Source organism: Lepisma saccharinum, chromosome 15 (genome assembly GCF_977018435.1).
Source record: "Lepisma saccharinum chromosome 15, izLepSacc3.1, whole genome shotgun sequence".
NCBI lineage: Eukaryota > Metazoa > Arthropoda > Insecta > Zygentoma > Lepismatidae > Lepisma > Lepisma saccharinum.
The window spans coordinates 4,455,640-4,527,728 of record NC_139243.1 but is presented as its reverse complement, the minus strand read 5'-3'; the positions used below and the strand labels follow the sequence as shown (position 1 = coordinate 4,527,728).

At 37.8% G+C, this 72,089-nt stretch overlaps 1 protein-coding gene across 1 annotated transcript; it reads left to right on the top strand.

Moving 5' to 3' along the window:
- Positions 1–36,902: 36,902 nt before the first annotated feature.
- LOC145999735 (uncharacterized) lies at positions 36,903–64,271 on the top strand. Its single transcript, XM_083137015.1, has 2 exons — positions 36,903–37,103; positions 63,330–64,271. The coding sequence occupies exons 1-2, from the start codon at positions 36,903–36,905 to the stop codon at positions 64,269–64,271; spliced, it is 1,143 nt and encodes a 380-aa protein (XP_082993141.1).
- Positions 64,272–72,089: the final 7,818 nt, after the last annotated feature.

Genomic DNA, 72,089 nt, shown 5'->3' with positions numbered 1-72,089 from the left:
AGAACGTATAAGAACGTTTACCGAAACGTTTCGGTAAACGTTCTTATATGTTCTTAAACGTTGCAACGTTTATATAAGAACGATAAAAAACGTACTGTGATACTCATCTTCACGATTAGTCAAACGTAGTATTCATTCGCTGTACATATTTTCCGTCCTTAAATTCTAATAGTAACAAAAACCTTCCATCTCTCATTTTATATTTAATTCTGTGCAAATCACATGCCTGGAAGCTTGCGTGTATCACCCTCACTGTTTATTCAGATTTTGACCTTAACTATTGATCATACATTTTTTATTGCATATTTCCCATGTCAACACAAAATATATATTTTCTCTTGGATTAATTTTAACAATAATGATGAAAATTAGAGAAAGAGTAGAGAGAGAGAGAGAGTCCTCCTCCGTAGCTGAGCGAGTTACGGCGTTCACTCGTCTTGAGATTGTTCGCTGCGAGACGGCATAGGTTCGAATCCGGCTCTGGTCGGAATTTATCCGGCCTACGTATAGGGCCGGTAGCAACCCACCATCGTGAGAAAATTGGGGGAGCTATGAGTAACTAGTGTAAGCTGGTTTCAGATATCTTCTATAACAGCTGAGGGTTCGTCGTGCTGACCAAGATCACCTCGTTGCCAGTTAAAAATAACTCTAGGTAGGATTCCCCATCCAAATTTTTGTTTCGTGTTCATGGCGATAGTGGTGCCCAATGCTACAACTTTTTCTCCCAAAAAAGCATCTCTGCTCATGACCCTCCTGAAAGCGGCATGCTCCAATTTCTTGTCTGTTTCGTGACGTGCATCCAAATTCGTGTGCGTGTTGTAAGCAATATCGCGATCTTTGCATGCCGCGTCCAACAGATTCACACCCTTGTCTCCTCTTTCCAATCTTTTCTCGAGTTTGGTACCCGGTTCGCAGAATTGGTAGCCAGGTAAATGCATCTCGAAAAATAACTTGTTGATGATGTCGTTCACAAGTCCCTTTCCTTCGACAACGTTCCAGAATCTCGGAGGCAGCGTGTTGATAATTTTTATCAGGTAGCCGATACCTTTGTCGTCGTTCACGATGAAGTTGGAAAGTTTGCCAACATTGTAATTGGAGAGTGATGTTACCCCTACAGATTTTACTTCACAATGGAGGTTGTTGACACTCATCGAGACACGCACCCCAGAAGACAACTGGTGGATGGATAGTTGTGTATGCCAGCCACCAGTTGGGCCTGCGATCAGTTTAGTTGTTTTAAATTGTGAGTGTGTGTGTGTGAATTGAAACACTACAATTTCTTACCAAGTGGTAATATATCGACGTCTTGTAATCAGTGTGTCCTATTCCGAGTTCCAGTCAGGTCGCATAATCAATATTTCAAATTCCATTTTAAACGTATCCCGAGTTGTGATTAGCCTATGTGTGCAAAAAGTGATGTTAAAACAAACTCTTAACCTCAATAATACAAGTTGTGTATTTTCTTTCAGCTGTGGTTTTTTCTTTTTTTTTTCGCGAGAAATAACAAATTAACCTAATCATTAACTCAACAAATAAAAAATGCATCTCTAAATTAATTAATAAAAACTGTTATTACACCCAAACCTCTATTTTATCGTAAATATAAATAAAATATCATCTCACATAGTGAAAACAATATGAAAATTGTTCTAGTGAGTGATATATGATTGTCAAACACATACATAAATACATTATGTTACAGATTCCACCAATGTAGTTTCTGGTGAAATAATTATGATGAAATTACTTTCCGATTCTCGTCGGTAAAACCTTTGATCGCACACCGGACACGTTTCAATATTATTGTGAGATTGAAGTTCATCGCTGGATAATAGGAGCATTTGGTTTCGATTCGCGTAAGAGGCTGCCAATGGTCTTAACCTCTTCAACTATCTTTTCAAAAAAAATATTTGATTACGTCTGGTCCTCGGTAAACATACGGTTCATCTATCCTATCCTGTCACACAACAACAATATCCGAAACTCGAGGCTTCGTACGGTGTTGTGGAAGAAAATTCGGGGGTGAAGAATATACATGACTTGATTTATTTATTTCTTCTCTTGTTTTTTCTGAGGGCATATGCGAGTCTTATTCAAAAACTGGAATAATTGTGCCTTTCGAATCGAATTTATGGAGGGGTAGAGAAAAAGCCAATATGAACAGGTTAGAAACAAGTGATATTATGATGATAGCCGTCGCCATTTCAGAGTGGCAAATGTTTAACATTAATTGTTGAATTTTATTTTAGGCTAGGCATATTGACTTCGTCAATTTTATCAAAACAACCATTATTCATCCTCATCGTTGCCATTAGCCAAAATAGCCTCGCTTCTTTTCTTTTCCCAATTTTCGTAGTAATCTCCGTTCGCACTTGGCTTTTGTAGATTAACAAAAAATCGTCTGAAGTTTGAACACGTCATACAGGTGCAACCTGTTTTTTGTGATTGTTCTCATCGATTATTCAAAATGTCTAATTTTCGCATATTCAAATACACACAAGTGGAGGGGGTTCATGCCACATTAGTGATTTTAAATTGTATTCTCGGAGCCATGCACACATTTCCTAACATTGTTGCCTTGTAGTCGATGAGTTGTGCAGGTACAGCTGTGAAGTTGTTAATAAGACCCAACACAGACAAGTCACCCAACATTGCTTTTCGACATAGATTTTTAACTAGAAAAATTGTTATAATTACAGTACACCCATATCAGTATACAATAACATGGTGCCATTTTTTCTGTTTCTGTTGCCAACAAAAGCAAATCTACAGACCACAGGTTCGAGAAATAAGACATTAACTATATTTTGCATACATGTAGGTACGCCCCGCGAGGTGTGTTATTGGAAGACTCAATACATGTGAGCAGTGGAGAAAATTTTTTTTCTTTTATTTTGATGTCCATGCATTTATCTGAACCCCCCTTGTCCAACCAAAACAAAAGCTCCGGTCCCATCTGGAGACTGCAAAAACTGATATGTATGATTATTCAGAAAAACCATCCATTGACAATACCGTTGCGCCCTCCATGTGCATTTTTCTTGTTGGCTGAACGCAAAAATGCCCGAGACTGCTTTCGAAATTGCTTTCAGCCTCGCATCACGATACAGCCGTTTTCTACAATTCTATTAGCCTACTATTATTATCTAAAACTATTTCATCACACACCATCAAAAAAAAATAAAAAATAACATTTCTCTCCTTCCCTCGCTTTTAGCTATCGTCTAGTGTCCTTCTAGATAGCAGGTGAATCGTGACTAGCTAAAATATTGAAATCAAAACATAAATTATCTGTTATAACCCCTCCTCCTTTTTTTTCTCCCCCCTTCTTTACATGCCCGCTCGATGACATTGAAATAAACAAAAACACACCGCTATGCTTAAAAAAAACATCCATTGTACAACTCTATAGGTCGAGGTTCATAAGCCTCGTACATCTCATGCGAGAGACTGCATATCTTGTTTACAGTTTATAGTGGCATCATATTCCTTCACTCGGGAGACTTGCAAGACAGCTCATTACTAGATCTGTTTTGTCGATATAAGAATGCTTGCTATCAGTAATAAAATTTTTATAGTGTTTAACCTAACAGCTGAGGGGCCAGAGCATTCCACATTTACCTTTGCTAGTGCAATAAATATCAATATTTTTAGGTTAAGCAATAATTTTTGACATTATATTCATGTCTATTTCCAAAACTAGATTTATATACACAAACAACTCGCTCTTGCAATATATTATCTATTGTGAAAAATTCTCGCATGTTCGCGAAACAGGAAATACACGTCATAGCTTCCGTGAATCGAGCGCAAGGTTACTGGGGCACGCAAAATACCGTATGCCAAGAATAAAATATTCCAAATGCAGGCATCATGCACAAATAGAATAATCGGGTTGAATTTACAGTCTAAAACCACCATGTTCTAGCGACAAGTGTCAAAAACATGTGGTTAGGAGATTTTGATAGGGAGTGAATAAAATAGTTGTTGCAAGTTACCTTTTAAACCCAGTACATGTGTAGGAATATATTGCGTATAAACTGTCTCACTCTCTCCGTATGTGTGTCAGGTGGTCGTGTTGATCGTTAGTTGTATGTCACAACTTAACCGTACTAGGTAATATTTTTACATGAGGTAAGTTGGCATACTCTGCGAGGGTATATGTTTCAAGCTTCTAGCTGTAGAAGATTAGCTTTAGCCTATTTGCAAAATATAAGTTTGGCTCGTCGAAAGCAACTCAAACAGTGTTGCCAGCTGTAGGTTAATTTTCCCCGTTATACAATTGCAAGAGGTGAGTTGCTTATACCCTATCTGGAAGATGTGTCCATGGCTTATGTCGTAGGTTAATTTAGTTTGCAATAAATTTTGTGTGTTGACTCTTACAAGTGATATAGCTACCTTTCTGCCTTTGAGTCACCTGTAAGACTATATGTGAGTGGGCGAGTGAGGTTAGTTTAGTTTACGATAGATCGACTTGTCATGCTATGTACTATTTTCTGCTTTTTGAGTTACCTGTAAGACTATATGTGGGTGGGTGAGTGAGGTTAGTTTAGTTCACAATAAATCACACTTTGAATTTACTCACACTCTCTCTGTCTGTGTGTCAGGTGGTCGTGTCGATCGCTAGTTGTATGTTACAGCTTAACCCGAACTAGATAATATTAACTATACTTCAAAAAATAAAAATTGTGTGTATCTCATATCAAACTAGAAATAAAAAAATCAAACATTAAGCATTCATGCAGATTAATTAAGCCGTAAATTCAAAATTTTGACCCCCACACAAATCGCATTACATACATACATACATACATATGGAAAAACAGAAGTATGCATGTTTTTTCGCTCCCGTAGTGTTTACAAGAATCCCCTGTAAGTAAAACTAATCAGGGGGGGTGGACCTACAGTTTCAAAAACCACTTGTGCGAGTATCGAATCCTTAAATACCACTGCGCCATAAAAGGGAGGAAGCCCAGTGAGAGGAGGTAGAAAGCTGGAAACATTAACACCGCTATTGCCAGTTAGCATCTTCTTCATCTTATTGCATACTTATCATCTTATAGAAGATTACGCCGTCAACTTGTAACTTGTAGGTTAGCCTCACCTGTAAAATATCATATATTTAAAAAACAAAAAATTTGTGAAGCAACTAGTCAGTGTTGCCAACTCCTATTGGACGAATCTTCGACAACAACTCTCTCGCATAATTCAAGCACGAAGACTTTCGCGACAGACCTCGGTGCGAAAAATAAATTTCCCCACTGGTCCAAGCACACTCTTCCACGCATACAAAAGCATTTCGACAAGCACATGTACAATTTGGATTTCACCTCAACAGTGCTGCAGAATAACAACAATCCAGCCAATAAGACGCCTCTGATCAAATTAACACTGCGCACTACGATCAAAATCCAATATAAGTTAGTTCGATGCACAAATTAAAAAAAATAATAACTCACAAAACTCTACAGAGGCCTTAGGCTTTTGATAGCTATGACCATTAGAACTGGTGTTGAGCACCCACGCACCTTGGCGAGGTTATAGAGGCCAGAAATCCTAAAAAAACAATTATTATTTGTTTGTTTGCATCACAATACAAAAATAATAAGAAGCACGCACACACATGTGTGGCACATCGTTCCCGCGAGAGAGGTTTACAAAAATCCCGATATACATTGGCACCCGGGACTTGGAAATAATACGTATTCGCTCACCACTGTTGCCAGCTATAGGTCTCTCTCCCTCCTCATCTTACAGCAATGTTGGTGTGTGTGTGTGTGTGTGTGTGTGTGTGTGGCACATTGTTCCCGAGAGAGGTTTACAATAGTCACAATATACAAACATTTGACCGGGACTTTTGAGGTTTTGGCGAACGCCAAATGAGTAAAATAAATTTTTGATGTTTTGGTGCCGTTTTCTTCGTTGCGAAACATCGTCAGCGTAATAAATGAGGCGCGCGCGCGTGTGTGTGGCACATCGTTCCCCCGAGAGAGGTTTACAAAAGTCACGATAGGTCTCTCTCTTTTACAGCAACATTGGCATCTCTATTTTTTTAGTTGTAAGTGGGTTGCCAACACTAGTTAATAATGCTACACACACACGCACACACATACTATGCTGCCATCCATCTCTTTTACAACAGTATATATTTGTTGCCGGCTCTCTTGCCCCCAGTGTGTGTAGGTTGGCAAAAAATTGTTTTATGCACTGTGGCAAGCCTCAAGCAAACTTGCCAGTTGCTTTAGAGGTTACACCAAACAAAAAAAAAGCTGAAGGTAGGTGTTGGCGACTGCCAGTTGTTTTAACTCTTCCCCCTCTCTCCTCTCTCTTGTAAAAAAACTATGACAATACCAGTAGGTTGGCAAATTGCTTTATACACTATAAGCCAAGCCTCAAGCGTTGCCAGCTCCTTGCTTTAGGTTAGGTTAGACCCAAAAATCTTGGTAACTTTTCGAGTAAGTTGGCAACACTACAAGGCAAGCCTCAGCAAAATTGCCAGCTGTTTTAGGTTAGATTAGACCCAAAAACCTTGGTGATTTTTTCGAGTGAGGAGTTGGTAACACTGTGAGGTTAACATACATCCAAAAGGTTGCGTCAAGTTGGTAACACTGCGAGGTTAACATACGCCCAAAAGGCTACGCCAAGTTGGCAACACATATACACTCACACACAAAAAACTAAAAAATTATACAGCGTAAAAACTACGCCGAGTTGGCAACACTGTGAGGTTAACATACACCCAAAAGGCTACGCCAAGTTGGCAACACTGCGAGGTTAACATACGCCCAAAAAGCTACGCCGAGTTGGTAACACATATACACTCACACACAAAAAGCTAAAAAATTATACAGCGTAAAAACTACGCCGAGTTGGCAACACTGTGAGGTTAACATACACCCAAAAGGCTACGCCTTGCCCGAGTTGGCAATACTGCAAGACAAGCCTCAAGCAGTATTGCCAGCTCCTTGCTTGAGGTTAGGTTAGACCCAAAAACAAACCTTGGTGATTTTTTTAAGTGAGGAGTTGGCCACACTGCGAGAAAAGCCTCAAGCAGTATTGCCAGCTCCTTGCTTGAGGTTAGGTTAGACCAAAAAAGAAAAACCTTGGTGATTTTTTCAAGTGAGGAGTTAGCAACACTGCGAGCCTCACCGAGCCTCATTTTCGGTTTGTCAATTCTCTTTCCTGCCCTACTACTCATTGTAGGTTAGTTTAGTGCATAAAACATCGTAAAATAAAAAATAGGTCAAGAACAAGTTGGCAACACTGCTTGAGGCTTGCTTTGCAGTGTTGCCTGCTCCTTGCTTGAGGTTAGGTTAGACCCAAAAACAAAAACCTTGGTGATTTTTTTCGGGTGAGGAGTTGGCAACACTGCGAGAAAATGGAGCTCATGCCTTACGAGAGAAATCTATTAAGGCGAGCTCCACCGAGCTCCACTTTCGGTTTCTGAACCCGTGCCACTACACTACTTTTATGGATGTTTTCAATTGTTTTAGCTCGCAGTTATTTGTGGATGTTTTCAGTTGTTTTTAGCTCGCGGTTATTTATGGATGTTTTTAGTTGTTTTTAGCTTGCGGTTATTTATGGATGATTTCATTTGTTTTTAGCTCGCGGTTATTTATGGATGTTTTTAGTTGTGTTTAGCTTGCGGTTATTTATGGATGATTTCATTTGTTTTTAGCTCGTGGTTATTTATGGATGTTTTCAGTTGTTTTTAGCTCGTGGTTATTTATGGATGTTTTCAATTGTTTTAGCTCGCAGTTATTTGTGGATGTTTTCAGTTGTTTTTAGCTCGCGGTTATTTATGGATGTTTTTAGTTGTTTTTAGCTTGCGGTTATTTATGGATGATTTCATTTGTTTTTAGCTCGTGGTTATTCATGGATGTTTTGGGTTTTTAGCTCGCTGTTAGTTATGGATATTTTCATTTGTTTTTAGCTCGAGGTTATTTATGGATGTTTTCAGTTGTTTTTAGCTCGCTGTTATTTATGGATGTTTTCAGTTGTTTTTATGGATGTTTTCTGTTTTTAGCTCGCTGTTATTTATGGATGTTTTCAGTTGTTTTTAGCTCGTGGTTATTTATGGATGTTTTCAATTGTTTTAGCTCGCAGTTATTTGTGGATGTTTTCAGTTGTTTTTAGCTCGCGGTTATTTATGGATGTTTTCAGTTGTTTTTAGATTGCGGTTATTTATGGATGTTTTCAGTTGTTTTTAGCTTGCGGTTATTTATGGATGTTTTCTGTTTTTAGCTCGCTGTTATTTATGGATGTTTTGGGTTTTTAGCTCGCTGTTAGTTATGGATATTTTCATTTGTTTTTAGCTCGCGGTTATTTATGGATGTTTTCAGTTGTTTTAGCTCGCTGTTATTTATGGATGTTTTCAGTTGTTTTTATGGATGTTTTCTGTTTTTAGCTCGCTGTTATTTATGGATGTTTTCAGTTGTTTTTAGCTCGCTGTTATTTATGGGTCTTTCTGTTGTTTTTAGGTCCCGGTTATTTAGGGATGTTTTCAGTTGTTTTTATGGAGGTTTTCTGTTTTTAGCTCGCGGTTATTCATGGATGTTTTCAGTTGTTTTTAGCTCGCGGTTATTTATGTATGTTTTCAGTTGTTTTAGCTCGCGGTTATTTATGGATGTTTTCAGTTGTTTTTATGGATGTTTTCTGTTTTTAGCTCGCGGTTATTCATGGATGTTTTCAGTTTTTAGCTCGCGGTTATTTATGGATTTTTTCAGTTGTTTTTATGGATGTTTTCTGTTTTTAGCTCGCTGTTATTCATGGATGTTTTGGGTTTTTAGCTCGCTGTTAGTTATGGATATTTTCATTTGTTTTTAGCTCGCGGTTATTCATGGATGTTTTCAGTTGTTTTTAGCTCGCGGTTATTTATGTATGTTTTCAGTTGTTTTAGCTCGCGGTTATTTATGGATGTTTTCAGTTGTTTTATGGATGTTTTCTGTTTTTAGCTCGCGGTTATTCATGGATGTTTTCAGTTGTTTTTAGCTCGCGGTTATTTATGGATTTTTTCAGTTGTTTTTATGGATGTTTTCTGTTTTTAGCTCGCTGTTATTCATGGATGTTTTGGGTTTTTAGCTCGCTGTTAGTTATGGATATTTTCATTTGTTTTTAGCTCGCGGTTATTTATGGATGTTTTCAGTTGTTTTTAGCTCGCTGTTATTTATGGATGTTTTCAGTTGTTTTTATGGATGTTTTCTGTTTTTAGCTCGCTGTTATTTATGGATGTTTTCAGTTGTTTTTAGCTCGTGGTTATTTATGGATGTTTTCAATTGTTTTAGCTCGCAGTTATTTGTGGATGTTTTCAGTTGTTTTTAGCTCGCGGTTATTTATGGATGTTTTTAGTTGTTTTTAGCTCGCGGTTATTTATGGATGTTTTTAGTTGTTTTCAGCTCGCGGTTATTAATGGATGTTTTCTGTTGTTTTTAGCTCGCAGATATGTGTTAATGGAGTAAAGTACATCTGTTGTCTTAGTGTGTTACCTTAGCGTCAAGCAGAACAGCCCAAATGCTTCGCGCAAGTGAATATAGCACCCAACACGACATTCCACAACAGCAGCTATATTTTTACGTCGTTTTTAGGATTGTTAGTTTTGGAACTGATTGTTATTTTCGACGTGTTCTTTTGCAATTTTAATGTGCATACTAACGGTTTTTAGTAATAAGAAGCTAGGAAAATACTCCGAAATATAAGGTTTTTACTTACGCAGGCCATATTTTACGATCAAATATCTCCGTTATTTGTGCTTTCCTTGGGCTTGAACCAATTTTATATTACGTAAAACATACAAATCTGTCGATTAATAAAAAGAAAATATCAACGTAATTCTCGGCTGGGTACAGTGGGTCAACGACCCCAAAGTGAAAAAAACAACTTGGGTTAGTTTTCGTACAAATTTATAGTGAGATATCAACTTTACTATTCTCTATCCACTGTAAGATCATAGTTAGTGTAAACAGAACCACGTGACTTCTGAGAAATAGTTCCTTTCCTATGTCCTAGTTCCGGTGTTATCTTGCCCATGAATACATTAGTCGTCGCTGTATCTGGTCCCACAACTACAGTACGGTAGCTACGTTGAGTGGTGTGGTTTTACCACATGCACTATATTCTTACGCGCAAGATCCCTTCACAACTGCCATTGGAATAACCAACAGGTACCTTGATTTTTCACAAACGCGATAACCCAGAAAAGTTTTAATTGTTGCATAAAAGTGACTTCAGATGCCACATGTGTTTGTTTACGGAGACTTCATTCTTACAACGGACAAACAATAGTATACCACACGTGGCAATACTTAACACCGTTAAATAATAGAGATGATGGGCTCTTCTTTCTACTCCTGAAGAGTTCATCGTGTACTTTTAGGCAGGGAAAGGGCGCTGGAATGTATAATGAATTAGCTACGAGCTGAACAGACATTTCTCCCAAACTTCCACTTTCTCAGGAAGAAACTGAGAAGTGCGCAACACTGCTTCCAAGAGTTTATCTGCTGATAAACCAACCGTGGGAGAAGTACCTTGGAGGAAAACTCAATTTCACCCTCTCCCTCCCACAGCGCGGAGACTTCGACAGTGTTGCCAACTGAAAAAAATCCCTCTCTGAAAATAAAAAAATCCCATTTTGATCTATTTTTTCCCTCCAGGATAACGATTGAAGGAAATCGAATTTACTTTCGCGAACAAGGGCTGAGGTATCAATGGTTTCTAAACTAACATTTTTGTCTCTGCCTAATATTTTCCCATCACTTTTATGCTACTGTAGAAGAAGAAATGCAATAATATTCATCACAACTTGTCTACATTTATATGTTGTTTTGGTGGCTGAGCATCTCGCCATCCAGGGTCCCAGGTTCGAGTCAGTCGCCGCCGGCCTCCGTGGCGGAGTGGTTAGCACATTGCACTACGACTCCAAGGGTCCCGGGTTCGAATCCCGGCCTGGGCATGGATGTTTACGAGTGTCCATTCATCAATTTCAACATATCATCACTCATCCCCATCTTCGCAAATTAGCCAAAAGTGGCACAAGAAGCGAAATAAAATGAAGCAAATCAATCAATCAATCAATCGAGTCAGTCGGTATTATTTTATGACTGTTCCTTACTCAATGCCAGCTAAACGTTATTAATCTTCATCGTCGCGATTATTATGAAGGAGCATAAGTCGACATAAAATAGGGAAAATAAAAATATATTACATGTATTCAAAATGCCAATCTAATTTATTCATTTAGAAATATTCACCAGTGACACTAGCGTACGTAGGACTTTTTTTTCTTGGAGTCTCCATTATAGGGGGGGGGGGCGGGATACACAATAAACCATTTCGTAATTCTATTCTTTTGGGCCTTGGATTTGAAAGTTGTCCAAAGACAAGGAGGTCATCTTAAGGTACGTTTGCATTTCCACTTTGGTTTTTCCCTTTTTGTCTGTTCATTTGAAAATTTTGATTTTCTTAAAATTTTGCAGGGAGCTGTAGGCACATCAGCTCCAATCCTGCACACGGCATTGATACTGGGGTATTTAATAATTATTTGACACACTGGATTTTCGATTGTCAACAAAATCGTCTTTTTTAAAAAATTGGAAACCTTTTTTTGAAAACCTGTTTGTTCAATGCCTAACAACTATCCGAGGACCCCTTGTAAATAAACACACAGCAACGAATATCCTTGGACACACTTCCAGTGGCGCATTTAAGAGGGAGGTGTATAAGCTTAAATCTGCTGTTTTGTAGTCAGAAAAACACATGGTTTGTTCATAGAAAGCAACAAGAAATTTATTCAAAGTACTTGCCCTCGCGAGCTACACATTTTGCCCACCTCTCGGGCAATTTGTGGATACCACGCCAAAAAGGTCCTTCTCTTTCGAGGCAAACCACTCATCAAGCCATTTTCGGACGTCTGCATACGAATCGAAGTGGTGCTCAGCGAGGGCGTGGCCCATCGATGAAAACATATGGTAGTCGGAAGAGGCCAGGTCTGGTGAATAGGCGGAATGGGGTAGCACCTCCCAGTTGCGTGTCTCCAAGTAGTTTTGGTCCAGTCTTGACGTGTGCGATGGGGCGTTGTCGTGGAGGAAAGTCAGCTTGTCGTGTCTTTGTTGATAATCCGGCCTTTTGTCACACAGAGCACGGTGCAATTTGATCAGTTGTTGGTGGTAGCGGTGGGCAGTGACAGTTTCACCAGGTTTCAACAGCTCAAAGTAGACGATACCTTGTTGATCCCACCAAACACACAGCATCGCCTTCCGGCCGAAGCGATGTGGTCTCGAGGAAGATGTTGATGGTTGGCCGGGATCAACCCACGATTTCTTGCGTTTAGGATTCTCGAAATATATCTACTTATCATCGCCAGTCATAATCCGATGCAAGAAAGACTTTCTTTTTTGTCTGGCAAGCAAGATTTCGCATGTGTTTTGGCGTCTCTCCAGCTGCCGATCGGTCAATTCATGCGGCACCCATTTTCCGATCTTTTGAACCTTTCCCATGGCACGTAGACGCATGGAAATGGCTGCTTGAGTAACACCCAATTGCTCGGCAAGCATCTTTTGCGTTTGGGTATCGTCCTCGTCCAGAAGAGCCTGCAATTGATGGTCCTCAACCTTCCTGGACCGATTTTCACGCTTCTTGTCGCTCAGGTGAAAATTGCCGTCTTTGAACCGACGAAACCAATCCCTGCACGTTGTTTCCGATACAGCACTGTCACCATAAGCCTCCACAAGCATTCGATGCGATTCGGCAGCCGATTTCTTCAAATGGAAGCAGAAAAGCAGAGCTTCCCGCATATGCTCTTTTTCTGGCACAAAACTAGACATGCTTACCACAGGAACACTGTCTGTTGTTGTTTGCACGTGCTGATGATGTGCACTGATTGCACTGATTCGTGTTGGCAGATGTCCAACTCATACAAACACCAGGTATGGCGTGCCCATGGTAGCTTCATACGCTCACTAACGCCATCTATGAGCAAACAGCAGATTTAAGCTTATACACCTGGTATATATATATAATGGATAAAAGCAAGGAGGGCCAAAAGGGCTAAGTAAAAATCAAATAAGGTAAAAGGAAACACTCACCGGACAGTAGAAAAATTCAAAATTTTCGCTAATTTATAGCATCATCGGTGTGAGAGGGTTCCGTCTTCTGTTTCTTCTCACACCGATGATGCTATAAATTAGCGAAAATTTTGAATTTTCCTACTGTCCGGTGAGTGTTTCCTTTTACCTTATTTGATTTATATATATATATATATATATATATATAAATGGATGTATATGTGTGTATGTTTGTTCCGGCATAACTCTCGAACGCTTGGAGCAATTTCAACCAAACTTGGTACACACATGACTTACAATCTGAAAAGAAATACTGTGGGGGTAAGATACCCCTGGCACCCCTGGGTATGTAAAAATGATCGAAAACGACCAATCGATAATTTTCTGGGTCGCTAAGATGAATAGTGACAGTCCCAGTGCCGTTCAACTCCAAGTTCATTTTACACAATAGTAGTTGGGATCTGCGCTAAGGACACTTTTCTCCATGGGTGGTCCTTTATTCGCATGTATTTATAACTAATTTGCACGGGTTTTAATTAATTCGCAAGTACTTAGAATTTATTTGCAAGTACTTAGAGTACTTTACATTTATGTATTTGCATGTTTATAACTTTTTATGAATATATAATTATTTATTTTATGAAAAATATGTATATAGAAGGTAATTAGAGGTACTAAACGCTATGCATATGATTTTATATTCATTACTGCAAAGTATGTAATGTATGAAACTATAATAATTAATGTTTATAGTATTGAAAATAAGTTTTCTACGGTTTATGAACCGCTATGAACCGCTTTGAATGGTGGTAATGGTACGAAAGAAGACGGTCCCGGTACTTGAACCCGCGATATGCAATATTATTAATTAGTACTATGTAATAATGTAAGTTATTATGGTATGAAACACGATGGTTTCACATGCTAGACAGAATACGGTCTTTTGAATCTCGACTCCGCTCTGATGCCAGACAGAGAGAAAGAATTAATATTCCGCGCAGGTAGAGAAGAAAGGAATTTGGGGAGTGTGCGTTCAAGGTCAAATGACGTCAGAACGAGAGAACAAAGAACGAACCCAATTGACCAATCAGAGAACGCGTCGGTAGGTTTTCAGAACCGGTTTTTTCAAGGTACGCAAGAACAGGAGAAAGGTATGCAATGCCGTAGGGCAAGGGGAGGGATTCAACCAGACAACAAAGGATGTCTGGAAATGCACAGCAATGGTCAAATCTCTGAAGCTATGCGTCGCTTGTAGAACCGATTTCCGCCGCCAATTAATATTCCGCTCAGGTTTGCCTTCAAGGCACAGGACGCTTTAGCGCAGGTTTTTTTTATCTGTACTAGGAAGAAGGGAGAGCTATCAGGGACGGGGCCTACAGTTTTCACTATTTGCTTTTATCACGGGGTAACGAACCTAGGACCCTTTGATTATTGATTTAGGTAGTAAATGTATGTTACTGTGTGCTATTTAACTTAATTTTGAGTTTATTTTTACCAAACTTTGACTTTATGTCAAATCTTTTACAACTTTATGTTAATTTTTTACAAAATAACACTATTTATACTATTCAGGCAACATTTTTTATTAAATCTTGGACTCACGAAGACAATTTTTCAACTTTTAACTTATTATTTTACAACTTTATGTTAATTTTTTTACCAAAATAACACTATTTATACTATTCAGGCAACATTTTTTATTAAATCTTGGACTCACGAAGACAATTTTTCAACTTTTAACTTATTATTTTACAACTTTATGTTAATTTTTTACCAAAATAACACTATTTATACTATTCAGGCAACATTTTTTCATTAATTTTGGATTCACAAAGACATTTTTTCAACTTTTAACTTATTATTTTACAACTTTATGTTAATTTTTTACCAAAATAACACTATTTATACTATTCAGGCAACATTTTTTCATTAATTTTGGATTCACAGACATTTTTTTCAACTTTTAACTTATTATTTTACAATTTTATGTTAATTCTTTACCAAAATAACACTATTTATACTATTCAGGCAACATTTTTTATTAAATTTTGGACTCGCAAAGACATTTTTTCAACTTTTTAATTTATTATTTTACAATTTTATACCTATTTTTACCAAAATAACACTATTTATACTATTCAGGAAAGACTTTTAGTTATATCTTCGACACACAAAGTGTGTTTTTCAACTTCTATCTGTTTATCTCACAAGTCCAGGCTTATTATTACCAAAATAACACTATTTGTACTATTCAGGAAAGACTTCTAGTTACATTTTCGACACACTAAGTGTGTGTTCTCAACTTCTATCTGTTTATTAGGCTTATTATTGCTCAAATAACACTATTTATACTATTCAGGCAACAAATTTTATTAAATATTGGACTCGCAAAGACATTTTTTCAACTTTTAATTTATTATTTTACAATTTTATGTTAATTTTCTACCAAAATAACACTATTTATACTATTCAGGCAACATTTTTTATTAAATTTTGGACTCTCAAAGATATTTTTACAACTTTTTAACTTATTATTTTACAATTTTATACCTATTTTTAACCTAAATAACACTATTTATACTATTAAGGAAAGATTTTTAGTTATATTTTCGACACACAAAGTGTGTGTTCTCAACTTTTATCTGTTTATTTCACAAGTTTAGGCTTATTTTTACCAAAATAACACAATTCAATCTGTTCAGGAAAGACTTTTAGTTACATTTTCGGCACACTAAGTGTGTGTTTTCAACTTCTATCTGTTTATTAGGCTTATTATTACTCAAATAACACAATTTCAGCTGTTCAGGCAACATTTTTTATTAAATTTTGGACTCACAAAGACATTTTTTTCAACTTTTAACCTATTATTTTACAATTTTGTTAATTTTTTACCAAAATAACACAATTTCATCTGTTCAGGAAATACTTTTTATTACATTTTGGACATACACACACACACACATACACACACACACACACACACACAGAAAGAGAGAGAGAGAGAGAGAGAGAGAGAGAGAGAGAGAGAGAGAGATATTTTCCAAGTTTACAGGATTATTCTCCACGTTTACTCAAATAACACAATTTAAATGTGTTTTGAATTAAATTTTGTACACACGAAGTATGTTTTGACAAGTTCTACCCTTTTATTTTACAAGTTTAGGCTTATTATTACTCAAATAACACAATTTAATCCAGTCAGGAAGGATTTGTTATTATATTTTGGATGCACAAAGAGAGGTTTTCAACTTTTTTATTGATTTTTTGCAGGGTATGTATTAATTTTTATTTATTTTGTTTTGTATCATATATACATTTACAAATTTTTAACTTAGAGTTTAGTATTTATTTAAATTTTTTCAAAAACACTAAAGGAAAAGTACTTTTAGCTAAAATGTAAGCCACAGAATATATTATTATTATTATTATTATTATTATTATTATTATTATTATTATTAGGGTTTACTGATTTCCACTATGCTATTTTTGGTTCTGTATTTCTATATGTATTTATTTAGGGCAGGTTACGCCTGCCACGTAGGAAAGTTTGTTTATTTTAGAGTTTGCTGAGTATTTTGTTACTGCTATACTAGGTAAAAGTTTTCTAAATATACCAGATAGAGCTCTATATACTTTTGTTTTTGCTATTTTGGAGATGATGCGATCAGCACCACTCTCCATCTGCGTTTTATTTTATGTACCCAATATTATTTTGAGGCTTAGTGAATTCTAGAGCCTATTTATGCAGGAGAGAGGACTTGAAAATTTTGATCTCAGACAACCCACAACTATTTGTCAGAGTATTTTAAAGGATATTTTATACTTATTATGTGCCACTAGAATATCAAAGCTTGCTTAATTTTTATGTCTGTAACGCATTTATTGTATTTCTAGCTATGGCTTACTGGATAAAGTACACGAAATGTTTAACATTTCAACTATTTGCTTTTATACGAGGGCAATTTTTTAGTGTAACGAAAATTATGATGTGTCTATGAGGTCTGAAACCCCTTTACCGAGGGTCCATATTTGGACGCTTACTAATATTGTTTTTTCCCCTTACATATAACAATTTAACAATATAATTACAATACGAAGTTAACAGACGGCTTAGGGGCCTAGGTCCACTTTCCAAACTTTTTTACTATTCTAGAAGAATTATTTAGCTTTATAGCCTTTTTCAAGGTATTTTTGAAGTATTACTGGCTTCTTTGGGTGCATCAACATTTGGGTTATTTCCATTTGGTTTATTATACGAGGTTTATTTTTTACTCTAAGATCAATATATGTCTCCGAGGACTAAAATACATTTATTGAAGCTAAAAGCTTAGGCTGTAACTAGGGATTTAATGTGTATATCGACAATTTATAGGACAACACGAACCTTACAAAGGATTATAGGTGACGTAGGACCACACGCCAGAGCTTTGTTAATCTGCAAGAAGCAGTTGCAACTAATGCTATGAGGATATAATGTTAATTTTTCATTGTTTCACAAGGAGGGTATTTTTTACACAACCAATATTTGCTTTCTCAAGTAACTACATGTACCAGAAGCACACATGCCAGCACTAACTAGATTTTGATTTATACTATCTCAGGTGCTAAATGTATCAAGAACACTGATTGTATATATATTTTTGAGAATCCAACTATATCAGGATTTTTCTATGTAAGTATATTTTTATTGACTGGCTTATTTAACAGATCAAACAGAAAGACGGCAAAATTCACTAAATGTAGGTGATTGCATGAAAATAACTAGATCAAGGGTGACCAACAGTGAGCTGAATGTATATATAGAGGGTTGCGCTCTATTATTCTCACCTTCGCTGGATTGGCGAAGGAACGCACTTGTGGGCGGTAGAACCTGAACGGGCTCCACCATGGCATCGGAGACTCGAAGCAGATGTTTTGGAGGATGAACCCAAGTAGGGTCATAGGCGCTACGACCAATTTGGTCATTGCTTTTTATATGAGGAACCAATTTGGCCCACTCCCAAAATTAACTTAGATTGCTTATAACTTATGAAATTTGAAGTCTGCACAAGATCCGATGACAAAATCTAAAATTGTAACAACCCTGCCAGGGACTTGAACCCTGGACAGATAGGTTAAAAGCCTAGCGCTATACAAACTAAGCTACCTGCATTTTTAAAAAGTCAGTTATGTTAAGAAATATATTGAAACACCTGAGAACACTTTTGGTCTGGTTCGACAGAGAAGGAGACAACATTTCTAAATTTTTACAGACTGGGTGTATTTTTCCACTATAGAGGCCTTCACTATATGTAATTCGAACCGCTAAAGTTCAGCTAGCTTCCAAAATTGAGGTAAAGATTGTGTTTGGCGAGATTAACAAGTTACAATTATATCCAGTTACGGACAAATAAAGCTAAAACTCTCAGATTTACTGTACTAGCCAAGTTTTAGTAACATTTTCTTCACTTTAGTACAAATACCAAAGAAATAGATATATTTTATTTATAATTTGACCAAATGTACTAGTATGTAATTCACAAAGTTAGGTAAAAAACAGTATTTTTTAAATATTGTTACTGCCTTCAAATGTTATGTTATTTAGCCACTAACAACTGGTTTACACTGTTTGACATCCTTTAAATAGCAAAAGAAGGAATTATTTGTTTAGTATTTATACTACTTTATATTTATTTAAGAAAACAATTCTACAGTTTAACTTAATTTTTAACAAATTGTTACTAATTTATATATCAAAGTTATGTTATTTAAAGTGTATGAAGGCGTATAAAGTTAATATTTGTACTTATCAGTGCAACTAACAATTATATTTTACACACAAAAGATAATGTATACAGTTAAATCACTTGAATCAGAGAATAATATTTTACAGTAATGGATTCATTCAGCACTAGTCAGTACTTTTATTCATCAGAAAGTTTTTTTTTTAATTTTCTATTATGCATGCTATTTTGGGCTTTTCTTAAAATGTATTTCTAGGGCAAACTGGTTTAATTTTCTGCTTATAATGCAAAGTTGACATAGTTTTCGCACAATTCATTGTACATTTGTTATATTCTCTACTTACAATCCAAATATTATGCTTATTTAATGTATAACTAACTAACTCTCTAGCCTTCTTAAACCCGAATGTTCATGGCTGCAGCAACACATGCCTTTCATCTGTCCCTCTCCTGAGCAAAATCTATATACTCCTTTCCTTCCCTACCAATTTCCTTTAGGTCCATCTCTACATTATCCCTCCATCTTTGTTTTGGTCTTCCTATTGGTATTTTACCATCAGGTTTCCCAACAAGAATCCTGTATACTCTTCTTTCCTCTCCCATTTGTACCACATGATCTACACACCTAAGTCTTTTTGATTTAATTATTCTAATAATATCTGGACATGAATACAAATTATGTACTTCTAAATTATGTAATTTTCTCTACTTATCTGCCTCGTCATCTGTTTTAGGCCCAAATATTTTTCTAAGGATTTTATTTTCAAATACTCTCAATTTATGTTTCTAGCTTATACTGTAGTTATTATATCTTTTTCTATCAGCTTATTTTGAAATTAATATTATTAGGTATAGTCTTTGATTTATAACTATATTGCTTTTTTTTATCAATTTATCTAAGAGTACATGCAGACAAACACATGTGTACACACTTTTATGTAAATAGATATGCCTTTTTTCAATATTTTAGTATGAAGATTGCATTTTAGCTATTTAAGCAAGGGTAGGAAAGGTAGGATTTCTGAGAATTTGTTGCAGGATTTTTTTGTCCAAGTATAGATGAGAACTGAGCTGGGAGACTGCTTTGAAACTTTTCATGAGAATTTGCATGTGAACTGTATGCAAATTCAGCACTATTGACTGTGCATGCTTCTAAGTTTTGCTGTTATTTTACATCAAGTCTGTGAGACTGTAGACAGTTTTTCCCTTTTCAAGTAGTTTTTATTGATTGTATTAGTATATGTTTTGGGGACTTAGCAGTTTTATGTTATGAGGCAGTTTGTTGTAGAATATTTTTACCGGATTGTTTTGAGATATTGAGTGTCTGCTGTTTTACTTGTAATTATTTTTCTTCTTGTGTTGTGTATTTGACTATATTTTGTCCAAGTTCGTAGTATTTAGAATAATTGTTATTGACTTGTAGATGTAGGGAGTAATAATCCTTTGCAAGATGCCCTATACTTTAGTCTGAACATTATTCTTAGTGTTCACTTTGGAAGCCTTAGTATTCTGGTAGTATTATTAATGTAGAGGTAAATTAGGCTGAAACGTAGGCATTTTTCTGATAAATTATACTCACTTAGTTGTTTCAGCAGGTAGAAGTTGCATGATGGTTTACTGCTGATGATGTTAATTTGCTCTTCTTATGTACTACGTATGATGTAGCTTACTTGAGTAACTGGAATTTTCTACTGAAAAAAGGATTGCTTGTCTATTTTATTCCTATGTTGTTGAGTTTGTCCATAAGCAAGCCATGTTTTTACTCTATCCTATGCTTGGAAGAATCTAGATATATTGTCTTGGCAGTTTTATGTTTCTCTAAGGTTTCAGCTATGTAGTTTCTTAAACTGTGCTATGGGTGTAACTATTGATTTCTCTTTCTGGATGCCATGTTGGTTTCTGTATTCCTCTTGCTGCTTGAATTTGACTTAGGTTGTTTGCTTTTCTTCTTACATCTTTATTTGTTTATTTGTTCAGTATTTTTTTATTTTTTAATATTCTTTTTTACATAAAAAATTCAAAGTACCTTGTTAAAGTCAAAGTGTGTTAAAATTCAATTTTTCAAAGTTAAAGTTTTAAAAAAACAATTTTCTAAAATTAAAAGTTATAATAGTACATTTGTGTTAGTACAAGTTTTTAAACTAGGGCAAATTATTTTGTTGTCAATGTAAAATTTGTTAGTTAATGTAAAATTAAAGTAATTAAAAATCAATTTTTCAAAGCTAAAGTTTTAAAAATACAATTTTCTAAAATTAAAAGTTATAATAGTACATTTTTGTTAGTAGAAGTTTTTATACTAGGGCAAATTATTTTGTTGTTAATGTAAAAATTGTTAGTGAATGTAAAATTAAAGTAATTAAAAATCAATTTTTCAAAGCTAAAGTTTTAAAAATACAATTTTCTAAAATTAAAAGTTATAATAGTACATTTTTGTTAGAAGAAGTTTTTATACTAGAGTAAATTCTTTTGTTGTTAAAGTAAAATATGTTAGTTAATGTAAAATTAAAGTAATTAAAATTCAAAAAAATAAAAAAATACTGAACAAATAAACAAATAAAGATGTAAGAAGAAAAGCAAACAACCTAAGTCAAATTCAAGCAGCAAGAGGAATACAGAAACCAACATGGCATCCAGAAAGAGAAATCAATAGTTACACCCATAGCACAGTTTAAGAAACTACATAGCTGAAACCTTAGAGAAACATAAAACTGCCAACACAATATATCTAGATTCTTCCAAGCATAGGATAGAGTAAAAACATGGCTTGCTTATGGACAAACTCAACAACATAGGAATAAAATAGACAAGCAATCCTTTTTTCAGTAGAAAATTCCAGTTACTCAAGTAAGCTACATCATACGTAGTACATAAGAAGAGCAAATTAACATCATCAGCAGTAAACCATCATGCAACTTCTACCTGCTGAAACAACTAAGTGAGTATAATTTATCAGAAAAATGCCTACGTTTCAGCCTAATTTACCTCTACATTAATAATACTACCAGAATACTAAGGCTTCCAAAGTGAACACTAAGAATAATGTTCAGACTAAAGTATAGGGCATCTTGCAAAGGATTATTACTCCCTACATCTACAAGTCAATAACAATTATTCTAAATACTACGAACTTGGACAAAATATAGTCAAATACACAACACAAGAAGAAAAATAATTACAAGTAAAACAGCAGACACTCAATATCTCAAAACAATCCGGTAAAAATATTCTACAACAAACTGCCTCATAACATAAAACTGCTAAGTCCCCAAAACATATACTAATACAATCAATAAAAACTACTTGAAAAGGGAAAAACTGTCTACAGTCTCACAGACTTGATGTAAAATAACAGCAAAACTTAGAAGCATGCACAGTCAATAGTGCTGAATTTGCATACAGTTCACATGCAAATTCTCATGAAAAGTTTCAAAGCAGTCTCCCAGCTCAGTTCTCATCTATACTTGGACAAAAAAATCCTGCAACAAATTCTCAGAAATCCTACCTTTCCTACCCTTGCTTAAATAGCTAAAATGCAATCTTCATACTAAAATATTGAAAAAAGGCATATCTATTTACATAAAAGTGTGTACACATGTGTTTGTCTGCATGTACTCTTAGATAAATTGATAAAAAAAAGCAATATAGTTATAAATCAAAGACTATACCTAATAATATTAATTTCAAAATAAGCTGATAGAAAAAGATATAATAACTACAGTATAAGCTAGAAACATAAATTGAGAGTATTTGAAAATAAAATCCTTAGAAAAATATTTGGGCCTAAAACAGATGACGAGGCAGATAAGTAGAGAAAATTACATAATTTAGAAGTACATAATTTGTATTCATGTCCAGATATTATTAGAATAATTAAATCAAAAAGACTTAGGTGTGTAGATCATGTGGTACAAATGGGAGAGGAAAGAAGAGTATACAGGATTCTTGTTGGGAAACCTGATGGTAAAATACCAATAGGAAGACCAAAACAAAGATGGAGGGATAATGTAGAGATGGACCTAAAGGAAATTGGTAGGGAAGGAAAGGAGTATATAGATTTTGCTCAGGAGAGGGACAGATGAAAGGCATGTGTTGCTGCAGCCATGAACATTCGGGTTTAAGAAGGCTAGAGAGTTAGTTAGTTATACATTAAATAAGCATAATATTTGGATTGTAAGTAGAGAATATAACAAATGTACAATGAATTGTGCGAAAACTATGTCAACTTTGCATTATAAGCAGAAAATTAAACCAGTTTGCCCTAGAAATACATTTTAAGAAAAGCCCAAAATAGCATGCATAATAGAAAATTAAAAAAAAAACTTTCTGATGAATAAAAGTACTGACTAGTGCTGAATGAATCCATTACTGTAAAATATTATTCTCTGATTCAAGTGATTTAACTGTATACATTATCTTTTGTGTGTAAAATATAATTGTTAGTTGCACTGATAAGTACAAATATTAACTTTATACGCCTTCATACACTTTAAATAACATAACTTTGATATATAAATTAGTAACAATTTGTTAAAAATTAAGTTAAACTGTAGAATTGTTTTCTTAAATAAATATAAAGTAGTATAAATACTAAACAAATAATTCCTTCTTTTGCTATTTAAAGGATGTCAAACAGTGTAAACCAGTTGTTAGTGGCTAAATAACATAACATTTGAAGGCAGTAACAATATTTAAAAAATACTGTTTTTTACCTAACTTTGTGAATTACATACTAGTACATTTGGTCAAATTATAAATAAAATATATCTATTTCTTTGGTATTTGTACTAAAGTGAAGAAAATGTTACTAAAACTTGGCTAGTACAGTAAATCTGAGAGTTTTAGCTTTATTTGTCCGTAACTGGATATAATTGTAACTTGTTAATCTCGCCAAACACAATCTTTACCTCAATTTTGGAAGCTAGCTGAACTTTAGCGGTTCGAATTACATATAGTGAAGGCCTCTATAGTGGAAAAATACACCCAGTCTGTAAAAATTTAGAAATGTTGTCTCCTTCTCTGTCGAACCAGACCAAAAGTGTTCTCAGGTGTTTCAATATATTTCTTAACATAACTGACTTTTTAAAAATGCAGGTAGCTTAGTTTGTATAGCGCTAGGCTTTTAACCTATCTGTCCAGGGTTCAAGTCCCTGGCAGGGTTGTTACAATTTTAGATTTTGTCATCGGATCTTGTGCAGACTTCAAATTTCATAAGTTATAAGCAATCTAAGTTAATTTTGGGAGTGGGCCAAATTGGTTCCTCATATAAAAAGCAATGACCAAATTGGTCGTAGCGCCTATGACCCTACTTGGGTTCATCCTCCAAAACATCTGCTTCGAGTCTCCGATGCCATGGTGGAGCCCGTTCAGGTTCTACCGCCCACAAGTGCGTTCCTTCGCCAATCCAGCGAAGGTGAGAATAATAGAGCGCAACCCTCTATATATACATTCAGCTCACTGTTGGTCACCCTTGATCTAGTTATTTTCATGCAATCACCTACATTTAGTGAATTTTGCCGTCTTTCTGTTTGATCTGTTAAATAAGCCAGTCAATAAAAATATACTTACATAGAAAAATCCTGATATAGTTGGATTCTCAAAAATATATATACAATCAGTGTTCTTGATACATTTAGCACCTGAGATAGTATAAATCAAAATCTAGTTAGTGCTGGCATGTGTGCTTCTGGTACATGTAGTTACTTGAGAAAGCAAATATTGGTTGTGTAAAAAATACCCTCCTTGTGAAACAATGAAAAATTAACATTATATCCTCATAGCATTAGTTGCAACTGCTTCTTGCAGATTAACAAAGCTCTGGCGTGTGGTCCTACGTCACCTATAATCCTTTGTAAGGTTCGTGTTGTCCTATAAATTGTCGATATACACATTAAATCCCTAGTTACAGCCTAAGCTTTTAGCTTCAATAAATGTATTTTAGTCCTCGGAGACATATATTGATCTTAGAGTAAAAAATAAACCTCGTATAATAAACCAAATGGAAATAACCCAAATGTTGATGCACCCAAAGAAGCCAGTAATACTTCAAAAATACCTTGAAAAAGGCTATAAAGCTAAATAATTCTTCTAGAATAGTAAAAAAGTTTGGAAAGTGGACCTAGGCCCCTAAGCCGTCTGTTAACTTCGTATTGTAATTATATTGTTAAATTGTTATATGTAAGGGGAAAAAACAATATTAGTAAGCGTCCAAATATGGACCCTCGGTAAAGGGGTTTCAGACCTCATAGACACATCATAATTTTCGTTACACTAAAAAATTGCCCTCGTATAAAAGCAAATAGTTGAAATGTTAAACATTTCGTGTACTTTATCCAGTAAGCCATAGCTAGAAATACAATAAATGCGTTACAGACATAAAAATTAAGCAAGCTTTGATATTCTAGTGGCACATAATAAGTATAAAATATCCTTTAAAATACTCTGACAAATAGTTGTGGGTTGTCTGAGATCAAAATTTTCAAGTCCTCTCTCCTGCATAAATAGGCTCTAGAATTCACTAAGCCTCAAAATAATATTGGGTACATAAAATAAAACGCAGATGGAGAGTGGTGCTGATCGCATCATCTCCAAAATAGCAAAAACAAAAGTATATAGAGCTCTATCTGGTATATTTAGAAAACTTTTACCTAGTATAGCAGTAACAAAATACTCAGCAAACTCTAAAATAAACAAACTTTCCTACGTGGCAGGCGTAACCTGCCCTAAATAAATACATATAGAAATACAGAACCAAAAATAGCATAGTGCAAATCAGTAAACCCTAATAATAATAATAATAATAATAATAATAATAATAATAATAATAATATATTCTGTGGCTTACATTTTAGCTAAAAGTACTTTTCCTTTAGTGTTTTTGAAAAAATTTAAATAAATACTAAACTCTAAGTTAAAAATTTGTAAATGTATATATGATACAAAACAAAATAAATAAAAATTAATACATACCCTGCAAAAAATCAATAAAAAAGTTGAAAACCTCTCTTTGTGCATCCAAAATATAATAACAAATCCTTCCTGACTGGATTAAATTGTGTTATTTGAGTAATAATAAGCCTAAACTTGTAAAATAAAAGGGTAGAACTTGTCAAAACATACTTCGTGTGTACAAAATTTAATTCAAAACACATTTAAATTGTGTTATTTGAGTAAACGTGGAGAATAATCCTGTAAACTTGGAAAATCTCTCTCTCTCTCTCTCTCTCTCTCTCTCTCTCTCTCTTTCTGTGTGTGTGTGTGTGTGTGTGTATGTGTGTGTGTGTGTATGTCCAAAATGTAATAAAAAGTATTTCCTGAACAGATGAAATTGTGTTATTTTGGTAAAAAATTAACAAAATTGTAAAATAATAGGTTAAAAGTTGAAAAAAATGTCTTTGTGAGTCCAAAATTTAATAAAAAATGTTGCCTGAACAGCTGAAATTGTGTTATTTGAGTAATAATAAGCCTAATAAACAGATAGAAGTTGAAAACACACACTTAGTGTGCCGAAAATGTAACTAAAAGTCTTTCCTGAACAGATTGAATTGTGTTATTTTGGTAAAAATAAGCCTAAACTTGTGAAATAAACAGATAAAAGTTGAGAACACACACTTTGTGTGTCGAAAATATAACTAAAAATCTTTCCTTAATAGTATAAATAGTGTTATTTAGGTTAAAAATAGGTATAAAATTGTAAAATAATAAGTTAAAAAGTTGTAAAAATATCTTTGAGAGTCCAAAATTTAATAAAAAATGTTGCCTGAATAGTATAAATAGTGTTATTTTGGTAGAAAATTAACATAAAATTGTAAAATAATAAATTAAAAGTTGAAAAAATGTCTTTGCGAGTCCAATATTTAATAAAATTTGTTGCCTGAATAGTATAAATAGTGTTATTTGAGCAATAATAAGCCTAATAAACAGATAGAAGTTGAGAACACACACTTAGTGTGTCGAAAATGTAACTAGAAGTCTTTCCTGAATAGTACAAATAGTGTTATTTTGGTAATAATAAGCCTGGACTTGTGAGATAAACAGATAGAAGTTGAAAAACACACTTTGTGTGTCGAAGATATAACTAAAAGTCTTTCCTGAATAGTATAAATAGTGTTATTTTGGTAAAAATAGGTATAAAATTGTAAAATAATAAATTAAAAAGTTGAAAAAATGTCTTTGCGAGTCCAAAATTTAATAAAAAATGTTGCCTGAATAGTATAAATAGTGTTATTTTGGTAAAGAATTAACATAAAATTGTAAAATAATAAGTTAAAAGTTGAAAAAAATGTCTGTGAATCCAAAATTAATGAAAAAATGTTGCCTGAATAGTATAAATAGTGTTATTTTGGTAAAAAATTAACATAAAGTTGTAAAATAATAAGTTAAAAGTTGAAAAAATGTCTTTGTGAATCCAAAATTAATGAAAAAATGTTGCCTGAATAGTATAAATAGTGTTATTTTGGTAAAAAATTAACATAAAGTTGTAAAATAATAAGTTAAAAGTTGAAAAATTGTCTTCGTGAGTCCAAGATTTAATAAAAAATGTTGCCTGAATAGTATAAATAGTGTTATTTTGGTAAAAAAATTAACATAAAGTTGTAAAATAATAAGTTAAAAGTTGAAAAATTGTCTTCGTGAGTCCAAGATTTAATAAAAAATGTTGCCTGAATAGTATAAATAGTGTTATTTTGTAAAAAATTAACATAAAGTTGTAAAAGATTTGACATAAAGTCAAAGTTTGGTAAAAATAAACTCAAAATTAAGTTAAATAGCACACAGTAACATACATTTACTACCTAAATCAATAATCAAAGGGTCCTAGGTTCGTTACCCCGTGATAAAAGCAAATAGTGAAAACTGTAGGCCCCGTCCCTGATAGCTCTCCCTTCTTCCTAGTACAGATAAAAAAAACCTGCGCTAAAGCGTCCTGTGCCTTGAAGGCAAACCTGAGCGGAATATTAATTGGCGGCGGAAATCGGTTCTACAAGCGACGCATAGCTTCAGAGATTTGACCATTGCTGTGCATTTCCAGACATCCTTTGTTGTCTGGTTGAATCCCTCCCCTTGCCCTACGGCATTGCATACCTTTCTCCTGTTCTTGCGTACCTTGAAAAAACCGGTTCTGAAAACCTACCGACGCGTTCTCTGATTGGTCAATTGGGTTCGTTCTTTGTTCTCTCGTTCTGACGTCATTTGACCTTGAACGCACACTCCCCAAATTCCTTTCTTCTCTACCTGCGCGGAATATTAATTCTTTCTCTCTGTCTGGCATCAGAGCGGAGTCGAGATTCAAAAGACCGTATTCTGTCTAGCATGTGAAACCATCGTGTTTCATACCATAATAACTTACATTATTACATAGTACTAATTAATAATATTGCATATCGCGGGTTCAAGTACCGGGACCGTCTTCTTTCGTACCATTACCACCATTCAAAGCGGTTCATAGCGGTTCATAAACCGTAGAAAACTTATTTTCAATACTATAAACATTAATTATTATAGTTTCATACATTACATACTTTGCAGTAATGAATATAAAATCATATGCATAGCGTTTAGTACCTCTAATTACCTTCTATATACATATTTTTCATAAAATAAATAATTATATATTCATAAAAAGTTATAAACATGCAAATACATAAATGTAAAGTACTCTAAGTACTTGCAAATAAATTCTAAGTACTTGCGAATTAATTAAAACCCGTGCAAATTAGTTATAAATACATGCGAATAAAGGACCACCCATGGAGAAAAGTGTCCTTAGCGCAGATCCCAACTACTCACAATAGTTCGAATTCATTATTTTCCTGTCTAATAGAAGATTGGGATAAATAAATACCCGGGCAATGCTGGGGAATCAGCGAGTATATGTCTGGCATCTGTGCCATGTCACGCGCTTTCTCTGCCCAGAGCCAAAACCAACGCAATGTATATTCCTTATCTTTGTATGGAGGCAATCAAAAGTCACAACAGTTACAATATTACGAAGTGTAACCTGAGTGCACACTAATTTCATGTTACATATGATTAGATATCTTGATGTACCGTCAAACGGGGTAGCTTCGTCTTTGAGGGTAACTTCGTCATGAGACCGATAGATGTCCGTAGGAGTCAGATGCTGGTGGAACAAAGGGAGTGTGAAGCCACACACGTGCAGTTGTGGAGCGGACGTCAAGGGAGGAAGTGCGTTGTGTGCTGTTTGCAGCATTTTCTCGTGCACGATGCCAAGGACATTAAGGAAGGTAGTTGGTAATATCAGAACTATACCTCAGATCAGGTGCAGGAGGCCTTTTTACGACTGATCGGAAAGGGAAAGGGCTACAGCCGGATTGCGCACACTTTTCCGGTTATGTCAGTGGTATCCGAAAACCGTTGACAATGTACAGGATTGCGCACAAAAATATAAGGCGATGTTGTCAGATGTAAAATGTTCTCAAGCCGTTCTCACTTCTGTTGTGTTTGTTTCTGTGTGTGTGAGCAGTCATTAACCTAACCTAACCTAACTTTTGAGTTTGAGTAAATTGATATGAAAATTGTATCTTGACTTGCTACATTTACTGGTCAAATTATATTTTTTATTTAATCCTTAAGAGATTTACTATTTTATTTCTAATTTCTCTCCCTCTTCTTGTCTAAAGAAAAAAACAGTTTTGCGCACAGACTTTAAAGCTATCAAAGTGGCTACGTTCGATCAAAATCTGTGCGCAAACATGGGGGTAATTTTGACCTTCTAGGAACGTAAGCAGAGATGAAGTTACCCCATTTTCTGGGCTAACTTCGTCACGAGAATGATGACGTACACTAGCGACAAAAACTTTAAGACCACCATGAAAAATTGCCAAAGAATCAGTATGGAGTGTTGTATGGAACCAACGGTTCCTGTTCAAGAAAGACGTGACGATGATACACATGGAAAATGCAATGTAGTCTAGTTTGAACCTCCCAAGACGCGAAACAATTTTTTTTCCGAATGTGTAGCATGTGGTTGGCAAAGTGCAAAGTGACAAAAACGTTGCTGAAGCTGGCAACATTGCAGCTCTGTGCATGAAACCAGTCAGTACGGTAGCCAGCCTCATGCGAATCCTTATCAGTGGCTCAGGGTCAGTTGCTGTTCATGTAGGCGACATTGCGAGCCCATTATTGTGTGTGAGGTGTGCAAGGTAAGTTGAGCTGTGTGAAATGGCCCGTCATCGTGGCGAACAAGCGATTTTGAAAAGCGTGCTGTGATATGTGCACTGAAAAATGAAGGTTATTCGGAACGTGAAATAGCAAGAAAACTGAATATTTCCAAGACTGGTGTTCATCGTGCATTGGACAGATACCGTAAAACCAACAGTCATGCTGACCGTGCACGTAGTGGAAGAGCTCGTGTAACGTCTGCAGCTGACGATAGATATATTGCAGTAACTAGCAAACGGAACAGGCGCCTAACAGCACCAGTCATCGCTGCTTCCCTGAATAACAGCAGAGTGACGCCTGTGTCTGTGTCAACGGTGAAGAATAGGTTGCGTGAAGAAGGGCTGCATGGCAGAGTAGCTGCTAGAAAGCCATTGTTACGACGTGTGAACAAGACGAAACGATTGGCTTGGGCTTAAACGCACCAAGGTTGAACAGTGGATAACCGGAAACGGGTACTCTGGACCGACGAATCCAAATATGAATTATTTGGCAGCAATAGGCGAACCTTTGTGCGTCGAAAGGTCGGCGAGAGAATGCAAGAAGAGTGTCTTGTTCCCACAGTGAAACATGGGGGTGGAAATGTAATGGTGTGGGGATGTTTTGCCGGAAACCAGATGCGGGACCTTCATAAAATTCAGGGAACATTGGTAAAAGAAGGGTATCATCAGATATTGGTGCACCATGCCATCCCCTCTGGTCGTCGTCTTGTTGGTAATGGGTTTATTTTTCAACAAGATAATGATCCCAAACATACATCCAAATTGTGCACGCGGTATTTGGAACGCAAAGCAACAGAAGGGGCATTAGTTCTCTTGACGTGGCCACCACAGTCTGCTGATCTTTCACCAATTGAACTGCTATGGGACCAAATCGATAGGAACATCAGGAAGAAGTTACCAAGCAACACTCAACAGCTATGGGAATTCATCAACGATGCCTGGCGTAACATTCAACCATCCTATCTGGACAAACTATTGGAGCGCATGCCACGTGTTTGCGCTGGTGTCATTAAGGCCCATGGCGGACATATTGATGAAAGCAAAATATGAGGTGACATTAGTATGTATAGTGGATGTACCTACAGATGGGGGACAAAATAATACGAACACCTGTGAATGTAGAGAAAATCTTTATTAATAGGGGGTTGGACCACCCTGTGACTGAAGTACACTTTGTATGCAACGTGGGATTGGACCACCCTGTGACTGAAGTACACTTTGTATGCAACGTGGGATGGACGCATAGAGGTCATGCACAATGTTTAAGGGAATATGGAGCCATTCTTCCTCCAGAGCAGTCTCCAATTCCGAAAGTGTGGCTGGAGGCGGACTTCGAGCACGAAGTTTGGACTCCAAATATCCCCACAAATGTTCTATAATGTTCAGGTCAGGAGACTGTGGGGGCCATTCAAGATGTCCTACTTCATCGTCATATTCTTCAAACCATGTTTGGACAGACCCAGCAGTGTGGATAGGAGGGTTGTCGTCTTGAATAAGTGATCGGTCCCCAGGAAATAAAGTCTGGACAAAAGGATGGAGATGATCCCCAAGAATGCTGCGATAGTGACTGGCATTGATCTTCCCATGCAGAAAAACAAGTGGTCCCACACCGTGCCAAGATATCGCGCCCCATACCATAATGGACCCACCTCCATGCTTCACAGTCGGCAAGAGGCAGTCAGGATGAAATGCATCTCGAAGCGTTCTCCACACATAAACGCGCCCCGTGGTCTGAAATAACTTGAATGTTCATTCATCAGACCAGATGACTTGTTGCCACTGCTGTGGGGACCAACTTCTGTGAGCTCTGCACCATTGGCGTCGCTTGACAGCATTACGTGATGTCACCAATGGCTTACGAATTGCCACTCGGCCATGAATGTTTGCAGCATGGAGTTTCCTTTTGACAGTTTTGGTTGAAATGGGGTCCTGGAGATGCCTGTTCATTTCAGATGTTATCTCGGATAACGATTGCTTGTGCTTTCGGGCCACTATGCGCTTCAACACCCTCCTATCCCGAGCAGCAAGCTTTGTCTTTCGTCCACTGTTGTGCTTTGAAGACGCCATCTTACCTTGTGCTGTGTACGCTGTCATAACGGCTGATACTGTGCTCCTTGCACACCCAACAAGCTTTGAGGTTTCGGTCACCGTGGCTCCAGCTGAACGTGCTCCAACAATCATGCCTCTTTGGAACTCTGTCAGGTCTGACATTGCAGTGTCTCTTGAGAGCGTATGATAGACGAATGCACCACCAATGACTGCTGTTGGCAAACTAATACCTTCCCCTTCACAGCCACTAGGTGGCAGACTTCAGTGCCAGGTGGTGCTGCTGTACTGCCGGTGTGAAATGTGGCATACTTTTTCACAGGTGTTCGTATTATTTTGTCCCCCATCTGTATGTTTGTACATTGCCAAGCAGATTCTTACATCTGGTTCTTGTACATTAATTACGAAATACATTCATTTCTACTGATTTTTGGCACTTTCTCCTGATGGTCTTAAACTTTTTGTCGGTAGTGTATTTGCCCCCTAATATTTTGGAATTTATTTGGTATACCTTCAGTACATTTCTAAAGGACAAAGTGTTCCTCGTGTATAATTTTCGTGTTGCCACTCGCCACGGATTTTGCAGGGCACATTGGAATATGCCAAAATCTGTAGGAAGTTACCTCGTTATACGAGATATTTGCACCATTTCTCCAGATTTCATTCAATAGTGTGCTTTTATTCGCGGGCTAGTTTTGTCATGCCCAGTATATCACTTTACCTTAGTTTTGTTTTGGGCCATGAAAACCCAACATCAAGGTCTGTGTACTCTGGTCTTCACTATCATATACGCTGTCTTTTGGGGGGAGTGGGGCACTTTCTGTCCCCTCTAAAGTTATCAAGATGTGTATAGATTGTATATATACGACGAAACACCGGGTATCGAACCCACGACCTCTTGATTTCAAGGCGACGTTGTAACCACTACGCCATCGAGGAGGCTCACTTAATATTTCTTGACATCCCTACAGATTACTTATTTTCCGAGTCTGTATTTTTTTAACATTTTACTTATGTTATTTTCTATATACAGGGTGTCTCAAAAGTAATAGCGCAAACTGACACAGGTGAAAGTACACGATAATAGAAGCAAAAAAGTATCAGTAAACATGGATCTGCAAACCAGCCGTTTTCGAGATAATTGCGAATGTGTGATTACAATCCGCCACTGACTTCATTGTCACCCCTCCACAGAAGTCAATATGTAAGAAAATATAACTTCTGAGAAATTAATTTAGTATATTTATCATTTTACGAACCTACAAAATTGGAAAATGGACTATAATATATATTTATTACATGATTTTTTTTACGAATTTGTGACTTCGAAAATATGCCCTTTTATTGTGATTCTCAACAAAAAAAATCCCTCTTTTTTTACCCTTTCGGTGGCAACACTGACTGAGGAGGAAGTTGCTTTTCCGCCAAACAAGAAAAAAACCCGCGGGGGGAATTTTTCTCTCCTCTTGGAAAGTTTTGCCTACGCCTTCTTCTTTTCACCTTCCTGCGTTGAAGATTAAGCGCTTCGGTTGGCGCGACATTAAAAAAGGGAAACTCAGCCCTTTTTAGGGGGAATTCCCTCGGGCAAGTCAAAGAGCATCTCCACTTTGTGTCATAAGTTCCCGGCATCTTTCGAATGCACGTATGGGTACTTCCAAGGCTTGCCCTAAGGCTGTGAGAAGATATCAACAACCACCTCATTTCTTATAACCTGGTTTATTCCATGTTTTTTCTTCCCAAAAGTGGTTATTTTTATTCGGCGATAATTTCCCCAAAATTTGTGTTTTTATTTTAGCACACTTTTCTGACAATCGTACCTAAAATTAGCTATACCTTTTTTTCATTTTTTTGTCCCTGATTTTTTAGTTACTATGGTTACTGTGTGGTAGGTGTGCTCTCAATCAATCTAGGGGCCTCCCCGATGGCGCAGTGGTAGCGTCCCTGCCTTGTAATCAAGGGGTCCCGAGCTCGATAGTGGTTCGGATCCCACTTTAAACTGTAGGTCCAGTCCCGATTAGCCTTACTGTGCATAAAGTGGACTTAAAACACCAAATGAAACAAGGAATTTATTGAGCTAAACTGAAATCCATTTAAATTTTTTTTAAAGCTGTCTAAAAGAAAAGTCTCACATGTATGCATCCCCTTCAGCACCTCAACATATAAAAAGATGTTAACCAGTGGTTCTCAAACTGTGGTACGCGTACCCTCAGGGATACATGAACTACTTGAAGGCGGTACGTAATCAGCTCAGAGAGTGGTTTTTCTTCCACGGTGTACCTAGAGACACAAGCACCGTAATAGACTAAATTTGGAGCCGAATCCCCGCTTGAAAGTTTCAAGTGCACAACCAGACATGACGAAACTGTGTCAGGCTATGCAGGCTCATCCTTCTCACTAGAAACTCTGGGGATTTACGATAAAACTCCAAAATTGTGCTTGACAGTTTGTTTACACACTTTTTTTTATCTTTACTTTCTTTCTATCACTCTGAAAAAAAATGTTAAAATTGGCCGACACAATCACGAAGGCGAGTCAGAATATTTCGCGGGAGTGACGACAGATGGCAGCGCTCCAAAGAAACGAGAAAGAAAATTGATTGTAGAAATCAGAAGAGGACAAAGATGATTACATGTATTATAGAAAATAGGAAATATGTAAATGAAGAGTATAAAAATGTATATAAGAAATATATAACATATGGTAAATAGCTGATTATGATGGTCAAGGATATACTCATATACGGAATATTCAGGAAAGTTTAATAAGTGAGGAGATGATTTCAGAACTGTGTCCTTTCACGATCTTTTAGATCGGAATTGATTTTATTTACCTCTGGCGAGGAGAACTTCGCCAGGTTTTGGTTGTTTGTCCACGGTGGCGCTGTTGTCAAAGTAGACGCCCCGAAGGACTTCCGGTTGCGGTAGCAATATTTGTAGCACTGGGCCATAGGCAGCGCTTGCTATTAGCGATCCTTGGTTGTTTCCCTTTGGTTTGGCATAGGAGGTGGCGGTGTTGGTAAATTAGACGCCCTGGAATCCTCTGTAGCTTTGGTTCAATTCTCGGCGAAGAATGCAGCATAATGATTTTCGAGATTATTGAGAAGAGATATAGTGAAGAGAATATTTGCGATAAATAGAAGAAATAAGATTTTTGTTGCAAAAAGAAAAATAGAAGAAATAAGAATTTATAGCAGAAAGAAGAAATAGAAGAATTTGCCGCTAATATAAGAAATAAGGATATCCCTGAAGTTATAAGAAAATAAGATTCGCTGCTGAAAGAAGAAATAAGAATTGATTTGAATAGAGGATATAAGAACTGCTGTAAATAAAAAGGGATGACCATTCGTCCATAGACGAAATTGGCGTCATAAGAAGAAAGAAGACGACGACTTTCCTTTTTACCAAAGAAGAAATTGATGTCAGAAGAAGAAAGAAGAAGAAGCTTTTCCTCTCACTAAAGAAGAAATTGATGTCGTGAAAAGAAAGAAGAAGAAGCTTTTCCTTTTACCAAAGAAAAGAAGTTGTACGGGTAAAAGAAAGAAGAAGAAGCTTTCCCTTTTACCATAGAAGAAATTGAAGAGAGAAGAATAAGCCAACTCTTTTACACATAAGAAGAATATAACTTATGTATATCCAATCCAGCTATATATTCTCTGTACGTTGTTAAGTTTCTCAGAATATAGACTCGCCTTTAATTATATCCTTTGGCTATAAACGCATTCTTATTTGCATTCTCGAACTAAGAACCCAATTACCCTGAGATTAAGATTTATGTAGCCGTGGAATAAGAAGTGCACTCAAGGGAGGTAGCAAAATTATATATTTTTTTTTACTTCTTACCATAGGGTAAAGTGCCCGAAATCCGTCCCCTGCCCTAAATTCGTCCCCCCCATGGAAAGTGCTGCCATTTTGCGAGAGCAACAGGAATATCTTCAGAATCATTTGGTTGCGTACTGGCAGTGACGTAGTTGCTTTTTTCTGTTCATTCACGCTTTAATTTTTCAAAAATAGTTTGTGTGAAGGCTTGCTACAGTGTGAAATCAACTTGAAACAGTTATATTGACGCCTTGCGGTAAGTTTTTCATAATTTAGTGATTGATAATTATAGATTAGTACTTGAATATTGCGTTCCAGTTGCCACAGCCATGCAGGTGTAGTCGTTTGGTCAGGAGCAGTCGCCATTGTCGTTATAACTGGAGTCCTAAATCCGTCCCCTTTGAGATTGTCAAATCTGTCCCGGGGACGGATTTAGGACCCACATCATGTATCTATCTTGTGATATATTTTATTTTTTCCTGGCCTTTTAGACTAGTTTCGATTGATGTATGATGACTTGTCGACCTTTTTATAATGTGTTTAACACTTCTATGCCTTATTCTTGAAAAGAAAATTAAAGCTAATTAATAAATAGTATATATTAAACTTAAAGTTCTATGACGAAGGTGGCGCCAGCGGGGGGGTCCGAGGTGGCACGTGCCATCCTCCTCACTCAACAGACAAGCTACAGCCTTTGGATGTAGCATTTATGTTTCCTCTGAAAACTCTGTACGCAAAGGCTATAGAGCAATGGTTGGCCTCTAACCCAAACAGAATTGTGAGGAAACTACAAGTATCCAGTTTGTTCTGTTAAGCGTACTTTCGTGCTGCTACACTTGAAACTGCAGTCAATGGATTCAGGAAAACGAATTCATCCGTTTGATCACGATGCTTTTTAAGAGCATGACTTCATAGCCAGATAACTTGAAGAGTCAGAGGTGCCTGACAATGTAGGGAATGATGACAACCAGAATGCTCCAGCTCCAAATGGTCAGTCCAAGAGACATCCAGGAATTTCCAGTAACCAGCCTTCCACATCTTCTAGAGCCGGGACCTCATTCTTGGTAATAGGAAGTCCATAAGATGTCTCTAAAATCGTCTATGGAGAAGAAACAAATGGCGGAAGATCGTCAGAAGAAGCAGTCCCAACCAAAGGCCAAGAAACGTCTCATCATTGAAGATAAAGATCAGCTTGAAAGATCATCGACAAAACCTCCCAAAAAGAAAACAAAGAAATATGACTCAAGTTCAAGCGACTCTGAGGATGAAACACAAATTCCACTGGTGTCCACCGATTTGTTATGTCCTATTTGTGAAAAGCGTTTTTCCCCAAGACAAGCAAGGAGAGAAATGGGCGAAGTTTCCAAAATACTTCCAGTGGTGCCAGGAGATGTGTTCATCTTCAACAAAAGTCAAAACCTTTGTTTGCGATTTCTGCCTGGATGGGTAAAAAGATGTAACTTAAGTATAAAAATGTATAAACATGTTTTCATCTCAATAAATTTATTACAAGAGATTTTAACGGTGTTTTAGTAGAATTTCCCATAAAATAAATGAGTAGATAAGAACTGGAAAGGGGGGACGGAATTAGGACACCTTTTTTGAAAAACCAAAATATGCGTTCCTTTGATTATTTTTTTTCTTTGGTCAAGAAAGATTTATTTAGTAGAATCACACCATCAGCACTAGTAGGTATGGAGTTGAGTTGCTTCAATCAGTTGTATTATTTTTAACTTTAAACAAATTTTCAGAATTGAAGATTTGGCTTAGGGGGACGGTACATGTGTTTCACATTTTAATTTTTGTAACTACACAATCATAAATATTGTAGACGTAGGAATACCTAATACAATGATAAACGTAGGATTCTAATGTCTTATTTGTCTCTCATCTTTCCACATACAGCCCGAATGCCATTTTGCTCTGTTACAGATACGCGTATTAAAACGCTCCACCAATCAGAGAGCCAAAGAAGAATCCCCAAAACCCACTATGTTGGGGGTATAGTAGACGTTTAGTTATGACGAGGGCTCGGATAATTATGCATTTTGCATATTGCATATGCAAATGCATATTTAAGGATTTTTAACTAAAAATGCATATTTCATATGCATATTTGTATGAAAATTAGTTGATGTGCATATTTTTTTTGTACCCACAACCAACACCGAGCATATACTGTATTTATTTTTCATCTCGCTTCTCTTTTCTTTATTTTATCTGTCTTTCTTCTTTCCTTTTTCCTGGATTGTATGAAATGTAGCAAGTGCGTCATTCTCACCTCAACAATCGACTGAGCTGGCAAAGCCGCGTGTAAGTTTCTTATTGCGAATGGACAACGTGTGGATGAGTTGAGTTGGTGTTTTAAGTCCACTTTATGCACAGTAAGGCTAATCGGAACTGGATCTACAGTTTAAAGTGGGATCCGAACAACTTGTACCTCCACCGGATATCGAACCCGGGACCCCTTGATTACAAGGCGACGACGATACCACTGCCCCATCGGGGAGGCAACGTGTGGATGATCTGGAACTTGATGTGTATGATGTGGCTGACATTGTTGCTCTAGAATACAGTCCACTTGTATCTTGAAAAGTGGAACGCGTGGTTCTGAATATGACTATTTATTCTAGCTGAAAACAGGAGGAGTTTCAAGTTCGAAAATTTGAGACATGTTGTTATCAAATGCAATCATGATTTTGATCTGTAGTGTATTGTGGTTCATTTAACGCAGAACTATATTAATTGAAAAATATCTGTGTAGCGAATGAGCATTCAGAATAATGCATATTCATTGCATGGCATGTAACCTTTCATAGTTTGTAATATACAGCATTTATAAATTAAACAGGTTTTTAAAGTGCATATTTAAGTACATATTTTACACTTTTTAGTGCATATTTTGCGTTTTTTAGTGCATAAGTATCCGAGCCATGGTTATGACTAAAGCGTACATTGAGAACTGCTGATATAAAAGAAAAAACTTTCTAAAACATGCATGTTCCATGCTACCAGCGCCATGGTGGTCATAATACAAACATTGTCATCTTGAAAAACATTGCAACTTACCAATAAAACGAATAAGACTAAATATATGTAACCACGTGAAGATGTTACAAAATAACATGTATGTGAAGTGTGTGGTTCTAATCATTACTTGTAAATCATCAAAAGTTTCAGATAAACTAGGTTTTGCGTACGTTTCCTAAGGTTTGAAATTTGACGAAAGACGAAAAGTGCTTACAGAAATGGCGTGTAGTTGTCCTACGACCTTCAGAGCAAAGAAACAAGTGACAAGTGTCACCACCAGAATGCAGCAGCGTGTTATTTAGATATTGAGGGGTTCTATATTATCAGCAGGGTTCTCTATTGCCACCTTGTCCTACACATTTTTGTGCAAAAATATGTAATATACCCAGTGGCGGATTAAGCTTCCTCGCCGCCCCTAGGCAAAAACTTAATGTGCGCCCTTCTCAAAAGAAAAGTAGTAACTTATTTGCAGTATTTTTACAGGCTAATATAAAAATTAGTGAACATACTGAAATAAAAAACAAAGGATAAAAATCAATAACAAACAATTCATTTTCTGTATGTGCTATATCTAAAATTATGTAATGTATTGAGAAATTAAATTCACCACTCACCACTTTTCGTGTGATGCTAGAATATTTGAAATGCTTTTCCAGTCTGAAATGCCGTGAGTTGCGATGTTTGTCTTGCCCTTGAACAACCAGCATGATGCACAATAAACGGCACCAGTGCTGCACGAATATACCAAATAATTCCGCAAGATTGATTCGCCATTTACAAGTTTACGAAAAAAAACACTATTATTTAAAAATCTTGTCTTACCTGCTATGAGTCTTTGCGATTTAGAAAAATCGTTTTCAGCATTCAGATTAATTCCACGTCTTAGAAGAATGTCAATTGTAGAGTCATTCAGACACAACTCGGCAGGATCGTCACTAACGAAATGTGCACTGTAAAGTTGCTCCTCGTTCACGCTTTTCGTTTGCAAGTTTACGATAAGCCGCCCCACTTAACTTTGTTCGCTTCATGCTGCCTGCTGCATAAAAAGAAAAAGAAAACTACCAAATCGAAAACGCACTAGCAACAAACTGAATGCACCAGCCAGAGAATCCAGTAAGACAAAACTAGTTGCGGTCCACGCGAAAGCTGCACTCACTCACTCACTTATCAGAAGTGTTTATGTGTTTATTTTTTTTTGAAGACTGGCATTGTTACAGGTGCGAGTTTCAAGCAATCAGTCTTCTTTAATGCCTGGCCATTAACAAAACCTTAGTGGACGATCGAGGGGTATGTGTTTACAAAAACAAACCAACAAAGGCTGGGCGGCTTGCATTGTCATTGTAAGCGATAAAAACCACAGCAAGGGTTAAAAACAAATTGATTGGCGCCTGAAGGAGACAGAGCAGACGAAACATTTCTTGATAACACATAAATCCGATACATCAAGGTTTTTTTCGTATGAAGCGAAAGTGTTGCAAACCGTTGATTTGAAACATTGGTTTCATAGGTCTAAATTGTCACTGTGTACATAAGACACTTTTTATTATTCTTGATATTCTGGAAAAAAGATTTGCCGCCCCCAAGAGTTGCCGCTCCTAGGCACGTGCCTAGTGGGCCTATTTGGTAATCCGCCACTACCTCGAAATATGTAAAAGGTAAAATAAAAATCCGGTCCCTGGGTACTGAATTTATTTCTCGTATATCAGCATTTAGAATATTAGTATGTTTATAAGAATAGTTTCGAACTGTTTTTCTAGTTTTTGTGGAATCCGACCTCGTCGTACCTAAGTTTTAACATTTTCGCGGATGTTCCCTTCCTGTGCTGACATCTATCGTACAAAACCTCCTAGGGGAGATGTTAAGTGTAGGTAATGGAGACGCGAGGGTAAAATGGGACACGGCAATGGAAGGCCGCAGGGGAGCTGTTCCGAAGACCCTCCGCTGAGTTTTGAAGTGATGATGATGAAGATGATCTCAATGATGGGGAAAATGGCGGTTTTTACGATGAGCACTTCTTTCCTCGCACCTCAGGCGTTGCGAAAAAGATGAATTCTCACTGGTCAGTCATTCCTGAGAACCCCACGGCTACTTTTAAGACCTAGCAATCTAGATGTGTCTGTGGTTATGACTCCAAAACAGTGTTGCCACAATCTAAGGGCAAAATTTCCCTTTGCAATGGACGGAATTTCCCTTTTCGTACAAATTTTCCCTTCATCTAAAGAATTAATAATAGTAATAGCAGCAGAAGTAGAGGTATTTTCGTTGTCCCATGCCGAGCTCCGTGGTGGAATGGTTAGTACAGCACGCTACAACGCCAGGAGTCCCGGGTTTAAATCCAGGACTGGTCATGAGTGTTCTATGTGAGTGTCCCTTCATCAATTTAATCATATCACTCATCCTAATTTTCGCGATTAGCCAAAAGTGGCAGAAAAGCGAAGTAAAATAAACCAAATCAATTACTTGAACGCATCAAGGAACTAGCACATTCCCAATTAACTTCTATCCATAGATAAATAAATTCTGAAATTAACCCATAGGAGATACAAAATAACTTTAAGGTCCTCCATATTAGCCATCAGTTATTGGAATATATCTATTTGTTATTTTCGAGTAAAAGTCTTGCATAAAATTATTTATATTTTATTACTTTTCATAATATTCATGTTTTATCTTCTGTTATTATATAATTTGCGTATTTTTGTACATCTAATTCAGGTTGTATGGGCTAATAATTGTCCTAAATACGTGTATATGCAACGTTTTGATTTATTTATCACATCGAAGATGGCTAGCTCAAATTACACAAATGTAGTTTCAATATCAGAAATTTATCAACAATGGACAATGTTGAAATAATTTAGACTTGGTTTAAAGTCTATAAGTGAAACACATTCCCACATACCTTTAACCTTAGACAAATAAACTTTGAAATCAATCCATACAGAATAAATACAATTTGTCAAATAAACTTTAAAATCAATCCATGCAGAATCAAGATATACAGAATAAATACAATTTGACAAATAAACTTTGAAATCAATCCATACAGAATCAAGAGATACAAAATACAATTTGACAAATAAACATTAAAATCAATCCATACAGAATCAAGATATACAGAATAAATACAATTTGACAAATAAACTTTGAAATCAATCCATACAGAATCAAGATATACAGAATAAATACAATTTGACAAACTTTGAAATCAATCCATACAGAATCAAGAGAAACAGAATAAATACAATTTGACAAATAAACTTTGAAATTAATCCATACAGAATCAAGAGTTACAGAATAAATACAATTTTATTTTGATTTGATTTGTTATCTGTTCGTATTGACTTGTAACGTACTTTGTTATTGTATTTAAATTAGTAATTTTGTTAGAAAATTTTGTCTATCTTTTTCTTTATTTTCCGACAAAGCAGTTTGTCAACGCTCGCGCCATCTCGCGTTGTGTACAAAAGTGTTATAATAGTGCACTGGCTTACTTCAAAAACTCTAAAGGAAGTGTTCAAAGGCGTCCCTAAGCTCGAAAGTGTACAAAAAGGTCTTTGACAGATCAGTGGCGGCGATTAGATAGGGGCGGTTGCTTCCCCCCACTTTTTGGTCCCCGCATTATGGTATTTTAATGCTAACCTTGTCTTCCAAGGAAAAGTAAATTGTCATTGCCCTCCCCCAATTTGGCACCCAATCGCCGCTGCTGTGTAAGACCCAATTTTGGTACATTTCTGATACACTTTCAGTACAAATTACTTGGAACAAATTTATACCTGGGGTGTATTTTTTCTTACAGATTAGCGAGGCAGCTTTCGTCGAAAATTAGTTAGATGGCCAGTTAAGAAAGGGAATATCCTTTGGTTTGAATCCTGGGCAAGGTATGTACCTGTCATTGTTTTTTTTTTTTACTAGTTTCACCAGTGGCTTATCCTGAGTCCAAGATCTGGGCTATCTCACTGTCACATGGTCCTAGGCTTTGAATAGAAATAAGTTTGCCAACTCTTAAGAAATCAGGTTGCCAACTCATAGAAAATCAGGTTGCCAACTCACAAGAAATCAGTTTGCCAACTCATAGGAAATCAGGTTGCCAACTCATAGGAAATCAGGTTGCCAACTCATAGGAAATTAAGTTGCCAACTCATAGGAAATTAGGTTGCCAACTCATAAGAAATCAGGTTGCCAACTCATAAGAAATCAGGTTGCCAACTCATAGGAAATTAGGTTGCCAACTCATAAGAAATTAGGTTGCCAACTCATAAGAAATAAGGTTGCCAACTCATAGGAAATCAGGTTGCCAACTCATAAGAAATCAGGTTGCCAACTCATAGGAAATCAGGTTGCCAACTCATAAGAAATCAGGTTGCCAACTCATAGGAAATCAGGTTGCCAACTCATAAGAAATCAGGTTGCCAACTCATAGGAAATCAGGTTGCCAACTCATAGGAAATCAGGTTGCCAACTCATAGGAAATCAGGTTGCCAACTCATAAGAAATCAGGTTGCCAACTCATAAGAAATCAGGTTGCCAAATCATAGGAAATCAGGTTGCCAACTCATAGGAAATCAGGTTGCCAACTCATAAGAAATCAGGTTGCCAACTCATAGGAAATCAGGTTGCCAACTCATAGGAAATCAGGTTGCCAACTCATAGGAAATCAGGTTGCCAACTTGCAAAAAATCAGGTTGCCAACTCCTGAATCACCATCATCATCTCACTGATATGAATAATTTTATTTACAATTTCTGATCGATTTTTCTCCTGTATTTTATTCTCTAGACTTCAGGCTTCGCAGATAGCGTAGCTAGCCTAGAATATACGCTCCTGCGTTTCACAATTCATCCTCATCGTCGCCATTAAGTAGAGAGGTAGAAAAGCCGCCTACAGATCTACTCAGCAGCAGCGTATCGTGAAATTTTGACCCGGTTTACTGCAACATTTCTTATTTTTATTATATATTAATTAGATATAATAGAGAAACACCAATGCAAGCATGCAAGAAAATCAAAAGCGGATGTTCGATAACTTGAAATTTTTCGCCAATTTCTATATTTTTCATAAAAATCTCCCTTTTATCTAAAACTGAACCTAGATTTCCCTGCATGTAGCAACACTGCCTGTCAAGCGTGGCATAGAAAGCAAGAAGGAACAAGCAGTGTTCTCCCGCCAACGCTGTTTGCACTCGCTTCGGCTCCCTCCCCGCATGCAGTTGGTCGTCAGAAGGGCGCGATGGGGAACGATCAGTGGCGTATTTAAACCAGCCTTGAAGTTATTTTTCTTAAATTCTGGTTTAGAAGCTTGTTTTAATAGTTTGCATAATATATAATGAGCAATTACACATACACGCTCCTCACAAAAAGTTTGGAATGTTGTTATATTCATGATAGGCACAACCTTGGAATGCAACAACACATGGTATCCGTCTGTCTGCTGGACGTTCTTTTGTTTTCTTTTGTTTGTTCCAAACTTGTGCCTAATACAGGGTGTCTCAAAAGTAATAGCGCAAACTGACACAGGTGAAAGTGCACGATAATAGAAGCAAAAAAGACTCAGTAAACATGGGTCTGCAAACGAGTTGTTTTCGAGATAATCGCGAATGTGTGATTACAAGCCGCCACTGACTTCATTGTTTGTAAACGTTGTCCTAGTTTGTTAAAATGCTAATAATGTGTGCGAATGTGTGGTTAGAAGCCGTCACTGATTGCATTTTGTAAACACCGAGTGCTTTACTCCTTGCGCGTTCCGAGATTTGCTATTTGTTTACAAAACAGAAGATTTCCGAGAGGTGGCGTTGTAATCAAACAGGATGGATACAATCAGTACACGGTCTAATCGTACTGTGAGAGTCACGTCAGTTGTGCTGTACTGAGTAGTGAAAATGGAACCTTACAGCAACGAAGAGTACATTTTACCAACTAGGACGACGTTTACAAACAACGAAGTCAGCGGCGGCTTGTAATCACACATTCGCGATTATCTCGAAAACGGCTCATTTGCAGACCCATGTTTACTGAGACTTTTTGGTACTATTATAGTATGGGGTAGACACCTATAAATCATATATTTCGCACTTTTTAACATTGCTAACGTACTATTTTGGAATGCGGAACATTTCCTAAAGTGAAATAATGCATTTCTAACTAAGATAATGTCTATTTCTTACATTTACGAGTATTTACTGTTACTTGTTATTTCGATTCTGTAACACATTATGCCGGGCGATAGCGTACTGGTTCATCGCGCGTTGTGCGAGTGTTTTGTCGATTTATGCAGTGTTGCAACCTCGTGCACCGGAAAATACCTACTTTCGTGCCCGGATTTGAAATTATGCTAATACCTCGCAAACCATTGACGTTAGCCTCACAAACCATTGACGTTAGCCTCACAAACCATTAACGTTAGCCTCACAAACCATTGACGTTAGCCCCAAAAACCATTCACGTTAGCCCCAAAAACCATTTTCCATAAGGTTAGGTTAGGTTAAGTTATATTAGGCAAGCATAGTTAAAAAAAATATAAAAAAACACGTTCTAGTGAAAACACGGCGAGTTTGAAACACTGACTACGGGGATACGTCATCTAACACAAGGAACATTGTGCTCTCGTGCAGAAAGCAAATGGCGGCAGCAGAAACAGCGTGTCGGACAGAGATTTTCGCAGAAAACAACATTCATTCGCATTAAAATGGATCAAAACTACATTACTGAACTTCCACAACGCTACAGAAAATGATTTCCGTAAGTACTTTCTCCTGTAAATTTGAAGAAATCCGTCTCCCCTATACTATAATGTTACTGACTTTCTTGCTTCTATTATCGTGTACTTTCTCCTGTGTCAGTTTGCGTTATTACTTATGAGACACCCTGCATTATAACTTTTTGTGCCTAATATTACAGTATTCCTAACTTTTTGTGAGAAATGTGTTAAAGCTAAATGTGCAAAAGTAAGTGAAAAAAGATTGGTTTACCAGCGGTAACCATGGTAACATACAGAATACGATCCTTCGCTGATGGCGTAGTGGTAACGTCGTCGTCTTTTTCGATACCCGGTGGAGGCACATAGTGGTTCGGATCCCGCTTTAAACTGTAGGTCCAGTCTCGATTATCCAATCTGTGAAAAAGTGGACTTAAAGTAACAATTTAAATGGAGAATACGCCATTGCTACCCAATAATAATTGAAATATTTCGTGTTAATTTAAAAATAGGTTGATCACAAGTGTACAGTTCGTTTACACGTGTATAAAGCTTCTGAAAAAGTTAACGGAGAATCAGGTTCCACCTTTAAGACTGAAGCGAGATGTCGAAACAAGTTTCACCACTCCTTACTCCACTCGAAAGAGCAAGATACTCCAGGTAGAGCCTGATTGGCTCAGACGAACTGACCAATCCGTTCCTGCGACGTGCGAAGTGAATTAAGTGCAGCAAATGCTCAAGACGCTGAGATACAGGTCTTTAAAACGATTCCGTTCTCTTTGCGAACGGGTCCTTCTGAAGCACTCATCCAGATGAAACAATCCTCTTTCCCAGCTCAACTGGAGAAACTGGAAGATTCCCCATTTGGAAGAAGGAGACGTTCCATACGCTGCTTCACGTAATTCCGACGATGCAATGTAACTACTATCATTCAAAAATCGCTTCTTCCAAGTTCTACATAGAAGTATTCAGTTAAATCTATTCATATGACTAGTTGATACTTGTATAGGTCTCTGTTCCTATGTTACTCTCATCAAGCAACAATGAAGATAAGGCTCATTGTACTTGGGTACAATGAGCTACAATATTCTACTAGTTTTCTACAATAATGTCTGTATTGTTGTGCAAGGCTGTCTGTAAATGTTCACTTCCAGTTCCGTTTGTTCTGCCCCGATTAGTGTATCCGTGAATAGATTTCGTGAGATTGGAAGAATTAAAGTAGATTGAAACTCAATGGGTAATTATGTAGTATTGCCCGAACACCTCTCACTCATTTATTTCGTTAATTTTATCATTGATACTTACCTATTCTGCATTGCGGAAGATTCTTTAAGGTGAAGTTATGCCCTTTTCCATAAAATAGTGTCAACTTTTCATATTACGAGTCATTATTTGTCTTCCTTGTTCGGCTTGGGTAACAGACAATATGGCGTGCACTCGTCATGGATCATCGCGCGTCGTGCTTGTGTTTTGTCGATTTGGAGTGGGTGTGCAGTGTTTCAACCTTCTTAACCGAAAAATACCTACGTTCGTGTTCATTATGTCATCACAAACCATTGACGGATAGCCCAAAAGAAACATTCACGATAGCCCCACAAACCATTGACGGATAGCCACAAAAATTATTCACGGTAGCCCCACGAACCATTGACGGATAGCCCCAAAAACCATTCACAATAGCCCCAAAAACCATTCACGATAGCCCCACGGACCATTTCCGGCAAGGTTAGGTTGGGTTAGGTTAGGTAAGCATAGTTAAAAAAAAATCGTAAAAAAAAGCACGTTTGGAAACACTGGCGAGACCGCGTGACTTTTGACGCTCGCGCCATCTGCAGGTACATAATGGAAACAACGGCTTTACAGAAAATGCAAGTTCCTTACATAAAAAGTGATTATTTCTTGTTCTGCAGCATTCTATGCTGAAGTTTTCACTTTCCGCAAAAGAAAATACCTCGAAGAACTTCGACAATGCTACAGAAACTGATTTCAGTAAGTAGTTTCTCCTGTAAATTTGAAGAAATCCGTTCGGGCGATATCGCATATTTACCACTCTATGTAACCCGCGCTTTTTAAAAATTTTGAATTATTTTTCTTCCCAGCACAATAGTGGTCGGGAGAACACTAAGTAACCTATCTACACTCTTCCCACGAAAACAGAGGTGTTCGCGCTTTTTCTCAGACAGCTTTTCAGTCGTTTACAAGCCTCTGAAGAAACCGGTCCCCTTGGCGGCACTCAGTACCGCGCGCGGGAACGTTTCCCATCTTAAATCATAGCACGCCAGCCTTGAATTTGGCAGATACAAGAAGAATAGAACAACGGTAGGAAGTTAGATATGCAAATTATTTGTATGTAGAAACCATTGCAGTACCCATACGAAATTTCAGAGTTGTCAAAATAACAGCATTCGAAGGTGACCATATTCGGTTTCATTGGTTTGAGTAAGTATGACTTTTTTGTACGTATATCTCGTAAACGTGGGAGAAACATTGAGATTTGAACAATTTTAAGAATATTTTTGTAAGTTTCCTCAAGTTGTATTTAAAACATTTGATTGTCTTTTCTGCGAGTCAGTAAGATCTTGTCTGAACACTTTGGAACAAATAATTCCTTTCTGAGCCCATATAAGTTGTACCATTTCAACACGTTTTTAAAAATACGTTGCAAATTTTGTGAATGGTGAGTTCATATTTTATTCATTAAATGGTAAAGAATAATAATTTGGTACATTTGCTTCAAGAGTGTAAGCTTGTAATTATGAGACACTCTTCTCATTTTTTAAAAGTTTTTTTTAAAAATATAATAGCTAATAAAAATGTCCGAAATTGACATGTTTACGTTCATATACACTTCATTTCCTGTAAGTGCTAGTGTAATTAAATATCTATTTGCATCACAAATTAACGTAAATAATATTGGCTTTGATGGGGCGGCACCAAGGACGTATTTAGGGGGTTCCAGGGGGTCCGACCCCCCGAAAGATTTATCAAGTACTAAAATTAAATAATGAAAAATATATTAGTTTAGCCTTTGTAGTATGATTTCCTCTGAACCTATTGGAAGACAAGGATTATATTGGAATCACGCGGCTTTGGAGGACAGGAAGGACATATTTAGAGGGTTCGGACCCCCCCCACCAGAATGACTTATTAAGTACGAAAATTAAATATAATGAAAATATACTCGTTTAGCATTTGTTGCATAATTTCCTCTGAATATATTGGAAGACAAGGATTATATTGGGATCATATGGCTTTGAAGGACAGGAATGACGTATTTAGGGGAATCCAGAGGTGCGGACCTCCCCCAAAAGACTCACCAAGTACTAAAATTAGGTAATGAAAAAATATTAGCTTTTTATGCATAATCGATGATTAATAATTTCTTCGGAACTTTTTACAAGGCAAGGATTATATTGGGATCATACGGCTTTGAATGACATTACAAAGAAGATTTATGTACACTACTACTCAATATGCATAAAATATTAATCAGAAACTTACTTCTCTCCAACTGCATGTAACATCATTTTTGTTATTCGATAAATATTCATCTATTTGACATTAATTTTATGTAAATTATTCCGATCTTAACTACAGGTAAGCTACGCAATGAATATGCGCTGTTATATCTCTATTCTTATACAGTCTTTTTATCTATTCGTGTAATAATAATATAATGTTAATTTATGTATTGTAATTAGTATTTTTTTATTTAATATAATTATTTTAATTTAAACATCATTATTATTATTCCTGAGACACTTGGTTCGCCCCCCCCCCCGAAACATATTTCTAGATACGTGTCTGTGCGGCACTGAATGTCGCTCGCGGACATTTGTGCTAATATAAGGACGAGGATGACGGAGGGTTAAACCATGGGTTTACATTTTATATTGTTTGGTATGAGCATCGTTTGGAAGTAACTACGTAGTAATTAAGGTTACTTTTTCGAGGAAATCCAACTGTAACTAGTTACTTTTAAAAGTAATTAGCTGTAACGGTAAAAGCTACTTTTTCAATAGAAGTAACATTGAGATGAATACAGAATTACAGTTTAGTAGTATTATGCGAAGCTCGGTGACGGAGTGGTTAGCACAGCGCGCTATAACGGCAGGGGTCCCGGCCGCGTATTTCACATATGCACATTGAAATAGAGATTGGGGGTGTGGCTTGTAATGGAGACGTTTCTGGTTGGCTGGTCTATTTTTTCTTTATTGAGTACTTCTATGGCGTGCCTAACAATTGACTGCAGGCTTGAACTTGTTGAATGATGTAAACCACTTATATTTTCCTTTTCCATCTATTTTCTACTTTTTATACATTGCTTTGATCTTTTCTACATCTTTCTATTGTAGTTCACTTTCACTAAATCCATAGTTATCCTCCAGCGATTTATTTATATTTCTTCACCTTGTGCTGCCATCTACTTTTCTTTTTTGAAACTCCTCTCTTTTCATCTTGTGTTATTGTTTCCAGTGTGCAATATCTGGTTTGTAACAACTTTTTTACAAAACAAATAGCATCGCGCTTATATAGTCGAAATTAAGGTTTTGGCGCTACTCAAGGTTTTGACCGATTTTTAAAGTAAGAATTAAAAATGTTCCTTGTTTTCATCTGACGAAAAGCGGAAAATGACCCAATATATTACATAATTGTATAAGAATTTTCATCGAACGCAACATTTTAAAAATTATTGCGTCTTTTATTTCCAATGAGAAAGTCTATTCGCTTTTCGGTGTATTGATTACTATCCGATTGCGTTGTATTTTTCCCACTAGATGGTTCTGCTTGTAGTCTGTGGTTTACAGAAAGTGTTCGCACAAGTCAATGAAATAAATGCCAGTGTCCTATCCTGTATCATTGAGGCAGTCTGCTAGCCAATAGGGAGCATTCATACACAAAACCACGCCCCCAATCTCTATGTCAATGTGCACATGTGAAATACGCGTCCCGGCCTGGGAATGGATCTTCTTTGTGAGTGTCCCTTCAACAGTTTAATCATATCATCCTCATCTTCGCGATTAGCCAGAAGTGGCAGATAAGTGAAGTAAAATCAAATCAATCATATCAAATCAATCATTTAAAAAATAGGGAGTGACTTGTCAAACACCCTGTATAAATTAGGGAATGCAAACGGGAGAAGAATTAGCCAAAAAAACGCCTCCACCACCGTGTCTTAATTGCAGTTAACAAACCTTCTCTTAAGCCGATTATAAATCTTTCTCAAATTCAAATTAAAGCGAAGAATAACTCTGTTCGATGAACCCTGATTAAAATTCTTTCTTTTGGAATTATCCGATTGTTCGCTCAGGAGGGAAATGAAGGGAATAAATAGAATTTAATTACTCCGAAAGTTCTTTTCAAATGAAAGAATTAGAGCATGGAAGGAACTTCAAAAGATTTCTCGGCAAACGTCCAAATGAATGTTTTTTAAAGCAACATTTCTTGGTGACTTGTATCCTGATAGAAGAGTGTTATTTAAGCAGAGGGTGGCGCATTGTTGCCTATCTACGAACTTCAAATTACAACCGAAAGACCGTGACTGCTTGTATAGCTCGACCACAAGGAAAAAAACCTTCCCTCAAAAGCGTTCGCGCATTTTCCCTGCCGTTATCGGTCCTCGGGGCAGTGTTGCCAGGTCAGACGTGAAAAAATCGGGAGATTGTTCCTTGGGAAACCAGAAGATCTGCTACAAAATCCGATGATCTAATAGTAGCGGATGATCGACCTTCTCGGGGGCGGCATAGGCGTGCGCACTGGGGGGCAAGAGGATGTCTGCAGATTTTTTTCCAGCGAGGGGGAAACAATGTATTTTTATCAGGCGGGTAAACGAGGCACATTACCCCGTAATAATGTTGCCCTCTCAGAAAACACCAGTTGAGTTTGAAATTATCACGTTCCTACATCCCTATTATAATAATGGATGTAAATTACTGTAACTGAAATCAACTCATACGTCTGAAATAATAAGTACTTTTATGTCAACATTCATTTTCCAGAAGGGGACGGGGTGGCGACCATCCTTGCACTTCCTTCTGGACGTCCATGCCGCTTTTTAATTTTGTAGAAAATTAAGTATTTAAGTATAGAATAGTATATTAAGGATATAAAATTAAGTATTTTCAAGCCGATGAAAGTTCCAAGCAACTACGGGGGAGGGGGTGCATTATTTCCTTTGTAATTGAACTATGCCGCTTCGTTCTCTAGCAAATTTCTTGTTATTAACACATGCTTTATTCGTCTGTTATGCTGCCTCTATGTTGCTGCATTTAATATATAATACACACACACACACACACACACATACATATATAAAATAATTTGCCCACGCTACGAAGTCAGTATTTCTACTTAGTAAGGCAAGGACGTTTCACTGTGTTTGTGTCACATCATCCATTTCATCAGTTTTTCATTCATCCATATTGTCGTACTTACCCGTAGAGGCACAAAAGCGACGTAAAATAACTAAAGTAGAAATAGAGTTTAGGGTGGGATAAAATACAGCCATCTAGAAATAGTAATGTATATGGACGTCCGCAGGATTTTTTCCAGGCAGGGGCAAGGAAGGCACATTTTTTCCAATAATAGTGTTGTTCCCTCAAAAAACATTGCTTAAATTTCAATGTATCATATTCATGCAATAATTAACACACATTATTGCAGCTGAAATGAAATTATATGTGAAAAATATATAATTTTTGGTTGACTTTCATTTTCCAGGGGGGCCACGCCCCCCCCTTCCGGACCCCCATGGTAATGTAGTAATAGTAATAAAATAATAATAATGTCCTAGCACATCGTTTGGCATAATTTCCCAGTTCAAACAGCACTTTTCATGGCTGAGTGGAGTTCCGCTCTCCCCTCCATGTTCAAGTAAGGTGACCAGGAAACTTGTTTTTGAGCAGGCCGTCGGAGGTGCCATAGCAATAGTTTATTATGGAATCCTACCGAGAAATCAATAGGTCTGGCAACACTGACGTTGGCCGCTCTGAAGCCTCCTTCTTCCTGTCTTTTTCCCCCACCCGCCAGCGCGATGGGGTCTGCGCAGGTTTCTTTCCTTGTGGTTCCACTATAGTAACTTTATATCCTTATGAAATAAAAGTATACACGTACGCATTTAATGCAGTGTATAATGTGAACAATGCGGACATCAATGCAGCTCTAAATGTCTTCCTTCTGCTTGGATGCACCGTGGGAAGGCTTTCACGACGCGCGTCTCAACAATGGGAAAGTATAGGAAAAATGAGAGGTTTCAAATATTTGGCAAGACTGCTAAATATGGGGGATGGAAATCTAAGAAAAAACTCGCGATACAAGCACAGAACATTGACCTAAAGGAACGCCACTGGGTAACAATGATAAAGAGGGAACTGTACACCATAGGGCTGGGGTGGATTTGGGAAGAAGGAGCCGAGGGGCATGCAGGAAATGAGGATCATACGGGACAGATTGGAGGACATCAGCAAACAAGACAGTTTGGCAGAATGTGCGGGGAAAGTATCTTTAATTACGGCACAGATCGTGGATGGGGATAGGCAATGGGGAAGGCGAAAATACGTAGACGTGTGTGGAGCGAGTGACAGGACGGGTTTGGCATGGTTCAGGCTAGGGGGCGGACACAATTCAACCGCGTGAGAGAGGACGGGAGTGCAGAATGTCCAAAGTGTGGGGAAGACGAGACGAAATTCCACATACTCCTCCAGTGCAAACAGCAGAGGCTAGATGAAAATACATAAGGGATATGAACGAATCAAAAATGGAGGGCTAATGAGGGCCATTACGGGGAGGGAAATGGCTGGAAGGGACGAAACCCAAGTAAGGGACCTGGGAACCTTCCTACATTGCGTCTGGACAAAGAGAGTGAATAACTTGAGGGACGGGAGTGAAAGTCCCTGAGAGCGGTGTGCAGAAAGCGGCTTTTTGACAATATAATAACTAGTGCTATAAGTGTAAAATTATGAGAAATATGAAACAAATTGATAGATTGCAGTGAGAGAAGAACCCACAATTAGTATGAAAGGTAATGTTGAACATGTGAGGGCATAAAGAGAGGGGTTATGGGGAGGGGGGGTGGAGAAGAAAGGGAAAAATCTTCATTGATGGATGGAAGTGTGTGTGTGCAGCCGCATAGGCTCATACTGAAATAAACCTATATTCCATTCTATTCTATGTCCTGTGGAATAGCGTGTATTTCACGCTGACTGACTGTTAACAACATTACCCGCGTCTCTCCACTGTTTAACCCACCTAAGAATGCTGTATGTCTCTGGAACTGGTGCATAGCGATCCACAGTGCTCGGTGCTTGTTTGCATTAAGGCTTCCACCGCCGCAATCCGCGTCTGCACCGGCCAACGCTTCATGGTACGCTAATTATCCTCCCCTACTCTCCACGGACGTAGGTATGCCACCAGTGATGTGCGTCTACGCGTAAACAACGATAGTCTACATTCTACACGTAGACTATTTTATACACGTAGATTACGTAATCTATGTAAACAACATGGCGAAAGGTGATAACTTAGCAAAGGGCGCCTTGGAAGTAAAACAGAATTATACTGCGTATCAGTTGCTGATGTGTGAGGAGAACTTTTCACACTCTTTCTTCCAAATTCGAACAATTGCTCACCTAGGAAGAAATCTAATATAGGAAATATTGTAGTGTTCTATGGGAAAAAGACCATTCTTGCCACACGACTGCCATCTGTTGTTGTTTTTGCATACTATTTATCTTCTTCCATAGTTGATAATAGAAGAGAAGAGAAATTTTGTTGTAAATAGTATTATTTTAATTTCGTTAGGAACCAATATAGTTGAAAATGTCACTTTCCCTTCATGAAACTAAGCTTATATTACATTTCTTGGATCTGAAATGAAAGAAAGTAATAATTATTTTCCCACAATTAACGCATGCGCGCAAAATACGCCTCTGAGACAAAGTATTGCTGCCAATGAATGTGACACGCAACAAAGTTCGTACTTTCTGTTATTATTAGTGTTCCATTATTAACGTTCAAACGTTTTGCGACCCTCGGTATTATGCATTTCGTTATTCACACTAAGAAGTTGATGCAGGGTGATGATATGATGAAATTAATGAAGGGACAATCACAAGGCCGACACCCAGGCCAGGATTCGAACCTGATAACTTCGGTGGCAAGATCGAAAGTCGACCACTTAACACGCTCCGGCACCGAAACCCAATCTACTTTCTCTCGAGTGTGGAAGTGAGATCTCATTCCCGGCTAGCCCTCGTACATAATACGTCCTTCAGCAGCAAACCGTGAGAATTTAGTTCTGCTGGAGCTTAACAGGTGGCACCACCGGGTGGAGTATATCTTTCTCCGCAGTCCGCGTGGTTTTCTCGATCTCGCGATAAATCTCGAACCCAGCTCCCTCCGGTGTCAAAGATAAAGGATTGATGTGCTCCGCAGGGGAAGTTGGTAAACGAACTCTGGGATTCTTTACTCACGTGAGCTGGAAAAACGAGGAAGATAGGGAAGCTGCTGAAAGTGAAACCAGAAAAGATTTTGTAAAGAAGAAGGCATCGAGAGAATCGTAAATAAAGTATTTAATTGAAAAACTGAAAGAGGACGATTTCGTAAACGGTATCTAACAAAAATAGAAGAAAAAAAAAAGGATTTGAGAAAAGATGGGAGTAAAACTGAATCACTGGACAAAGTTACCAAGAAGCTGTATCTCAGCAAAGCGCCTTGATCACAATTTTCAACTAATAATGGACGAAAAACTCAACATAACTTGCTGAATATGAACTGCAGTGTTGTATTTAGTAATTTTGTTTCGCAAGGCAGGGTATTTTTTCCAGTAGAGCCAAACGAAGCATATTTTCCCCCATAATAGTGTTGCCCTCAAAAAATACCCCTCCAGGTTGAAGTTATGTTCCTCCAACCAACTTACAATAATTAACATGTGTGAAATACAGGGTGTCCACAATTAAAGTTGCCTTACTCGGAGCCCTGCAGCCCTTTCGAAGCTACGGATTGTGGTAAAACTTGGTATAGATGCTATGGAGACTACGGGGAAGTGAATGCTGACGTAAAAAAAATAGTTCAAAATTTCACCACCAGGTGGAAATGTGGCGCATATAATTAAATTTCTCCTACTCAGAACCCTCTGGAGCCCGTTTAAAGGAAAGGATTGCAGTGAAACTTTGTATAGAAGCTATGGAGACCATGGGAAAGCGAGTGCTGATGAGAATGAAATAAAATTGTTCAAATTTTCACCACCAGGTGGAAATGTGACGCTTAGAATTAAATTTCCCCTTCTCAGAGCCCTCTGGAGCCCGTTTGAAGCAACGGATTGTGGTGAAACTTGGTGTAGATGCTATGGAGACCATGTTCCATGAGAATAGTTCCAATTTTTACCACCAGGTGCGAGCGTTGCGCTGAAGTAGCAACAACCAATAATTTGAGTTTATGTCGGGACAGCTAGTGGTAGCCTCGTCGCCTTGTAATCAAGGGATCCCGGGTCCGATACCCGGTGGAGGCGCATAGTGATTCGGATACCACTTTAAACTGTAGGTCCAGTCCCGTTTAGCCTTTCAGTGCAGAAAGTGGACTTAAACACCAACTCAATCAATCGGTCAATTATGTCGGTACAGCATTATTCAATATGCGCCCTGCCAGCGTGAAGTGTAAGACAGTATGATCAATGGTCGCACGAAGCATTTTCCGGAATATTTACTGTGCACAAGATTTTAGCGCCACATTGCCAGCTGGTGGTGAAAATTTGAATTATTTATTTTCTTCGTCAGCATTCGCTTCTCCATGGTCTCCATATCCACTCTACCAACTTTAAGCTCAATCCCATGTTTCCAAAGTGCTCCAGAGGTGTCTGAATAAGGAAAATATAATTCTATGCGCCACATTTCCACCTGGTGGTGAAAATTTGAACTATTTGTTTTAAGTCAGCATTCGCTTTCCCATAGTCTCCAAAGCATCTGTACCAAGTTTCAGCTCAATCTGTTGCTTCGAATGGCCTCCAGAGGGATGTAAGTAGCGCAACTTTAATTGTGCGCAGCCGGTATATAATTGGTTGGTATTAATTTTCTAGGCGGGGCGTACCGCTCTTGCCCCCCATTCCGGACGCCAACGCCAAAAGCTGGTCGTAAATTTATGGGGTTGGGAACACTGCACAAGCGAAAAACAATGAAGATCTAATACAGAATAATAAGTAGAATGAAATTAAGCATACAATACAAAAAGAAAGTCAATCGCGACCAGGGTGCGAAATCCGGGGGGGGGGGAGTTTTCCCCCAACCAACAGTCTTGGCCTCAAAAATCCTCCCCACCAAAAATTTCCGGGGAGGAGAGTTTTTGTTATAACAAACAAAAGATAAGCAATTACTTCTAATTTCAAAATATACTAAGAATAATATCGAAAACAGACACAAATTAGTGTAACAAATCTACATAAATACACACAATAAAAGTAAAAAAAGAATGCAAAACAATAATAACAATGAAATCTAATTAATTTATATTAACATGAAGCAAAAACTAAACAAAAACTTACACATAATAAAACCACTTCATAACATATTAACATCTTTACCAGTTAGTAAAGGAAGTTAGCTGCTTTGCAATATCTGATATGTATAAAAGTAACAAATTAATTTCTTTTATGTAATTAATAATAATAGTAATAATAATAATATATTTTAATTGAGTAATTTATTTTTACTTTTAATAACACTACAAATATGTATATCGTATAATTTACACATGTTTGTGAGGGAGCTAGACTGTAGATGAATTTCCTTCCCCCCCCCACCCTACCAGTTTTCAATGATTTCGCACCCTGATCCCGATTGAACCTTCTCAAAGGCTCCAAAGGTTCCAACGGAGAATTGAACCAAGCCAAGACACCCTTCAATGATTTCGAAACTGATAATATAAATTGCAATTCCTTATGATGTCGTAAATATGCAGATGACCTTAACAAATTAATAAACCGAAACATTTTCCGAACCAGTGTTTGATTTGATTTGTTGTTTTAAGTCCACTTTATGCACAGTAAGGCTAATCGGGACTGGACCTACAGTTTTTTAAAGTGGGTTCCGAACCACTTGTGTCTCCACCGGGTATCGAACCCGGGACCCCTTGATTACAAGGCGACGACGCTACCACTGCGCGTTCGGGGAGTCTCCGAACCAGTGTTGTCTTCTCGAATCATGTTTCAAACTGACAATTTGGAAACAACCGTAATAGGGCTGGTTCCACAAATGCACACAGATGCCCCCACGGTCGCCCCACTCAACAAATTGCCTTCGCCGTAAGATCTGTAGAATGGGGGAGGTTTTGTGAGGTTCCTTTTTCCTCCGCTAGTCGGCGCCGGCTGACTTAGAAGCAGTGATGTGCGTCTACGCGTAAACAACGATAGTCTACATTCTACACGTAGACAATTTTATACACGTAGATTACGTAATCTATGTAAACAACATGGCGAAAGGTGATAACTTAGCAAAGGGCGTCGTGAAATTAAAATAAAATTATAATGCGTATCAGTTGCTGATGTGTGAAGAGAACTTTTCATACTCTTTCTTCCAAATTGGAACAATTTCTCACCTAGGAAGAAACCTAATATAGGAAATATTCTAGTGTTTTATGGGAAAAAGACCACTCTTGCCTCACGACTGCCATCTGTTGTTGTTTTTTGCATACTATTTTATCTTCTTCCATAGTTGATAATAAAATATAAGAGAAATTTTGTTGTAAATAGGATTATTTTCATTTCGTTAGGAACCAATATAGTTGAAAATGTCACTTTTCTTTCATGAAACCCTTGAAAAATAATTTTAATGCACTTTAGATTGTCTACGTAGTCTATGTAAACTACAACCCAATGTAATCTACGCGTAGATTACGTGTAGACAACGCATGTAGACGTAAACTTATAGTCTACGGCACATCACTGCTTAGAAGCAAATAAGAACTGCTGGTTGTGGTCAAATTTCACCGCTGAGCTTTCGCACGTGGCCTCTAGTGTCCACATGGATTAACTGACAATTTCTCAAACGTGTAAATTAAACTGGTTTTTGCTTCTTTTTTAGTCTCTTCAGGGAACGCATTAACTAGGGATGGCCAGATCCGGATCCGGATCCAAAAAATTTCGGATCCGGATCCGTTTGGTCATCCCACATGAGCGCTTCTTTGGAAAGTAAGAATGTGTTTATAACATATTGTTACCTGCGCGATTTGTAATTAATACTCTTACAAGGGAGGTTATCTAAGTGTCCCCATCCGGTTTCCATGAAATTTGGCAGGTGTATGGAGGGGCCCAAAGGAACAAATACGTGTTTTTGTGTTTCAGCTAAAAAACGGATTTAGGGGGCAACCCCCCCCCCCCACTCAAATGTCAAGATGAGGAGAAATTGAAGTGGGGATCTGACCCCGAAACCACGTAAATATGGCATAGGAAGAAAGAGGGTGCATAGGGTCCCTCTATACACCTGCCAAGTTTCATGGAAATCGGAGGGGGACACTTAGATAAGCTCCCTTGTTAGTCTTACACTTTGTAATTATAGAACACTGCATATATTATAATTTTTTTTTTTAATTTTTAAAACTGTAACTGTAGAACAATTGTATAATTTTTGTATAACATTTCTATCTTGTTAAATGTGTTAAAGGTTTCATCCTGGAATGGAATGTCTCACATTTATGTGTGTTTCCATTTCCAATACATTCGAATGAATGCATATTCGTTTCAATGGCATTTACAAAATCACCTCTGACATTTTATGTTAAACAAGTAAGATTATTTTTGTGCACGAGTGTGTTAGCCGATACGTAGCAAAGTATTTTAGGAACAACACTTGAAAAAAAAAATCTTGTAGGACTAACAAATGAAAAATTTATTTGTAATCGAAGATCATAATACCTTTTAAGGTGTGGTATATTATAATGGGATTGAGATACGAAACTCTCGGATCCGGATCCGTTTGGCCATCCCTAGCATTAACCACAAGAATTTAGCTGACTTACTTACATAATATTGTTACGTCAAATGTCAATATTTGATGTGATGATATTTCAGCTGTTCCTACCTGATCATGGACGTTAGTTTCATTCATTTTAATGCCACTGCTGAGAATAGTTTTTCAAACTCTGAAGAAAAAAATAATCTTTTGTTACCTACAGAGGTCACATATGTACATAATTTTCCAACAAAGTTTCAGATGGTCACGATAGGCACTGTAACAGTTCTTATATTGTACAGGGTAATTCAAAATAAAGGGTGAAAATAAAAACAGTTATTATGACGTTCCTATTTATGATAGGAAATCAGACAAGGCATCAACATGAGGAAAAACTGTGGAAGTTTTACTCACATGACGCATGTTATAACGATTCAACGTGGGACCACGTGTAATGCGGTCAACATCCGAACGATAATCCAGTACTTGCTATGCACGAGACAGCAAGTCGTTGTCAACGGTTTCGAAGGCACTAACAATTCACAGTTGTAATTTTGGCAAATCTTTCGGAAGGGTGAAATATGTGCATTACTACCAAAACGCATATGGAAATGTCTGCACCATTGTGAGTGAATCAGATCCTCATAGCTCCACCGTACAATACGCCATCTACTGGTCACTAGCCATTTTGCAACACTGGCGATCCTGGTGGAACAGCGGCAAAGCAGCATAAGCCCACTTAGTGAGAAGAAACTTCCAGAGTTTATATTTATATTGAGGCCAGTGATGTGCCGTAGACTATAAATTTACGTCTACATGCGTTCTCTACACGTAATCTACGCGTAGATTACATTGGGTTGTAGTTTACATAGACTACGTAGACAATGTAAAGTGCATTAAAATTAATTTTCAAGGGTTTCATGAAAGGAAAGTGACATTTTCAACTACATTGGTTCCTGACGAAATGAAAAGAATCCTATTTAGAACAAAATTTCTCTTCTCTTCTCTCATCAACTATGGAAGAAGATAAATAGTATGCAAAAAACAACAACAGATGGCAGTCGTGAGGCAAGAGTGGTCATTTCCCCATAAAACACTAGAATATTTCCTATATTAGGTTTCTTCCTAGGTGAGAAATTGTTCGAATATGGAAGAAAGAGTATGAAAAGTTCTCCTCACACGTCAGAAACTGATACGCAGTATAATATTATTTTTATTCCACGGCGCCCTTTGCTAAGTTATCACCTTTCGCCATGTTGTTTACATTGATTACGTCGTCTACGTGTATAAAATAGTCTACGTGTAGACTATCGTTGTTTACGCGTAGACGCACATCACTGATTGAGGCCTTGCCTGATTTTCTATCACAAAGAGTAACGTCATAATAACTGTAAAGTTGCACCATTCATTTTGAATTACGCTGTATTTTGAAATAAAAATATGCGCTAAACATTTTTTCAAATTTGTCCGAATTAGTTCTTCCCTTTGATCATCTTTTCTGCAGACGATAGTTTACCGCAATTCTAGCCGCAAATTTTTCATTCTCGTTCTTGTCAGATTCAACGTTTTCCTCTTAAATGGGCGAAGCATGTGCTAACAAGGCATTTCCATTTCTTATCGAGGATCGTACCAGCGTACAGCCTCAACGGTGCATTCTACGATGACAATTCAAGCAATTTACAGAGAAACAAACACGTTTCCAACAACTTTCCCCTTTTTCCTTTTTTCGCTATCTGAACGAAGTTGTCTTATGCTGTCGGACTTTTGAATCATCCTGTACATACGTAGATTGTAAGAAAGACAACTATTGTTAGTTTGACGCTATTTTTGGTGCCACAGATTTTGAACATAGCTGAAACGCTTATTTTTAGACTCTATGATACATAGGCGTGCGCACGGGGGGGGGGCAAGGGGGCAATTGCCCCCCTAATCATGGACATCCGCAGATTTTTTCGACGGAGGAACAAGCAAGGTATTTTACCGTGGGGTAAATTACCCCGATAATAGTGTTGCCCCTTCAAAAAACACCACTTGAATTTGAAATTATCGCATTAATGTAAATTACTATGACTGTAATCAAATTATACGTGTGAAATATATACTTTTAGGTTGACATTCGATTTCAAAGGGGAAGGTGTGGCCATCCTTGCCCCCCCTTCCTGACGCCCATGTTCCTACATTATTATACAGAGAATTCCCTGACATTCGCTACGAGACTCGGCGGCATGTGGCCCGGCATCAGAGCTTGTCCTTCCCGGTGAACGGGGTCCGCGACAGCCCCACGCTACAGTCTGTTTTTTTCGCTCTCTTTCCCTTTCTGTTGACGTTGCAGACTGACGCCAGTATAATCCTCCCTCGGAAGTTCTGTTGTGTCGTGTCCGTGTGTTGAAGATTGTGGATTAATATGGCACCACAAAAGTTGACATTACAACAAAGGATTTTACTTGTCGAGTGTTACTTCGGAAAGAGGAATTGTGGAGAAGCGCGACGACGTTTTGCAACGAAATTTCCTGGTGTTCCCGTTCCACAAAGGACCACTATATTAAACCTCGTAAAATCTAAAAAATAAAGTATACAAAGACAATCCGCACACCATCCGTGAGTTAAAAGAGAGTATTGTACGAGAAATCGGGAGAATTACAGTAGACGAACTTGCACGTGTAAATGCCAATTTCCTTCGGAGATGCTAGGAGTGTGTTGCAGCAGAGGGACATCATTTTCAACACCTTCTGTGGTCAAGGTTAGTACACAATATGAAAACTGTAATTTTAATGGCCGACTCTAGCGACTGTCGCGGACTCCGTTCACCGGGAAAGACAAGCGCTGATGCCGGGCCGCTTGCCACCGAGTCTCGTAGCGAATGTCAGGGAATACTCTGTACTTTCACCTTGAAATTTAGTGTAGAGGAATCTTATCGCGGTTATTGAAGGCTACTCCTAAAGAAAATAAAGTATTTTTAAGCCTATGAAAGTTCAAAGCAACTAGGGGGGAAGGAGTTGCAGTGGCGCAACCACAGGGGGCCAATGAGCATTGCCCCTCCCCAACCTTGGACGGAAATCAATTCTAGGGGGGAAAACGTTGAGGTAAAAGAAAGCAAGACTAGTAGAATCTAGGAGTAGCAGGACAAAACGATACTCAAGATGGAATTAGTTTTCACGTCTTTCTTTCACTATTTCGTCCAGACGGCCAAGAGTACATGGGGGGCATAAAGGGGAATTGCCCCCCCTCATCAAATTTTATACAAATAAAAATATATTTCGTAAATTTCTGCTTTTCTTATAGTCTTGTCAAATTCTGAGCCATAGCTACGGAGCGGTGGGAGTTGGCCCTAGGAGTAGAACGATCAAATTTTAAAAAAAAATGTAAAAGAGAATACCATGGCACCGCATGAAAATTTTTGATCCATATTAAATCAATATTGTTTTCAGTTTTCTAAAATTTGAATGTAAAATGTTTTCATGCTCGCTTCGCTCTCAATTTTATTGTTTGTTGTAATGCATTGCAAATTACCAGAGAGAGAAGTTATAAGTACTTCAGACTCTTGCTGCTAAACAGTTTTGTCTTTAATGCATGAAAACAATTGTTTGAACACAATATATATATATATTGGTTTATACAGAGTGACAAGAAATAACCCGTACAAAGTTTGGCGTATCCTGCCAAGAATGTAGTGCACCGTAGCCAAATAATTGTTGTGTTATTGGATTCTCCATAGTCTTTTGTAACTGTACCTGTTGTTTCGGCTTCATAACGATTACAGTTTTTGTGTTTCAGACTGTCAACCAAACGCAGTGCAATTTTGGAACTGTGGCATCAAGGAAAGCGTCAATGTGAAATTGTTTGTTTGCAGGGTGTTCCAAAAATGACAGTCTCAGACTCAGTTCAGCGATTCAAGGAGCTAGGCCATGAAGGCGACCGTTCCGGAAGAGGAAGAAAGCCTACCGTTAACACGTCCCAGAACCGCAAGATCAACAAAAAGCGAGTTCAGCGAAATCCGAGGGACTCCATGAGAAAAGTCGCCTGTGAGATCGGGATCAACCGCGAATCGGTGCGGCAAATGGCGAAAAAGAACCTCAACATCAAGGCGTACAATCTCCAAAAAGTTCAGCTTCTCACGGACGAAAGCAAGCGTCTGCGACTCAAAAGATGCCGCCCTCTGAAGCGCCGGGCCGCAGGTCAGCAATGGGAGCGCATTCTCTTCACAGACGAGAAGCTGTTCACCGTGAAGCAGGTGCACAACCACCAAAATAACAGGACCTGGTCTGCAGAGGCTCCCAGTACCTCGTCCATCGTCGAACACCGCCAAAATTCGCAGTCGGTCATGGTGTGGGGCGGAATTTGCGCAAGCGGCAAGATGCCCCTGGTTTTCGTGGTTCAAGGGGTCAAAATCAACCAAGAAGTGTACCGCCACAACATTCTCGAGAACGTCGTCCTTCCGTGGGCCCAGCAGCACTTCGGCGATACGCAATGGACATTCCAGCAAGACTCTGCTCCGGCCCACAGGGCGAAAATGACGCAAGCGTGGTGCAGAACCCATTTTCCGGACTTCATCGCATCGACGGAATGGCCGCCCTACTCGCTGGACCTCAACCCAATGGACTACAGTGTCTGGTCGATTTTGGAGGTCAGGATATGTGCTAAACGCCACCACAGTTTGGAGTCGCTGAAGCAATCGCTGCGTCATGAGTGGAACCGATTGTCGCCCGTGGACCTGCGGCCCATCGCCCAAAATTTCAAAGCCCGTTTGGACCTCTGTATCGCCACCCAGGGAGGCCACTTCGAAACCGGCTGAACATCATGTTCCTAAGGTCCCATGTCATTGTTCTGCAGTGTTGTTTTGCTCAATTGTTTCGGTTTAATAACTTTATGATCACAAACATTAGTACGGGTTATTTCTTGTCACCCTGTATACACCCACGCATATACCCATGGGCGGACTTTGAGCTTTTGCTTTGGGTGGGGGGAGACTCTGGGAGAAGCATATGATGTACCTGAGGGTTATTGAATATCCCCTATTTTATAAGGGGTTCGGAGGCCTTCCCCCGGAAATTAAAAACAAACAAAAAAACAACTTAAAAACACTGAGTTTTAGGCCTTTTAGATTTGAAAATGTTAAATTTCCTCGCTTAAGTAAACAAATATTAATTAGTATATTGGTGGTCAGTTTTAAAAGAAGCAAAACAATACGATTATTGCATTTTGAATTTCATTATTTTTTTTATTTATACAATACTCGTATTACTTTTAAAAAGTTGCGGTACAATAGTAAGCTTCAGAAATATTAGAAAAATTAAATTGAAAAGTTCTTTTGATGCCCCAGCAGTAACTGTTGACTCAACACAAAGTCATGTTACGTTTTCCTTTCTTCAAACTCTACACACCAATCAAATCGTCAAAGACCAGCTATTGCGGCGCAATTACCGCACATGCCATCATGCCAAATGTCACAATTTGCGGCATGGTTTCATAACAAAAATGTAGTAACTGAACTTAATCTAACTAACTCACTCTCTAGCCTTCTTAAACCCGAAGGTTCATGGCTGCAGCAACACAATCCTTCCATCTGTCCCTATCTTGAGCAAGATCTATATACTCTTTTCCATCCCTACCGATTTCCCTTAGGTCCATCTCAACGTTGTCCCTCCATCTTCGTCTTGGCCTTCCTACAGGTCTCTTACCATCAGGTTTCCCAACAAGAATCCTGTAAACTCCTCTTTCCTCTCCCATTCGTGCCACATGGCCTGCCCACCTAAGTCTTCTTGATATAATTATTCTAATAATATCTGGACATGAATACAAATTATGTAGTTCTAAATTATGTAACCTTCTCCACTCACCTGACTCCTCATCCCTTTTAGGTCCAAATATTTTCCTAAGGATCTTATTTTAAAAATACTCTCAATTTATGTTCCTCTTTCAATGTAAGGGACCAAGTTTCACACCCATATAATACTCACACAATCCATCATACGGGGGCGTTTGTAGTATTTTCTATAATAAAAGAAAATATACACAAGGTATACTAAGTATACACCTAACCTAAACTTTTTCTATTGGCTGGACCGAACGCTGGGCCAGGTATGTGTGTGACGTCAAGGATGAATCTCCCTGTTTAGAAACCGTTAAATTTTCCTCATTTGAAATATTTCCATTACAACCATTTTAGACGAATTTTGGATTTGGCGAAAGGCAATATCCCGTTTCGCCTAAAATGGCGACCAGGTTATATATCACATTGTATTGCACTGATAAGCAATTTGGCAAAAAAGGGCATATCCCGTTTCCCCTAAAATGGCGGCCAGGTCATAAATCACATTGTATTGCACTCCTAGACAATTTGGCAAAAGGGCATATGCCGTTTCGGCTAAAATAGCGGCCAGGTCATATATCACATTTTATTGCACTGATAAGCAATTTGGCAAAAGGGCATGTCCCGTTTCGCCTAAAATGGAGGCCAGGTCATAAATCACATTGTATTGTACTGATAAGCAATTTTACAATAGGGCATATCCCATTTCGCCTAAAATGGCGGCCAGGCCATAAATCACATTGTATTGTACTGATAAGCAATTTGGCGAAACGGGACTACACGTCCTGTAAAGTTATGTCGCAGTAGCTTTGTTAGAAAGGCGCAGTTTAATGTGACGTACACAAAAGTATTTCCCATGACCCAATAAGAAAGGGGATCAGAGACTCTTGCCCCCGATTGTACAGCTCGTTCGTTCCGGCAATCGTAATTACGAGTCACTTCCCGGACTCGGAAAGACAGGATCGAGATCCCATCCCCATTTCCCTTCTCTAAGATCGGGGAATTGTTTTTGTCAACGTCAGAATAGATCGCGGCCTAACTTCACTAAGCGGGAGATTGTGGCCAACACACCATTAGGCCTGCGGGATTAATTGCGAAGACATTCGAAACTTAAATTGCGCTGCTAAGAACAGGCTTCGTGATGACTTCTCCTTCGCAGTGTTGCCAGCCTGCAGCTTCGATTTTCCACCAGACACGGTTCCAGCAATGCAAGTCACGAAAACAGTGAAACATTATGTTCGTTTGTACACTCACCGATAATTCTGGGTTCTAAAAATCTCTTTGACTTGCACTGTAGTTGTTACAACTCTAAAGTGTCCGTGACTGTACATCTACGCTAGAAGTCGGTTCGTCTGCATACTGCAGTGGTTACCACAACTGAGAAAGAACGAACTAATAGAGTCCCTAGAAAGGCATCAATCTTTATTTCTGGTTAGCTCATTTCATTTTTGAGTTCCACCCACGAAGATACCCTTACAATACTTCATTTGTAATTTCATTTGATTTTTGTTATTCAGCTTAGCTTTCTTCTACTTTTGGCTATGGACAATGGAAATGAGTGATGATATGATGAAGTTGATGAAGGGATATTAGCAAATGATGCCCATGTCGGAAGTCGAACAAGGGAAGTTCGAGACAGTGGGTGGACCACTCAATTCGCGATCACAGTCATCTACCCCCTCACATATCAAGTAGGTCCATGTGTGCATGCACTACATGCAGCGGCGGCGATTAGGAGGATGTGGGGGCAGTTGCCAACCCCCCCCCCCCCACTTTGCCCTCGGGCTATGGCCTCTTAATGTTAAAAATTGTCTACCAAGAAAAAGAAATCTACACTCCCCAGTTTCTCAGCTACTGACTATATACAGGGTGACAATTAATGAACTATATGAAATAAAACGGAAATTAGTGACAAGCCACGTAGTACACACACTGTATTGCACATGTAAACGGCACTAAAGACATTCGGATTTAGGTTATGACATGTTCGATATGTCTGCTATCTCTGGCGATGATGTGGGGCAGACGAACAGCAAAATTCTGCATGACCCGCTGAAGTGTCGAGACATCGATGACCTCCTGAATGGCAGTTTTCAGCTCGGCAATGGTGTCGGGGTTCCTTCTGTACACCTTGTCCTTAACATAGCCCCCTTCCAGTGGCCTCTGGGTACCCCAGAGCCAGAATGCGGTCCCCAAAATACTCCTCCAGGACATTTTCACTTGCAAATGGCCGACATCAACACATTGCGTGCGCATACGCATACGAATTCCCATCATGCCCTGTGGCCAGCCACGCAGTTTGGACGTCATCATGCGAACCGTTCAGAAATTATGACTGTTTTATTTCATGTAGTTCATTAATTGTCACCCTGTATATACATGACACTTTTCGTCTAGCTGCCATGCGAGAGACCCGGGTTCGATCTCCGGCGGGGAAGAACCGGGATTTTTTTCTCACCTGTTCAAGCAGCTCCGGCGCCCACCCAGCGACGTATAAAGTGGGTACCTGGAAGAAACTCCACAGGGTAAAGGTGACCAGGGGCGTGGTGCTGATCACATCACCTCCACCTTCGGCCGTGATCAAGAAAGTGTGTGCCCTAACTTTCTAAATTACTAAAACCCTTCTTTGGTATTTAGGAAATATCATAGCTAGTGACAATTCCTCCTTGTCATAAAGAAGAACGTGAACCTCATATCAATATATTCTCCAAGTTTGCAAAATTCAACGATTTGTCAGCGTATGAAAACTGTTGGACTGAAAGATGACCAGATTTAGAGTTTCCTTTTGCCAGTTAGCAATCCTGCTCGCTTTCGCTATTTGGGTAATTCTCTTCCGGCATCCAGACGTCAGAGCCATCTATGAGGCGTCCTGGATTAATCTCTTTATCTGCCCTGCATAGAGAATAGCCTTCGTCTCCTCCTCGTCTCATTGAGTGGGAGAGAAAGAATGTTCGTGGATTCATAGGCAGACAACAATGAACAGTAGGAAGCTTACATTCCAAGAATTAATTTCGATTACACCCCAGTGGGTAACAATGAAAGACAGTGAGATTGTTCTGGGCCAGGGCCGCCTGAGTCCCCGGGCTTCAGGGGACCCAGGACAGATAAGAAAATTGTGTACTTCTTAATACAAATTTGTAGGACGCTTCTGCTTCAAATTAAGAAACTAATCTTAGTTCTGATTTTATGCGTTGTTTTGACATCCAAAATTACTGAGACCATATTGTGAACACAGCACTGCATAAAAATCGTGTTGAAATATTTCAATAAAAAATAGTATGTGCCAATTCTTTTACTCATAGAATAAAGTCATGGAGTGAAATTTTTATTCCATATGAATTAATGTAAATTCATTGCAGCCTCAGCCGGCCTCCGTGGTGGAGTGGTTAGCACATCGCGCTACAACGCTAGGGGTCCCGGGCGGGCACGTATCTAGATATATGTTTCGGGGGGGGGGGTTCGAACCAAGTGTCTGAGGAATAATAATAATATTAATAATGTTTAAATTAAAGTAATTATATTAAATCAAAATTAATATTATATTATTATTACACGAATAGGTAAAAAGACTGTATAAGAACAGAGATATAACAGCGTATATTCATTACGTAGCTTACCTGTAGTTAAGATCGGAATAATTTACATAAATGCCCTAGCATTGAAATTAATGTCAAATAGATGAATAATTGAATATTTATCGAATAATAAAAATGATGTTACATATAATGTTACATGTAGTTGGAGAAAAGTAAGTTTCTGATTACTATTTTATGCATATTATTTTGAGTAAGAGTGTACAAAATCTTGTTTGTAATGTCATTCAAAGCCGTATCACCCCAAAGGGTCATTCCATGCGAAACCAACACAGATATGTGCAATTTCCAACCTGACCATCTCCGATTTTCATGAAATTTGGGGAGTTGAAACTATGAATGGAACTTAGTAGCTATGAAAATTTTTAGTCTCGTGCGTCTTGTAATTGTTAAATTATTCAAGGTCAAAGTTCCCATAAATTGCTCTTTGAGCCCGCTTAGCTATACTAAATGTGCTGTAACTCCGCCCCTATTCCTCCTAGGAAGCTCAAATAAAGCTTATTGTACAGGGAATTGAACAAGCTTTCCAGTGATATATAACAAGCCTATGACCATGACTTTTGACCTTGAATATCTCAAGAAATGTCTGCAACCAAAAATCGTGAAAAAATATATTTGGTCCCTCATGCCATACTCTAAAACATACCAAAAATCATTCTGGGGCTGCAATTGGGTAAGAAGATACAAAATAATATGTGTAACTACGTGACTGATAAAAGCCTCACTACATGAACTACGACGAGTCAGAAGTCATTTAACACGCCCTACAAAATGTAAAGGAGTTATCCTGGGTATAATTGGCCGTGAAAGAAATAGGTTAGGCACAGGGAGATCCCTCGCTATGTGTGTCAAGCGCAGGTCCCGGCCCGACCCTGTGGCCGAGTGGTTAGCACATCGCGCTGCGACGCCAAGGGTCCCGGGTTCGAATCCCGGTCGGGCTTGGTTGTTTGTGAATGTCCATTCATCAATTTCATCATTTCATCACTCATCCCCATCTTCGCAAATTAGCCAAGAGGCACAAAACGCGAAGTAAAATAAACTAAATCAAAAAAATCAAGCGCAGGTCCGGCATATTGTTAACCGCCATATTGAATTCAACACAAAAAAATCAAAGGAAAGGGGGTGATGTGATATATCAAATCGGGCTAGAATTTCACGAGAAATGAAGTGACGAAGGTTTTTCCAACATATATTTAACCAGCAAGAAGTTATTACTGGTTGCTTGTAACCATTTTTTCCTTTTCGAGGTGTTAGAAACAAAGTATTAGAATGCTCCTAACGTGTTAGGAACTCATCGAGATTACGATTTCGACATTCACCAAATAGTTGAATAGTGAAGAATATTGGGAAAAGTGTCTCAAACAAATACGTGACACTTCCTTTGGAATGAAAAATTCTTCAGTGACGTGGCTAATTTTTATGTTCACGGTGAAGTTAATAAAAAGAATATGCAATACCTGTGATTTGATAATCTACAGTAGACAGATCCCAGCCGAATGGTTGTTGCTGGTAAGCTAATGATGTCGTATAGTGTATGGAGAACGGGAATGGTTGGTCCATATTCAACAACGGAACCTTAAATGGTGAGGGCTTCTTGGATTTGTTAAGTGAACAGGTTTTTCATCCTTGCTTACGGGATATGGCACTTTTCCAGAATTTTGAAACAGGACAGAGTGTGACCACACTATGTGGATATTGTGGCAATTTCTTCATGGTAAATTTCTAGGTAGATTGATGGGCAGACGGGGATCTATGAAGAGGGCTGCACATTCCTCAGATCTAACATCTTAGGAGGACTTTTACCTTCAGAAACATTTGAAGAGAATGGTGCATGCACTAAAAGTCCCTGATATTGACCATCTGAGAGAAGGCATAGTTGCTGCTTGCGATGAAGTTGCACCTGCTACATTGCCAAATGTTCTATGTGAGTGCGAGAGACGTCAACGAGTGTTCTCACAGGAACATTGACAACATTATAATGTGCATATATCGTAAGTGAAAGATATGCGTATAATTTTTTGCTGGTTAAATATACGTTGGAAAAACCTCCGTCACTTCATTTCTCGTGAAATTCTAGCCTGATTTGATATATCACATCACCCCCTTTCCTTTGAAATTTTTGCGTTGAATTCAATATGGCGGTCGACAATATGACGGACGTGCGCTTGACACACACGGCTAGGGATCTCCCTGTGCCTAACCTATTTCTTTCATGACCATTATACTCAGGATAACTCCTATACATTTTGTAGGGGGTGTTAAGGGACTTTTGACTCGTCATAGTTCATGTAATGAGGCTTTTATCAGTCACACAATTACACATATTATTTTGTATCTTCTGATCCATTGCAGTCCCAGAATGATTTTTTGGTATGTTTTAGAGTATGGCATGAGGGACCAAATATATTTTTTTCACGATTTTTGGTGATGACATGTTTTGAGATATTCAAGGTCAGAAGTTAAGGTCACGTGACCAAATTATATTTTTATCCAAAGATAGGCTTGTTATATATCACTGGAAAGCTTGTTCAATTCCCTGTACAATAAGCTTTATTTGAGTTTCCTAGACGAAATAGGGGCGGAGTTACAGCACATTTAGTACAGCTAAGCGGGCTCAAAAAGATCAATTCATGCGAACTTTGACCTTGAATTATTTAACAATTACAAGACGCACGAGACTCAAAAAAATTCATAGTTACTAAGTTCCATTCATAGTTTCAACTCCCCAAATTTCATGAAAATCAGAGTTGGTCAGGTTGTGAGCTGTGTTGATTTCATATGGAATGACTCCAATAGCTATAATCCTTGTCTTCCAATAATTTCAGAGAAAATTATAAAACAAAAGGACCCCCCTCCCTAAATACGTCCTTGGTCCCGAGTCCAAACCAAGCCATTAGTGTCCATTCATCAATTTCATCATATCATCACTCATCCCCATCTTCGCAATTAGTCAAAAAGTAGCAAAAGAGCGAAGTAAAATATACCAACTCAATCAATCAAATTACAGCCTCAAGGTCAATGGAGAGGATTACTACAGAGAAAATTGTTGGATACGATTAAGAAATGCCACTTTGATACGTAAGATAATAGTTTGGTATTGAATACACACAAGATTGTAATTAAATGTAATTAAATGTTACACATTGACCCATCGGAAATACAAATAAACACTAATTTAGAAACTTTTATTAGCTTCTCACAATTCTTG

Bases quoted from the DNA above. Each gene is read 5' to 3' on its own strand.
- LOC145999735 (XM_083137015.1), top strand. From the start codon at position 36,903: ATGTCTCTAAAATCGTCTATGGAGAAGAAACAAATGGCGGAAGATCGT. The intron at 37,104-63,329 runs GTGTCCACCGAT...GTTTGTTTGCAG, and splicing joins ATGAAACACAAATTCCACTG to GGTGTTCCAAAAATGACAGT.